The sequence below is a fragment of the Phodopus roborovskii genome, unplaced genomic scaffold (assembly GCF_943737965.1).
Source record: "Phodopus roborovskii unplaced genomic scaffold, PHOROB, whole genome shotgun sequence".
Lineage (NCBI taxonomy): Eukaryota > Metazoa > Chordata > Mammalia > Rodentia > Cricetidae > Phodopus > Phodopus roborovskii.
This window is the reverse complement of record NW_026125856.1, coordinates 114,330-172,235: the sequence shown is the minus strand read 5'-3', so window position 1 is coordinate 172,235 and position 57,906 is coordinate 114,330. Positions and strand designations below refer to the sequence as shown.

The 57,906-nt window shown below is 38.3% G+C and overlaps 1 protein-coding gene across 1 annotated transcript; it reads left to right on the top strand.

Annotated features, from left to right (window-relative positions):
• The first annotated feature begins 1,631 nt into the window (after positions 1-1,631).
• Cenpi (centromere protein I) lies at positions 1,632-56,375 on the top strand. Its single transcript, XM_051178834.1, is given in 20 exon segments — positions 1,632-1,833; positions 2,643-2,780; positions 5,670-5,788; positions 6,076-6,183; positions 12,548-12,596; positions 12,886-12,932; positions 15,572-15,661; positions 16,149-16,277; positions 16,601-16,759; positions 17,002-17,122; positions 18,152-18,243; positions 19,660-19,777; positions 20,121-20,185; positions 22,322-22,416; positions 29,721-29,856; positions 38,901-39,025; positions 41,426-41,474; positions 41,604-41,822; positions 55,557-55,598; positions 56,226-56,375. Coding segments are annotated over 20 exon segments (2,253 nt in total).
• Positions 56,376-57,906: the final 1,531 nt, after the last annotated feature.

Here is a 57,906-nt window from a genome sequence, read left to right as displayed (position 1 = left end):
AAAAAAATGGTCTTACATTTTTTTCTGTTTTTTTTTTTTTTTTTCTCCTATGGTTTCCCTTGAAACTCTGACTGGAAAGTCAGAGCCCTCACTCTTAGCCTGCAAGAACCAGTATGATCTGCCTTGTTATTGTTCTGACTTAACCTCTCACTTTACCTCTTCCACTCCTCACTGTTCACACTGGAGCTGGTGTGTGTTCTTTAGTACACCAAGTTCTTTCTTGCTCATATGCTTTTCTTTTCTCTTCACAAAAGATACTGGTCCACCTCACCTTCAAATGGTGCACTCCTTTTTCACACTTAGATTTCACCTTAAAGTTCACTTTCGATGTGTGCTTTTATTACTTTTCTTTCTTGGTGAAGAGACACCATGGCCAAGGCAACTTACAAAAGACAGCATTTAACTTGAGCCCTCAATATCCCAGGGGGTAGTAGAATCCCTGACCATCATGGCAGTGGGCAAGGATGGCACTGGAGCAGTAGCTGAGAGCTTAGATCTTCTTTTTGTTTTGTTTAGTTTTGTTTTTTGAGACGAAGTTTCTCTGTGCAGCTTTATAGACCAGGCTGGCCTGGAAATCACAGAGATCTGCCTGCCTCTGCCTCCTGAGTGCTTGTACTAAAAGTATGTACGTGTACACCACCACCAGGCTCACCTTTAAAAAAATAATTTACTTATCTTATGTGCATTGGTATGAAGGTATCAGATCTCTTGGAAGCAAAGTTACAGTTTTTTTTAAAACTGCCATGTGGGTACTAGGATTTGAACCAGGGTCCTCTGGAAGAGCAGTCAGTGCTCTTAACTGATGGCCATCTCTCCAGCCTGAGAGCTTATATCTTTTCCACAAATATAAAGCAGACATCGAAGTGGGAGTGTGTGGAATTTTGAAATCTCAAAGCCCACCCCCAGGAACACATCCTCCTCCAGTATTCCCATGCAGTTCCACCAACTGGGGTTCAAGTATTCAAATGTATGGGCCTGTGTGTGTGTGTGTGGGGGGTATTCTCATTCAAACCACAAGAGGCTTTCTCTGAATACCTATTCAGAATTAGATTCCTACTTCGCCTCATTTCTGTCACTTCACTGCACTAGTCATTTTACTGATTCATTGGCTTTTAACCCTGGGCCCCCACTGTAGGGTTCATGAATTCTGGTACCATGCTGTTTTATTTTTACAGCCCTGGCAACTAGACTTGTGTTTGGCACAAAGATGATATGCAGTGATTACTTATCGAATGTAGGAATTAATGGGGATAATGTTACCCTGGACACTGCTTAGAGGTTTTTAAACTGCATTTTAACAAAGAGAGTATAAAGATTTAAAGCAAAATCATGGAGGGGCATATAAAATAGTAGTTGAAAAAGATTGTAATCATGAGATGGTATGGTTTTGTGCTTTAAAAATGTAGCCATTTTCAGTTTAGCTGATGTACATTATATTGCCAAGTTATTAATCTATTTCTGTTCAGGTCTAGGGCTTCCTAAAAAAAAAAAAAAAGCCTATGGGTTATATCTCCGGGATTCTTCGTCATTGAATACCTGTTGCTTGTGGGAATTTGGGCATAAATGGCCATTGCCTCTGGCTGATTAATAGTAACTTGGTACTTGTTTCTGTCTAGAACATATATACAGTGATGGCAACTCGGAATACTAGAAGCTCCCAGCTAAAAAACAGAGTTTCTCAAGGCAATAATAGTTTCCAGACCAATCTCTTATCCTGGAAGGTAAAAGAGAAATCAGGCAACTTGAAGAGGATCTTAAAAGAAAGCAATTCTATGGAAAATTCTACACAAGCTGAAGATGATCTGCAAATAGCAGTAGGATACTTTCAGAAAGGTGAAGTCAGATTGTTTGCCTTATGAAATTCTAAGTTTTTTTTAATTTATTTTTTTGAGACCAAATCTCTATGTATTCCAGGATGACCTTGAACTCACTATGCAGCAGAGGGTGACGTTGAGCTCCCAGTCTGAGTGCCTCTAACTTTTGACCACTGAGATTACAGGTGTGCATTACCATGCCTGGTTTATGTGGAGCTGGTGATAGAAACCACCAACACTATCAAATCTGAGTTACAACCCAAGCCCAAGCCCCAAAGTCCTATTTCTCTAAAAATATTTCAGTCCTAATTGCTGAATGTAGTGGCAGACACACTTGTAATACCAACACTGGAGACATTTTAAATGTATGTATGTATGTATACACACACACACACACACACACACACACACACACACACTCACACACACACACACACATACACACAAGATGTCAGGGGCTCAGGGGGCATGATGGCAGTTTTCTTTCTTCAGTGTTGATTCTATTGCTGCCAAGCAGTGGTGGTGCACACCTTTAATCCCAGCACTTGGGAGGTAGAGGCAGGCAGATCTCTGTGAATTCAAGGCAAGCCTGGTCTAACAGCTAGTTCCAGGACAGCCAGGGTTGTTACACAGAGAAACCCTGTCTCAAAAAATCCAAAAAAAAACCAAAACCAAAACAAACAAACAAACAAACAAAAATCCAAAAAGTAAGAACAAAAAAAGGAAAAAAAAAAAAAGAAAAGAAAACCAGAAAGAGATTCTATTGCTGCTAAATATTGAATAATAAGAATTTCCAAGGGCTCATTGTTTACTATGTTTCTTTTTCAGGCCCCAAAAAAGCCTCACTGAATAAAGACAGGATCTTGGAAAAACACTTGAAAACTGTGGAAAATGTGGCTTGGAAAAATGGCTTAGCTCCAGAAGCAATTGATATTTTATTAAATGTGGCACTCAGTGGCAAGTTTGGTATGTTGAACTGATACATTTGTTATTGTTTTCCTGTTAATTTTGCCAGTTAGACAGTTTTTGGCTTTTGCTTTGTTTTGTTTTTCTTTCTAAAGAAAATGTACTGTGTCTTTCTTGTTTTTCTTGAAAATAATTTTTTATGCAGTATATTCTGGTCATGGTTTCTCCTCCTTCATCTCCTTCCATATCGTCTCCACCTCCCTACCCGTCCTACTCCATGCCTTCTTTCTCTCCCTGTTTCTTTAGAAAACAAACCAGCACATAAACAAACCAGAATAGAACAAAACACACATGCAAACAGAGAAACAAAACAAAGGAAAAGCAGAAGAGACACATTGAGATAACAATTTGCTAAGTAGACTAGCCTGGTCTTGAATTTGCTTTGATCCTTCTGCCTCTGCCTCTCAAGTGTTTTGCTTGCGGACATGCAGCACCTTTTTAAAAAAGATTTATTTATTTTGTTTTATGTATATGAATGTTTTTGCTTGCATGTGTGTATGTATACCACATGTGTGCTTGGAGTCTTTGGAGGTTTCCAAAGAGGAACTTTAAAATCTCACTAAGTATGTTTCATTGCTTTAGGCTTGTTTATCTGACAAGTTCCTATTTATACTGTCTTCATTCTAGTATCTGATCCCTACTGTCAAGGTGCTTTTCTCTTTTGTGTTTCCTGTCCTAAATTTTGTTGGTTAGGGTAGCGGTAGAAGAGAAGCTGAGAAATACCACCTATAAGTGTTTATCTGTAGCTTCCTTTCATCTCATGTTCAGACATTCAGGATATCTTATCTTTGATATGTATCGGCCAACAAGCTGACTCATCAGACCTGCCTGTAAACCCGAAGACTTGAGTTCAGTCCCTAGAACCCACTTAGTAGAAGGAGAGAACCAGTTCCCACTTTTCCACTAGTTGTCCACTGACCTTCACACTTAAGAGATCTGCCTGCCTCCCAAGTTCTGGGAATAATGGCATGAGTCACATGGCCTTTAAGAAAATTCTTAAATGCAACAACTCATGAAAAGACCTGTCAGTAGGTTTAACCCATTAATAATAATCTATTGTGTCTACAAAATTAAAGTGAAAACTACTCTGAAATTTCCTTGTGATTGAAAGACTTTTTTGAGACAGGGTTTCTCTGTGTAGCCCTGGCTGTCATGGAACTCACTCTGTAGATCAGGCTGGCCTCAAACTCACAGGGATCTGCTGCCTCTATCTCTTTAGTGCTGAGATTAAATGTGTATGCCGCCCCTGCTGGATTGAAAGACTTTTTAATGTTGAGATAAGTTCACATAATATGACAATTCATGATGATTTAAAAATGGGATGTATTAGTGTGAGAATATGGAACAGTGAGAGTGCTTGCCTAACATGCATGAGGCTGTAGGTTTAAGCCCTAGTACTGAAAAAAAAATCCACATTGTATCTTTTGCATATTCACTAAGTCATGCATTCATCAAAATTATCTAGTTACTAAATATTTTAATCACCTTAAAAGGAAACTCTTTGCTCATTTCTTCTTTTTGAGACAAGGTCTTACTATATGTCTCAGGCTGGCCTCAAACTTAGGATCCTCTTTCCTCTGTTTCTTGAGTGCTAGGATTATAGTCCTATTCCTCCATAATCAGCTCTTAACCTGCCCCTACCCTTTTCAAGACAATGTTTCTCTGTGTAGTCCTGGCTGCCATGGAATTCACTTTGTAGACCAGGTTGGCCTCCAACTCAGAGATCCACCTGCCTCTGCCTCCTATGTGCTGGGATTAAAGGTGTTCACTGACACCACCACCAGCCCCTTAACCTTTTATAATAGATGTATTTGGGTCAAATAATTTGATTTAGGAGCTGGGGAGATGGGCTCAGTTGGCAAAGTGCTTGCCATGCAAGAGTGAGAACCCGAATTTGAATTCTCATTACTCACTTAAAAGCCAAGGGCAAGGGGCTAGACAGATGGCCCAGTGATTAAGAGCACTAGGTGCATTTCCAGAAGATCTTGGTTTAATTCCTAGTACTTATATGGCAGCTCACAACCTTCTATAATCCTATTCCTAGGGATCTGACATATTCTGCTCTTAGATATATATGTGATGCGTGTGCGTTTATAAAAATAAAATTAAAAAAAACTGATATATAGTGAGAAAGAAAGCCAAGGGCAGAGGCATGTATTTATCTGTAATCCCAGCACTGAGGAGATGGAGAGCAGAGGATCCATAGGACTTCACCTGCCAATCTAGCTGAATCTGTGACAGACCCAGCTAAGGTAAGTGGGGCTAGAGTGATGGTTCAGTTGTAAAGATAGTTCAGTGTTTAAGAACCCTGGCTGCTCTTCCAAAGGACCTGGGTTCACTTCTCAGCACCCACGTGGTAGTTCATAAATGTCTGTAACTCCAGTTCTAGGGGATCTGGCATCTGCACAGTCATACATGCAGACAAAACACCAATGTACATAAAAAAAATTAGGTGCATGGGGCTAAAGAGATGGCTCAGTGGTTAAGGTCACTTGCTGCTCTTCCAGAGGACCCAGGTTTGATTCCTAGCACCCAATAGCAGCTCACAACTATCTCTAACTCCAGTTCCAGGTGATCCAGTGCCCTATTTTGACCTTACTGGCCTTGCATGCACATGATTGATAGACATACATGTAGGCACACTACCCATACATATAAAATAATACAATAAAATAATTTTTAAAATGTAAGGTGGAGAATAATTAAGGAAGACCCTTAACATCAAACTTTGGCCTCCTACAGATGCACACTTTCATGGACACATCTGCACACACGTGGACATGTACACACACAAAATAGTTTGCTTTTTGTTTGTTTTAGAGAGTTATGACCATAGGAAAAGTTGAGACACTGAAATCTAGTTTAATTTAGAGTTGGTCTGCTTTACAGGGAATGCTGTAAACACACGGATACTGAAGTGCATGATTCCAGAAACTCTCATATCCGAAGATTCTGTGGTTAAGGCAGTGTCCTGGCTCTGTGTTGGCAAGTGTTCTGGTAATACCAAGGTAATCTTTTTAGATACTTTGAGGATAAGTCCTTCAGAACCCACTTAAGGGCTAACAAAGACGAGCCACTTGTGGATTAATGGCAGTGACCTTTTGTACATAGCCTGTGGTTTCTGAACAATACAGCTTGATAAAAGGACCCTGTTCAAAAGAAATTTTTACTAAGAAATAAAAATCTATTATCCTATTTGGTTCTAGAATCTTTTAAAGTAGCACTGAGGAGAGATTAAAGCTCTTCTGCAACAATTTGTTATATTCTCTAAAGACAGTATTTTCTCTGTCAACAGGTACTTTTTTATCGTTGGTTGGTTGCGATGTTTGACTTTATTGATCATAAGAAGCAAATTACTTTGCTCTATGGCTTCTTTTTTGCTTCATTGCAAGATGATGCTCTGGTAAGCACTGAACAGCATTGACTTCAGTGAAATCCTGTTTTTCTATTTATTGCCATGCCCCCTAATGTGTGTTGCATACTTATTTTAAGATGTACTAAGAATACAGAAAGTAGAAAGAAATAACACAGCAGAGATCTTTGCTGCACTGTCTTACAGGTTAACAAATCCCTGGTATTTGCTGTACATTTTCTTTAAGGAAATAATGTTAGAGATAGAGTTTTGTTGATTTAGGTCAGTGATTGCTATTTTCTCTTTTAAACCATGTCAACAGAGTCCTTGGATGACTTTGAATTTTCTTGACACTGCAAAAACTACAGTAGAATCCACGGGAAGGAGAACATTACATTTCACAAGTTGCAAACGGACTGTTTTTTTAAAATTAAATAGCATAATTGTTTCTATTAAAAACGTCAGTAATGCCAACAAATCAATGTAGTAGCCAGCCACCTAGAAGATTGTCAAAGACAGTTTATAGGCCATGTAAGGAACATATCTAACCAAATTCCTCTTGGCTTTGGGAATGAAATTCATGCATTGATTTTGTTTATGCAAATTTATGCTGCATCCTGTTTCTTGCCTTGTACTAGGTAGGAATAAATTTATTTATTTATTTAAGATTTACTTATGTATATGAGTGTTTTTGCTCACATGTATGTCTGTGCCTGCAAGCTTGGTGCCCATGGAGTTCAGAAGAGTATGTTAGATCCCTGAAAACTAGAGTTATAGATAGTTGTAAGATGCCATGTGGGTACTGTGAATTGAAACTGTATCCTCTGCAAGAGTAACAAGTATTCTTAGCCACTGAGCCATCTTACCAACCCCTAAGATAGCTTTCTGTAGTTGAGTATTGCAAAAGTATAGCAAGGGAATTAAAAAATTCACATGAAGGTAATAATTCAAAAATTGAATTATGAAGCTAGAGAGATGGCTCAGTGCCTAAGAGCAGTTGCTGCTCTTTGGGGGGCCATGGATTCAATTATGAACACTCAGAAGGTGGATTAAAAATATCTTTCCTTTTGATCTACTGTAAACCGTTTCAGGGGATCAGATGCCCTCTTCTGGCCTCTGCAGGCACTGCACACAAGTGCTACATAGACATCCAAAGCCGACAGAACACTTTACACATTTTAACTAGAATTCAGTTATGAAAGACAGCAAAATAATCACATAAACAGAGTGACTACTATATTTGAAACCTTGCAAATCCGAGTGATTAGTAAAGATGTAAGCACTGATCTAGGCCTGGGGAGGATGGATTGAATTTGGGATTTCGTTTTGTCTTGTTTTTGAGACAGAGACTCACTATGAAGCTCTGGCAGGCTTGGAATTTGCTCTGTAGATCAGGCTTGTTTTGAGATTAGAGGTCTGGATGCTTCTATCTGCCTAGTCCTGGTGTGCTGCTGTGCTCTGTGATTTCTGGATTTGGTAGGAAGAAATAATGTTCGTTGGGAGGGGAAGGTTTCAGGCAAGGCTGTGGGATGTGTAAATTGTTTTATTTATTTATTTTTTTAAGGATACTTTATATACACACCAGCCAGACTTTCTTTTTTGCTTTATTTTTTATATTTAAATTTGAAACAAGCTTTTTTTTTTTACATGTGTATCCCAGTTCCCTCTCCCTCCCCTCCTTCCCTGCCCCCCAACAACCTCCCATCCCATCCCCTTTTTGCTCCCCAGGGAGGGTGAGGCCTTCCATGGGCAATCTTCAAAGTCTGTCATATCATTTGGAGCAGAGCCTAGGCCCTTCCCAATGTGGACACCAGCCAGACTTAATGTTGGTATTAGTTGACAGTGGTTAGTAACATGAGAAATGTGGGTTGACAATAGATTGTAGAGGTTGTTTCATTAGAAGTTGAACTTTTTATCTTTTATTTTGAGACAGGGTCTTACTATGTAGCTTTGGCTGACCTGGAGTTTTCTATGTGGAACAGGTTATCCTAGAACTTACAGAGAGCCACCTGCCTCTGTGTGGTGTATGCATATGTCAAGGCACATGTGTGGAAATCAGAGGACAACTTGAGGAAGCTGGTTTACTACGTCCACCATGTATCTCCTGGGGATTGTACTCTCCTCTTCGGCTTGGCAGCAAGTACCTTTACTTGCTGAGCCATTTTGCTGCCCCTTTTATTTATTTTCTGTGTATAAGATATGTGGGTGTGCCTTCCACGATGTGTGTATGGAGGCCAGAGGACAACTTGATGGAGTTAGTTCACTCTTTGCATCATGTGAGTCCTGTGCATTGAACTCAGGTCATCAGGCTTGGCAATAGCTAATACCTGCTGAGCTATTTTATTTGACCACGACTAGCATTTTAAAATGAGTAAAATGTTTTTGTGGGCCTTTTTGGAAGGTTTATTTAATTATTTTATGTGTATGAGTGTTTTGTCTGCACATATGTATATGCATCTTGCCTTTGGAGGTCAGAAGAGGGCCTTAGGTCCGCTGGTACTGGAGTTACAGTTTTGAGCTGCCACGTGTGTGGTAGGAATCAAACCACTGAGCCAACTTTCCAGCCCCTCTAAGTTTCTTTTCTAAGTGACTACATTTTTTGTAGCTCAACAAACAGGGAAAAGGTCTCTAAGGTTTTTTTTTTCCTTTTTAGAAAATTCTAAAAAGTTATATTGTGTTTCTAATGCATATATATGAGTGTAGGTGTGTACCTACCATAATGGGCACGTGAATTTCAGAGAACAACTTTCAGGACTTGGTTTTCTCCTTCCACTGTGGATTCAAGGGATCAAACTCAGGTCATCAGATTGAAGCAGCAAATGCTTTGTAAAAAATTTTAAAAAATTGTTTTATTTAATATTTTTTCTTAGTTTTTATATCCAACCTAGTTCCCTTTCTCTCCCATCCTCCCATGCACCCTACAGACACCCCGTCCCACTCCATCACCCATCCACTCCCCAGGGAGGGTGAAGCCTTCAATGAGGGATCATCAAAATTTGCCTCGTGTCTAAAGGCAAAAGGAGTATCCCTCCATGGGGAATGGGGCAAAAAATGCTTTTAACCTGCTGAGCCTTCTCACTGAGCCCATTTTCTGTTTTTTGTTTGAGACAGAATGTCCTGAATAGTCCAGAATAACCTTGAATTTGCTATCTTCCTGACTTCTCAGTGCTGGGATTATAGATGTGAGTCATCATGGCTAGCAGCAGGATTTAGCATTTAAAAGTAATATTTTAAAAAGTCATTTTCATAAAATTTGATAAAATTCTGATTCCATAGTGACTCAGATGTGGTAGTTAAATATTTGCCATCAAGGCAACTCTAACATATGAGATGCATATGGATTTTTCCTTTCTAGATGTGATTAAAGGAGAATGTCAGATTTCCTATAATACTGACTAGCGCCTCAGGCCAGCAATTGTGTGGTGCTCATTTTGTATTCAACATGATGAATAGTGTTGTTAATGGTTCATATCCTAGGGGTGTAAGGTAATGCATTTGTACTGAAATCTAAATTCTTTCTTCTTAAAATTATACTTAGAGTCTATCTGAACCCATTTCTTAGTATATAAAAAGCAGTATAGAATATTCTATATTTCAGACTATAGGGTAATGGCTATTAATATGCCAGTTTGTTTAAAGAATATCATTGTGTTGTTTTTTCTTTAAATCGTGTATTTATTATTTGTATGCATGTGTATGCATAAGGGTGAGTATGATTTCTGTGTGTGAGTGTGAATGTGCACTTAGCACTGTGAGCACAGAATATAGGGGGTCTGGAAATTGGTTCTTTCCTCCCATTGTTAGGTTCAAGGATAAAATTTAGGCTATCAGGTTTCCACAGCATGAGCTTTTATCTTCCAGGCCTTTTGGTCAGTTCTTTTGCTTCTCTTTTTTTCCATTAAATAGTTGACTTTTTTCTTTTTTGAGACAGGATCTCACTTTATAGGTCTGGCTGTCCTGAAACTCATTCACTATGTAGACCAGTCTGGCCTTGAACTCAAAGAGATCTGCCTGCCTCTGCCTCCCAAGTGCTGGAATTAAAATTGTAAACCACTATGCCTAGCTATAATTGACTTTTTCACTTTTGGTCATTGAGAGTAAGTGTTGACATACTTTCCTTAAAGGCCCAGAAGTAAATGTTTACATGTTAGGGCTGTACTATCTGAGTCATAACTGATGTAATTTCAAACTAGCTGTAGACAATATATAAATGTTTGGGTGTGGCTTGCATGAATACATCCCTGCATCCCTCCATGTGTTCATCTATCCATGCATCTACACATCCATCCATCCATCCATCCATCCATCCATCCATCCATCCATCCATCCATCCATCCATCCAAGACAAGGTCTCATGTATGTGAGGCTGGCCTTCTACTCGCTGTGTAGCTAAAGGAGGTCTTAAACTTCTGATCCTCTTTCTACCACCAGAGTACTGGGATTACAGGTCTAGACCACCAAATCTGTGTTTAAAACCAGGACTTTGTGCATGCTAAGCAAACTCTTTACTAAGTGAACTATATCTTCAGCAGATGAACACTAAAAATAAAGAAGATTGGTCATCCAGTAATTTAATAAAAAATGTATTGAGTAGATTCTATTTGCCAGGCTGTAGAATAAGTTGTTACTTGGATTATGGTATATTTGGCAGGAATTAGAAATCAGAGACAGAGCATTTACTCAACATATGCAGAGCTCTGTGCATAAAAACTTGTATATACCCAATAGAAAATGAGGCATCACTGAAAATGGTATTTCCAATAAACAATAGAATAAAATGCTTTAAAATGGGAAACCAGGATATAAGTTTTTAGTATTTTTTTTTTTGGTTTGGTTTTTAAGCCCTTGGGATCCTGTATGCTGATAGTATACATATATGCAACCAGGTACACACAAATACACATAAACATTCACATATGTACAACCAGTTGCACACAAATACACATAAAAAATTTAAAAAGTGTTTATGTGTATTTGTGTGCATCTGGTTGTATATATGTGCACTGTGTGCATACAGGAGCCCAAGGAAGTCAGAGTGGGCATTGGATGCCCTGGAACTGGAGGGACAGATGATCGGGACCACTTTATTGTGTGCTGGGAATCAAACTGGGGTCTTTGGAAAGAACAAGTACTCCTAGCCTCTGAGCTATCACTCCAGCCCTGAGGATGAAAGTTTCAAGTTTGTATCTTAGTAAATATGAACTAGACTGAAAGAAACACATTTCAAAATTATTTTTGGAAGTTTTCATTGTGTATGTTCATTGTACATGTTCATGTATCACATAAGGGCATTTCATACAACTACATATTACATATTGAGCATGTTCCCCATACTTTCCTACCTTGAATTTTTTTACCCTTCCTCTCACTAATCAATTCACTTTGTTCACTTAGACATTTTTGCTTCTATTTTCAAGTATATATGTACATGATAATCATCTTTCTGAGCCTGGCTTAATTAGCTCAATATGGTTATCTCCTGTTGCATCTATTGTCCTGCAAGTAATATGTCATCCTTCATGACTGAAAAATTCCATTGTGTTTAAATGCCACATTTTCTTTTTCCAAGGAAATTTTGTTCAGAATTGTCCACATTGTTTTTATCTTTCAAAACAAAAAATCTTGGGCTGGATGGATGACTCAGCAGTTAAGAGCATTTGTTGCTCTTGTCGAGGACCTGGCTTTAGATCCCAACACCCACAGGATAGCTCACAGCTATGTAACTGCAGTTGCAGAATCCAATGCCCTCTTTTGGCCTCCATGGGCACCAGTTGGGCATGTGGTGCACATACATACATGTGGGCAAGCAGTCATATTAAAAATAGATCTTCAAAAAATAAATAAGGCAGAACAAAAAATTTCACTCATCTCATTGCCAATTAAAATTATTCCCTAAAAAATTCATTGTCATATACAGGTTTAAGCGTGCCTAGTCTGAGAACCTGAAATTGAAAGTATTCAACAATTCAAAATCAGTCTCCAAGTGTGTCTATGCAAGGATGCATGAATGCATACACATACGTGGGCATATAACTCACAAAAACAAAAAGTAGAAAATTCCTTGCTTCATGCAACAAGCCACAATCAAAACACAGACACATTCAAATCATTGTGTAAGTTTACCTTCAAGCTGTTTGTATAGTGTGTATACAAATCAGTGAATTTTATGTTAGGTATCCTCCTTTAGCTTTTTCATTAAGTTCATGGAAATATATCATGACATATAGTCACTTCTGGTATCAAGGATCTTTGATAAGGAATGCTATTGTGTAATAAGAGAATGCTTCGTACTATTGTTCAGTAAAGCCCTTAAGTTGTCTTACTTAGCATATGATTGACATTTGAGGAGGATATTGTGTCATTTTGTTCAAATAGTATTGTCATTTTTCTTATTTTTTTTTTAATATTTTAACAGTGCCCCTATGTTTGCCATTTGTTATATTTACTGACTAAAAAAGAGAATGGTAAGTATTTTCATTCCAATCATATTACTTTCACTCTGTAGAATCAGCATTTGCTTGATCCTTTATAAACTTAAATAACTATTAGCATTAGTGATATGATAGCACTCATTTTGTAAAACTTGTTTTTTTAGTACTTTTATCTAAGATCCTCTGCATAGTGGCTTAACTAAAGAGGTATTTATAGCTTTCATGTGTTGTAAGAAGAAATTATGAGAATTACATGGTGGTTAAATGTAACTGACTTCTTTTGCTGAAGCAAATGCTTAGAACCTCGTTTTTTGTTTTCTAGTCAAACCATTTCGTGTGAGAAAATTGCTTGACCTTCAAGTCAAAATGGTGAGTGCGGAAAATACCTTAGCATATCCAGTTGCACTTTGAGCTAGTTACTGAGCTAGGCTTTGGAGATACAAAGCAAGTGAGTCTTAGCTAGAAGGAGCTTACTTTCTGAGAACTCAGTCAACAAAGTGGAAAATCACTATCAACACTATCTATAGTGTTAGAGTACTTGCTAGCATGCATGAAGCCTTAGTTCAATCTCCAATACAATATATTAACTTTTGAACCAAAAGATAAGTTGTCAGCCATACAATAAGTCTTAAAGATGTCTGTAATTAATATGTGGTCTTTTTACAAAAATGGTGTATATGTACACGTTACTCTGTGTTTGCTACAGATTGAACCCATGCCTTTACCCATGCTAGGCAAGAGCTCACCACTGAGACAATCATGACTCCAAAGTTAGGACTTGTATGTGTATGTTTACAAGGCTGCACATATGTACTTGAGTGTACAGGGAGACCAGCGAACAATCTTGGGTGTCATTGCTCAGGAGCTATCTACCACTTTATCTGTCTGTCTATTTATTGTGTATGTATGAATCTTTCTTCTCTCTCCAGTGTGTGTGTGTGTGTGTATGTTGTATAGATGTGTGGGTATGCATCATGTGCCATGGTGTGCTTATGGAGATCAGAGGACAACTTGCCAAAGTTGGTTTTCTCCTTCTCCCCATTCAGGTCTAAGGGAGTGAACTTATATCATTAGGATTAGCTACAGTTGCCTTTATCAGTCCCTGTTCACCTTTTTTTGAGATGGGGCTTCTCACCAATCTGAAGTTTGCTAAGTTGGTGAGGCAAATGAGTGGAGTGGCTGGCAAGTAAACCCCAGGATCCACTTGTTTCTGCCTCTCTAACCTTGGGATTCCAAACATATATATCACCACACATGGCTTTTTAAAATGTGGGTTCTGGGGATAGAGCCCAGGTCTTCGTACTTGCCAGGCATGTACTTTGTTGACAGCCATTTGCTCAATTCTGAAGTTAGTATTTTTAATTGCTATCTTATCTGCTCTGTTTTCTTGACTTTCACTCTCAGTCTTACCTCCTTGATATTTATTTCAAAGGTGAGTATTTACTTACTGTTTTTTGGTTTTGGGTTTTTTTTTTTTATTGATACAGGGTTTCTCTATGTAGCTTGGAGTCTGCCCTGGAACTAGCTCTGTAGATCAGGCTGGCCTCCAACTCACAGAGTTCCACCTGCCTCTGCCACTCGAGTGCTGGAATTAGAGTCATGTGCCACCACCTCCCTGCACAGTTTTTTAAGAGACAGTGTCTCACAATGTAGCCTTGGCTGTACTAGAACTTGCTATGTAGACCACGCTGGCCTCAGACTCACAGAGATCTGCCTTCGTCATCTTCCCCTTCCCAAATGCTGGGATTAAAGGCATTTGCCACCATTCCGTGGCTGCTCTTTTTATTTTTTAAAGAGTTACTTGTTTTTTAAGTATGAGTATTCTGTCTGCATGTATGTATGCACATCACATGTGTACAGTGCCTGAGTGGTCCAGAAGAGGATGTCAGAACTCATGGAAGTGGAGTTATGGGACTGTGAGCTGCCATGTGTGTGCTAAGAATGGAGCCTGGCCCCTTTGTAAGAGTACCTGGTGATTTTAACAGCTAAGCCATCTCTCTAGCTCTAAAGATTAATAAACACTGAACCTTGAGTAAGTTGCCATTCTGAATAAACCTGTGCTATACTAGCAAATATGAGTTGTAAGACTAAATTACAGGTACAAGAATTGAGAAAATATGGAAGAAGTAAATAAGGAAAGTCATAAAATAGAAGATTATCCATGGGGAGAAGTTTGTTTTAATATTGTTGATACAAATTATCTGGTTGCTTGCTTTCTACTTTCTTCTTTTTTTTGAGAACATGTCTTAGTTAGGGTTTTTATTGTTGTGACTAAAAACACCTCGGGGAGGAAAGAGTTTATTTCATCTTTCTCAGCCTGTGTCTTTTTAAAAAAAGATTTATTTACTTATGTATTGTGTGTGTATGGGTGCTTTGTCTACTGTCTGCATACTAGAAGAGGGGAAGAGGGGATAGGATCCCCTTACAGAGGATTGTGAGCTACCATGTGGGTGCTGGGAATTGATCTCAGGACCTCTGGAAGAGCAGCCAGTGCTCTTAAACTCTAAGCCATCTCTCCTGCCCCTCAGCCTATTTTCTTATGCACCCTAATACTACCTGCCCAGGGGTGGCCCCACTCAAAATGGGCTGGGTCCCCAAATCTCAATCAATCAAGAAAACCACCCTCCAGCTTGGCCTATAGGATAATCCTATGGAGGCATTTTCTAAATAAAGATTCTTCCCAAGTGACCCTCCCTTGTATCACACTGACAGTTTCTCACTAGCCCTAGCTAGCCTGCCACTGTCTATGTAGACCAGCTGGTCCTGAACTCATACAGAGTTCTATTTCTACTTCTGCTTCTTGGTTGTTGGGATTGAAAGTTTCTGTCACCACATCCAGGTGGTTACTCATTTCTATACTTTTCCGTAGCTTTTTATGGTTGTGGAGAACTGTAAAATTAGAATCTGAAAGTTTAGACTTAGTTTTATATCACCTTTTAATTAATACTAGCTTTTAGTTTGTATTTGGCCACTGAATTAAAAAATGGAAAATTCTTACTTTATTTCAGGGGATGCAGCCTCACCTCCAGGCTTTGTTGTCGCTGTATAAGTTCTTTGCTCCTAGTTTGATTTCTGTATCTTTGCCTGCAAGGAGGAAGGTAAGGGATTACTGAAAGATAAGTCCTACCAAGGTTGAATACATTTTTGTTTACTTTATTTTGTTTGAGAAAGTGTTTTGGTATGGTTCTTTCTTGCCTTCCCAAATGCTGGCATTACAGATGTACACTATAACCCCTAGCAAAATGCATTATTTTTCAGAACATTAATTTAAAGATTTTATTTATTTATTTATTTTATATAACCAAGTCCATTTAAATGAAAAAAACATTTATAGATAATTTAAAGATTTGGGCTAAAATCTTTTCCAACTCTTTTGGGAATAGTTGTATTATAGTTGGCCCTTTGTGTTGATCCCTTTGATGCATTATAATAGATTCCCAATCAAGAGAGAAAAAAACTTTAAATGGACTTATAAGAGTAAATATTTTATAATTAATATGCAATCAGTTAATAGTTTGGGACTCTCATTATGTTGCTCTGACTTATAAGTACCTAATATTCTGTACTTTACACCTAAATTTGTAGATCTATTTTAATAATTCAAAGAATTTGTGGGCTTCAGCTGTGATTGCTGTGAAGCTAAGAAACCAAGGAGCTTTTCCAGAACCTCTAAAGCTGATATCAGGTCCAACTAAGGGCTGCTCTCTAAAAAGAGTAAGTAATCTAAAGCAACAAAGGACTTGTGGCTTTAAAAATAGTAACAATTCAGATGGTGGTGATCATAGGTATTTAAATAGATTTTGATAACCTAGTATTCTGTGCAAACCACATTCAGATTCCAATTAAGTGAAACATCTTAACAACTGATTTTATTTATTTATTTTTGGGATTGTATCTTCTAAAATGTAGCCTCAGATGGCCCAAAACTTGCTATGTAGACTGTCTCTGAGTGCTGGGATTTAAAGAGTGAACCACCACATCTGACTTGCTTTTATTTGTTTAGATTGTCTTTTTATTGTGTTATCTTTCTCCTTTAGAAATGGAGTTCTCACTCAGTTATACCAGCACCAAATTCTGCTAACATAGAATGTGGGGGAAAGAAGAGTCTTTCTGATTTTCTCAGCAATGAAAGATCACTTCCACTAGAACAGCTTCAAAGTTTCCCTCAACTTTTGCAAAACATTCATTGCTTAGAGGTATGTGACCAGAGTAGTTCTGACTCCAATTTCATTTCCTGTTTGGTCTGGATAGCCTCTCCCTCTTTTTTTAGTATTTGAGATTGAACTCAGCCTCACACATGCTATGGAAATACTCTACACTGAGCCTTATCTTAGGCCCCAGATCCTCTACTTTTGTATGTTTCCTAGGTAATGTTTTACTTATGGCTGTGACCTACATTTCATATACTTATTTTTGATTGATTGTTCCATCTTTACAGCTGCCTTCTCAGATGATCTCAGTACTGAACAGCTCTCTGCTACTTCACTACATTAATTGTGTCAGAGATGAGTCAATCTTACTGAGGCTCTATTATTGGCTGAATCAAACATTACAAGAAGGTAAGAATTGATGTTGTAAAGCACTGGATAAACGAGAGTGGAAGAAGATAGTTTGTCAATAGATTTTATTCTAGATTAGAAATTCTAGATCAGAGGAGCCTTCGTATGCTATAATTATCTGGCAATTATATATCTTGAATATGAATACTTCTGGTGTTATCATTTTAAGACAATCAAAAAGGAGTGGTGTTAGGTTAACACTGCTGAAAAGGTCATCAAAACTTGCCAGATGGCTGGTCTCAATCTCAGAGTTCTTTGTATTCCTGAGAACATGCAAGAATCATTAATATTAAGCCAACTCAGAGAAAATCAATTTATAAAACATAATAACAACTTATTATTTTAGAGTAGAAGTGATTCTTTCTGGTGACAGAAATGCTCATGTGTGCCAAGTACACTACCTCCTCTAATGACACACTGGTCATTAGAAATTTTCTTAATTATAGAATTAAAGGAAGTGAGAGTGGGGAGACTTTCATGCAGTCCATTGTAAACCCAGAGCACTTCATTCACCCACAGTGCCATTTTCCCTAGTAATTTTGACTATCAGGATAATTTATTTCTTGGATATGTAATTCCTGACTACTCAAATCTTTGAAGTGAGTTTTAGTCACTATAGGCTATTGCTCCTTTGACTTAGAGTTTTTCTTTATGGGCTATGTGATACAATTAATTAGATTTTCACTTTGTATGTTCTCACCACTTATAGCTTATACTCAACTCACCCTACCTAGTTTTAGCTGTGTATTTATAGTCACTTGGATTACTGTGACTTGAAGCTAATCTCATTCATTGTAAGTGAACCTTTCCAGTATTTTTTTACTATAATAAGCTTTCCCCTATGTTGTCATGTTTGCTGACTGTCACTTCCAAATCCCTGCTATAATCTACAATGTCACTTAGTCAGGATATTCGAATCTTACCACTTTTTTAATCTATCATTTCTTTGCCACTTCAGATTAGTGATATATTTTATATTGTTTTTATTATTGCATAACCAGTTGCTTATTTTTAATATTTCTGCTCTAGAATGCATATGGTATAACATAAATAATTATGAACAAGAAAAAGAATTTACCAACTTCCTGGACATTGTCATCAGGGTGCAGTGCTTCTTACAAGTAAGATTCCATTTGTTTCCTGTAACTTCCATCATTCTTAAGATTTGTTTGGCTGTCCATTGTAGTATTTTCTTTAGTACCTAACATTTACAGCAGTACAGATGGGATTTCATGTGTTAGAGATATCTACCACCACACCCGAAATTTTGCAATATTGCCAAATTAAACTAAGGTCCTTGTGCATACTATGCAATCAGTCTTCCAACTGAGCCCTAGTACCTGATGCCATTGATTTTTATTTTTACTTATTTATTTTCCTTATTTTTGGCTTTTTCAAAAAATACTATTTATTCCATTTGAAATTCATAGAGCCAAGTTGGACTGATGTTCATTTTTGCACTATTATGTTTGAAGAAAGAATAAGTTTAAATTTTTAAAAAGAATGGAAAGTGCTCTCATTTTAAGAAAACATGTGATTTAATGCATTCAATTAATTGAATTAGTCAGGATTATAATCTTATAGTGTTACTACTTGTGTTCTTTTGGGGGGAATGTTAGGGCTAAGGCTAGCAATCAAACCCAGAGCCTTATGCATGCTAGGTGAACATTTACATATCATTGATCCACATCCTCAGCCCATGACTTGTGTTCTTTTTAATTAATTAATCCTTTGACAGGGTCTCATTAGTCCAGGCTAACTTTAAAGTTAGTATGTAGCTGAAAATTACTCTGAACTCCTGTCTCCACCCCTTGGATGCTGGGATTGCAGGTGTGTGTGACCACATTCAGTTTAGGTGGTTCTGGAATTACACAAGCACTCTGACTGAACTCCAGGTCCAGTTCATGACATACGTTCTTAATAGCTACAAATGTTTTGGAATGTGAGATATATCTTAGCATCTGAATTATTTGTCCTGGGTATCTCCGAGTTGCAACTGAAGCTGGAATTCATGTGTTCGCACTGTCTAGATACTCTCATGCATCTGAAACAACTGTAGTACAAAATAAAGTGGTTGTTAGAAAATATTTATGATTTTTAGTTTGGGACAGGATTTCTCTGTGTAGACCTTGGCATGTCTACAGACCGTGTTGTCCTTGAATTCAGAGATCTTCATGTCTCTGCCACCCAAGTGCTGGGATTAAAGACGTGTGCCACAACTGCCAGATGTTTTGGGCTTTTGTTTTTGTATATTCAGGACAGAATTTCTCTATGTAACAGCCTAGCTGTTCTAGAACTTACTTTGTAAACCAGGATGACATCAAACTCTCAGAAAATATTTTTGTTTGTTTGCTTGCTTGTTTTTAAGACAGGATTTCTCTTTGTAGCCCTACTGTCCTGGAACCAGGCTGGCCTTGAACTCAGAGATCTTCCTCCCTCTGCCTCCTGAATATTGGGATTAAAGGCATGCACCTCTACTACCCAGCTAAGAATATTCATGGTTCTACATGAAATTTTACAATCACCTTGTGTTTCAGGAGGGGTTTTACTCCTGTGAAGCATTTCTGTATAAGAGCCTGCCTCTCTGGGATGGCTTCTCCTGCCGGTCACAGTTCCTTCAGCTTCTATCCTGGATTCCATTCAGTAGCTTCTCTGGTATGTATCACGAAAACACAATAGTTACTTTTCTTTTGCTGTGAAAAAACTTAGAAAGAGTTTATTTTGGTTCCAGGGCATTAGAATCCATGACAGTAGAGCAAAAGCATGGAGGTGGCATGGGGAATCTAAGGGCATCTTAAACCACAAGTGTGAAGCAGAGAATGGACTGGGAAAGATGCTAGGCTTTGAAACCTTAAAGCCCACCTCCAGTGAATACTTTTCAGCAAGGCCAAGATTCCTAAGCCTACTTGAACAGTGCCACCAACTGGGGACCAAGTTTTCAAATGCCTGAGCTTATGGGGACATTCTCATTTGAATACTCTTGTTTTCTATTTCCTAGAGGTGAAGCCACTCTTTTTTGATCATCTAGCCCCTCTCTTCTTTACATCAACCATTTATTTCAAGGTAAAAATCCAAAAACCAAAAAAACTAAATATATCTTACTCATGAAAATCATACTTCTGTTAACTGAGGTGTTAAATAATTCCAAAGTGGAGTTCTGCTAGTGATTTTCTTCTCTTTTGAAATTTTGTAACATTTAGTGTGTGTGTGTGTGTGTGTGTGTGTGTGTTTGTTTGTCAACCAATATCCATAAGTGTTGTATACAGCATTTATGGTGGCTATTCTTCTCTGTATTTGCTGCTTTCAGCAAAAACCCAAAAGCCCCCCCCCCAAAAAAAAACCCTACATACATTGTTCTGGGTCCACAGGGGTTGGGGGCATGGAAAAGTACATAAGGTTACAGCTATGCACTAGTTTAGGTTGTAAAATCAGCTGACATAGGAAATCCAAGGCAAGTAAGGTTGATTGTTACATTGTTCTCATAAAGGCAGGATAAACAAAGAGGCAGGATATACGCAGGTTATAAACAAAGAGGCAGGATACACGGTTGGCTAGCAGTCTTTTAAGTTTTAAGTGACCCCAATGTGTGTTAGTAACTCGTACTGTGAGGTTCAGCCAAAGTTCCAGTCGCTTAGAATGTAAGGGTAGTTTGATCATAATGCATTGTCAGATATTTGAACATATTTATGTCATAAATATTCTAATTTCCATTTTTGAGGGTTTTGGAGATGTGGGGATTTGAAGCTAGAACAGGGCCTATCTATGTAGCCCAGCTTTCTGAGGAAGTCAGGATGACCTTTCACTTGCATCTGTGTTCTTGCCTCAGCTTTCCAGGCACTAGGATTGTGATGTGAGCCACAATGCTATGCTCTCACACTTCTGCACAGCCATTCAGAGTGCAGTAGCTACCAAAGCCATCAAAGCCCCTTGAGCTACCTTCCTATCAAATCCTCATTCCTCTTTGAGAGCAATGGTGGTAGAATATTCCTTTTACAAATGTTTTATACCTTAAATGGCTCAATATTGGCTGCATTTATAGGAAAAATAGGTTGTTCTGGTTAGTATTTCTCATAATTTGTTGCATATCACTTTATTGCCTATCCCATTAACTTGAATTTGCTAATTTCATATTACTTGTAACTTAGTACTTATAACTACTGTCATTCAAATAGCAATCCCAGTTATAGTAGCTAATAAAATTTCAGAGACTATTTTGAAACAGATTTTTTTTTTGCAATTCTCTCCTAATCTTCTTGCTGAGTTCTTTTTAATTTCTTCACTCATTACACCAATCTAAAGAGCCATTTAGCTATGAATGTTCAGTTGAATTGTAGGCAGTTGTCATTTTTGTAGGTCAGGGTGGTTGATAACTAGCAGTTGTTTATTTTTTAACTACTATGCATGTGCACATTCATTTGTCCATAAATCTATTTGTGTTTGTGAGTGGGGGATGGGAATAAGGAGGGAGTAAAGGAGAAAAGGGAATGGAAAATGAATCAAGGAATATAGAATGGTATCTAACTTTCAGGCTCAAATGAGACTCAGTGAATATAGTTAAGGAATTGTGAATGAGGCCCTGGAAAGGCAGGGTATAGTCTGAGAAGATAAGATTAGAAATGTTTGTTTCCCAGAGTTACAGACGATTCATTTTTGAAAGCATCAAAAATGAAGTAGCTTGTATTAAAAAAACACAAAGTAAAAGGGGTAGAGAACTCTTACTTGTAGCAACTTCAGATGATCTCTGAGGGTACAATAAGGATGATTTTGTTTCTGAGATAGAGTCTTATGTAGCCCAGGCTGGCATCAAATTTGATATGTAGATAACACCAGTTTTGAATTCCTTATCTCCCTAATTCTACTTCCTAAGTGCCAGCATTATAGATTTGTGCCATCATGCATGGCCAAGGGTGATGGTTTATTTGATGATGTAATATGTAGTATAAAGGAGTGTGATTTAGAGAAAACTCTGTTGCTGGGTTAAGCTGGAAGTCTTGTTGAGGTATGTTTCTTCTAGAAAAAAATGGTAACATAAATCTGTGTATTCATCTGTTCTTTGTAGACTGTACATATTAGAATAGCAACTATTTGAGTTCTAAGTGGGATATGGCCATCTCCAGGGTCTCTTCCATTTCTAGCCTCTGTTAGGTCTAAATACTGTTTGCTTTGGATGATTTTGTTTTGTTTTGTTTCCCCCCTCAGTGTAGTGTTCTACAAAGTCTGAAAGAACTACTGCAGAATTGGCTATTGTGGCTTTCTATGGATGCCCAAGAGCAATGGGTGACAAACAGTCCTCAGTAAGTTATCCTGTGGTGTTCCAAAGAGATGATCTATATAAAAATGTTTGCATATGGAATCTAGTATTATGGCATGAGACTTAATTTTTTCATGTAAACAGTAGAACTTTTCTGGAAATGTTTTATTCTTCACATTTCATTCCCACAATCCTGAAAGAAAAGTAAGTTTTCCAAGTTACTATTTAGATAAACCAAAAAAAAAAAAAAAACCCTTTTAATGACTTGGCACTAGGTAATATAGCAAAAAGGGCTGGAAAGCTGAAATTACAATGCAGCTTTTGACTTCCATTTACTTTAATTCACGTTATATAATACCTTTTTTTTTATATGTTGAGGCTATTTTAATGGTGGGTTTTGTTCATGGGATGTATTTTGGTTACATGCATTTATCTTGGCTTTGGAGTTAAAAATTAATTCAAATTTCCATTAAATACATGCTTTACCCTCAAAGTGAAAGACTATATTTCAAGGAACTGCATAATCAGGTTATTTTGATTCTTTTGTCTGTTTGGATTCTCTTTTATCCTGTCAGCCACATGATTCTTTAGTGCTTTAGAAAGTTTATATTATAGACTGTTGTAAGCATAATCAAAAGCAGAGATACGAGAGACCATCGCGGAAGAGGGGTGGAAAGACTGTAAGAGTTAGAGGTCTGGGTGGACTGGAATTAGCAGTGTCTTCTGAACATGATAGAATCACTGCACTCATGAATTCATAGCAGCCATGGTTGCTTGCATAAGAGCAAGCCAGTCAATATGCTCACATGGTGCCTCCACCCCTGAGTAGCTAAGGACAGTACAGCTACTTTAAGAGTATGGCCCTGGTAGGCTGACCATGCCCCAGTGAATGACCCTACTTCCAGAAGTATATGGATAGCACAAATTGGAGTTGATGGCTTATTAAATTAAGCGGTGGGGCTGGAGTGATGGCTCAGTGGTTTAGAGCACTGGCTGCTCTTCCAGAGGTCCTGAGTTCAATTTCCAGCAACCACATGGTGGCTCACAACCATCCATAATGAGATCTGATGTCCATTTGTAGCGTGCAGGTATACAAGCAGAGAAGTCATAAATAAAATATAAATGAATGAAAAAATTTAAAAGGAAGGTATAAGGTTGAGGGGCAAAGGGATATAGGAGTTAAGGTGAGATGGTGAATATGTTCAAAATACATTGTATAAAATTCCCAAGGAATGAATAAACACTTTTAAAATTATAAATAGATAATAAGTTCCAAAGATAGAAATACACACATACGTGCATGCGTGCGCGCGCGCGCGCGCGCGCACACACACACACACACACACACACACACACACACACACACACTGTTACAAACCCCTAGTATATTACTTTTCTTGTTACAACAACAAAAAACCTAACAATAGCAACTTAAGGAAGGAAGGGTTTTTGTTGTTGTTGTTGTTGTTTGTTTTGCTTTGTTTTGGGCTCACAGTGGAGTATGTAGTCCTTCATGGCTGGGAAGGCGTGGTTTCTGGAGCATGAGGCAGCTGGTCATAGTTTGTCTGTATTCAGGAAACAGAGAACAAGGAATTCTTGTGCTCAGGACCCCAACCATAAATGCCATCTACATTTAGGGTGAGCCTTCCTGCACCTCAGTTAAGCTAATCTAGAAAATCTCTCACAGACATATCTAGAGGTTTGTTTCTATGCAGACTCTGGATCCTATCAAGCTAAGCATCAAGATTAACCACACTATACTTCTTTACCAATCATCCAGTTTCAACATTTATCAACTCAATTTATTGGCTTTTCTTTTTAAGAACTTTCATTTTTTAATAAGTGTGTGAGTATGCATGTATATATATATATATGAGTCTAGGTGCCCTTGGAGGCCAAAGGTGTTGGATACCCTAGAGCTGAAGTTTACTGATGATTTTGAACCACCCACTGGGAACCAAATTTAGGATTCCTGGAAGAACAGTGCATTTTCTTAACTGCTGAACCATTTCTCTAGCTCCAAACTGCCTTTCACTATTTACTTTTCTCCTTAAATTATTATTTTTTTTAGATTATCCTTTAGTGAAACCCAGATACCATGTCAGCTGTTAAAATGCCGCTGTTATGATACCTAAAGTTAACAGCATTAAAATTTTGTAATATCTATTATTAATCTCTGTGTTTATGTATGTATGCCCATGTGTACACATGCATGCCACAGTGTGTGAGGGAGTGTCAGAGGGCAATGTGTGGAGTTGATTTACTCCTTCCACTGTACATGGGTTCTGAGGATTGAATTCAGATTGTTAGGCATACATGATAAATGCTTTATACTTTTAGCCATCTCTCCAACCCAACATATATCATTTTCATTTTATTTTACTTTATTTTATTTTATTTTTTGAGACAGGGTCTCATGTATCCCAAGTGGCCCTCAAACTTATTGTGTAGCTGAGTCTGGCTTTGAACTATTGATCTCTCTAAAGTGCCTTCTAAGTGCTAGGATTATAGGGGTAGACCACTGTATTTAGTTTGTGTGCTGTTAAGAATCAGTTCCAGTGCTTATTCATGCTGGGGAAGCATTGTACCAACTGAGCTACATACCCAACTCTCCCAAATTGTAAATTTAACCAAAGTCCAAACTTTTAGCTCAGCTTTGTTTTCCTTTTTATCCTTAGAGTGAGTTATAGTTTAGGTAGGAGATTAGAGAGTTATACGTAGGGTAGCCTGGAAAAATTGTTTTTTAATTTTTCCTATTCATTATTATAGTATTTCTCTATATGCTTATGACCACTTTTAGAACCAAATGGAACATGGAACATTAGTGGGTAGTGAAGACATCTGTTTTTAAAGATAGTGTCTTACAGTGTAGCCTTGGCTGGCCTGGTACACGCTTTGTAGATGAGACTGGCCTCAAACTCACAGAGGTCTGCCTGCCTCTGCCTCCTTAGTGCTGGGATTAAAGGCGTGCACCACCATGATTGTCTAGTGAAGAAATCTTATAAAGCTTTAATTCTCAAAGAAGTATATAGTAATGTCAGTACCACTTGGGAACTTCTCAGACATTGAAAGTGTTAGGCCCTGCTCTTGATCTACTGAGTTTATCCCTTCAGGTGAGTCAGTAATTTGTTTTGATGCTCCTACAATTCTAGTACAATCTTTAGTTAATGAACCACTATTGTAAAAAAAAAAAATACTACTAGAAAAGGGTGTTTGTTTGTTTAACCTTTGGCCAACTCACAGTGTATCTCAGACACCCTTGAAATAAATACCTTACAATTTCTGTAGTGTCCTTCTACAAACTCTCCTTCTCTTTTTTCTTTTGTGTGATAGTGGGAATGAAACACAGGCCTCATATATGCTAAGCAGGTGTTCTATCACTGAGCTAAATCCTTTGCTCAGATCTTTTCCATAATTTTAGGGAGACCATCTAAAAAGGAACAGTGCTTTTTAAGCCCCTTTAAGCAGATAAATAGGCATACCATTTGGAATTAAATAGTATTGTCTGTGTGCCAGTGCTTAGCAGGTGCTTGAGTATAGGTCTTACAATTTGAGTTCAAATCAAAGATCCCACAAGATTGCGTGAGAGAATAGACTTCTAAGTATTTTCTTCTGACCTCACATGTGCATTGTGACCTGTATGCCTGTGCATACGTGTATGCACAACAATTAATAAAACAAATACGCAAAAGTTCAATATAGCTTATACGTTTTCAGTAATTCATTTTGGAAAAATTAGTATAATGTTGTATTTCTATTATATGACAATTTGCCATGTAAGTGACTAGAAGAAAGTAAACTGAAGTGATAGATCGTAAGAGGACAAGGGTAGAAGACCATCTCACTATCATTTCCAGGGACATTTCTGGCTGTGACAATGATTTAAAAGAAGGGTGTTGTTATCATTTAAGAGGTGGCATCTGGGAATGCTGAATGTACTGCAGGGAGTGGAGGTAGGCATATAAGGTTCTTTGAACTATGGATTGTTTTCTTTAGAATGTCATTGATTTACAAAGAAACACTCACCAAGAAGTCTGTTCTGGGGCTGAAGGTGTGATTCAGTGGCAGGGTGCTTGCCTAACATACAATAGTACGTCCAGCTCAACATTAAAAAGAAAAGGTTGCTGAGAGCAGTCATTATCATTTGCAATTATTTGTGACACATTTGTGAAATCCTGCCAAGGCTCTTATATTTTTGGTTGTGAGGCTAGCCTTTAAAGGCTGAGCCATCTCTCCAGCCCATCCTGCCAAGTCTCCAGTACACTATTTCAGTTTTGCAAGTAAACAGTGTGGTTTGTTAAATGGTCTCTAATATTTCCTTGCTTCTGTCATTGAACCATCATGGTAGTGAATATTTGAGAGTCATCATCTCTTAAACCCTGAAACTGTATATTATCACAGACTGTACATTATTAGACATTATTCATTTTTCAACGCAGAACTGTTGTTAACTACCTACATAGATAGGAGGGTAAAACTATGAGTTCAAATTTATAGATCTTTTCTGAATCTTTAACTGTGGATTGAAAGATAAGTGAGATAAATGGATGTCTTGAACTACTCACTTTATATATTGTGTCATTTAAAGGGATTATATTATTGATTTAGAAGAGAATACAATCCAGATTTTATATGTGTATGGGTGTTTTACTTGCATTTATGTCTATGTAGAACATGGTTACCAAAAGAGGGTATCATATCCTTCAGGAGATACAGATAGTTGTGAGTTACCATGTTGCTGCTGCTGGGAATTGAACTCTGTGTCCTCTGCAAGAGCAACAAGTAGTCTTAACTGCTGGGCAATCTCTCCAAACCCTGCATATGGTTTTAACTAGAAGATTGAAATATGCTGACATTCTGCTAATTCAGTTTTCAGATTAGATTGAGTTCTGGTGAAAATACCTTACTGAGGAATAGGCAGAACCAGATATTGATTCCTACACTATGGGTTTCAGTGTGCTGTCATGTTACTGATGCATAGAAAATGACCCTTAGCATCATTTTTCTACTTATCATTTTGTTCATTTTTAATTTTTCTGAATATTTTGTGTCACTTTGTCATGAACTCCGTTTCTCTGAATTGTTATTGAACACTCATTACTAATGATTTTTGTTTATTTTTCAGTAAGGGATTTACATAATTGAGGAGTGTTAGAATTCAGTACTAATCAATTACTAGAGACAAATATATTGACTGCAATTGTTTTTCAGTATTGTAACATTATCCTGAATTTGTTTAATCCTTTTCCTTTTCTTCTCAAATTTACTAATAGAATCTGATTGCTGAAAATGTTCTATGAGTTGATACTTTTTTACATTTGTTTTGATTTTTGTTTGTTTGTTGTTTTGTTTTGTTTTTTGAGGCAAGATTTCTTTATATAATAGCCCTGGCTGTCCAGGCACTCACTCTGTTGACCAGGCTGTCCTCAAACTTACAGAAATCTGCCTGCCTCTGCCTCCTAACCGCCAGGACACCACATGGGCTGTCTATGAGGTCTGTTGTTGTTGTTGCTGTTGCTGTTTTCGAGACAGGGTTTCTCTGTGTAGTTTTGGAACCTGTTCTGGAACTCTCTCGGTAGACCAGGGTGGCCTCAAACTCAGAGATCCACTTGCTTCTGCCTCCCAAGTTCTGGGATTAAAGGTGTGTACCACCACCACCTGGCTCTATGATTTTATCTTAATGGTTCATAGAAGACAAGATTGCTGAGTTCAAGGCTATGTAGTAGTAAGTTCCAGGACAGTCAGAGCTACATGGTAATATGGGCCCTATCTCAAAAAATAAAAAATAAAAATAAAAGACTAAGAGTAATCACTGTGCTTTTTAATTTATTTTTATTTTTTATTCTTCTCTCATCCTGACTGCAGTTATTCCTCCCTCTACTCCTCCCAGTCCCTTCCTACATGCCCCTTTTCATCCAAATCAACTCCTCCTAAAAGAGAACAGGCCTCCTAGGGATATCCACTGAACATGGCCTAACAAGATACAATGCGGTTGGGCACAAACCCTCATATCATAGCTGGATGTGACAACCCAGTTGAATGAAGTAAGAGTCCCAGGCACAGGCAAAAGAGTTAGACACCCCTCCCACTCCCATTGTTGGGAGTCCCACAAGAACTTCCAGCTATACAACCATAAGGTATATGAGACGACCTAGTTCAGACCCATATAGGATCTGTGTTTGTTGCTTCAGTTTCTGTGGGCCTTATTCTCATGGTTTTCTAGTCTCATCCTATCATCCTTCCTCTTCTGCAGGATTCCCCTGTCTTCACCTAGTGTTTGGATGTGGGTCTCTGCATTTGCTCCCATTGGTTGCTGGATAACACCCCTCTCATGACAATTGGGCTAGACAGCAATCCACAAGTATACCAGAATATTATTAGGAATCATTTCCATTTTTTGCAGTCATGTTTGTTCTATCCTGGGTCTCTGGGCTTTCTGGCCTCTGGTTCTTGGCCATCCAGGCAGTATCTGGCATGGGCTCCTTCTTGTGTCACAGGCCTCAAGTTGGACCAGTGATGGGTTGGACATGCCCTCAAGATCTATGCCACTACAGCCCCAGTATATCTTACAGGCAGGACAGATGGTAGGTTGCAGGTTTTGTGGCTGGGTTGATGCCCCAATCCTGTTCTTAGTAGGAGCCTTTCCTGGTTATAGCAGGGGGCCAGTTCGGGCTCCATATCCCCCATTAGTTGGAGATTTCACTACTAGATTACAGGGCATTTCCACTGCACTAGGTTTCTATGTCACCCCAAATGTCCCCCAATTCCAGGTGCCTCTTCCAGTATTCTCTGCCTCTCCCCTAGATTCCTCCTGTTCCCATCCCCATACAAACCCAGTTAACCCACAAAGTCTGCTCTATTTCCCTCTGTCAGGAAAATCCATGTATGCCCCCTTGAGCCATCCTTATTACTTAGCTTCTGTGGGTCTGTGGATTGTAGCGTGATTATCCTTTACTTAACAGCTAATGAACACTTAGAAGTGAGTGCATACCATGTGTATCTTTCTGGGTCTGGGTTACCTCACTCTGGATAATACTTTTATTTCTGTCCATTTGCCTTTGAATTTCATCATGCCATTATTTTTAATATCTGAGTAATACTCCATTGTGTATGAATCACATTTTCTTTGGTTAAGGGACATCTATGTTGATGGACTAACCTGATGGACTAACCACAATACTATGGTTAATCACTGCTTTTATTTTTAAAAAGAAAGTGAATTGTACATTGGAGAACTGATAGATTTTTAATTCCGTATCTACTTATTGCTTTGTATTACCAACCTTTACCTTGGAAACTGAACACTTTTGCTGGTGTGTATCTGAGTATTGTAATTTCTTATTACAGGGAGACAACTTTGGGTGGATCCATGAACTCTGTGTTTCAATTGATTGACTATGTAGGCTGGCTGTCCATGATTGCGATACGCTTGGAGAACAATAGTACATTATTGTTGCACTTTATTTTGGACTTCTATGAGAAGGTAGTATACAAGTCAAAACCACAAATTTATGATAGGCAGTCACTTTATTGGCCTATGATTTAAATTTCAAGTATAATTGTGAAGGTGAGTTATGATTTTACTAGGTAGTTAAAATAACCATGTTTTGAAATTAATAGTTTATTTTCAACTGAGTAACTGACTTACTTTTTTATTTAATTTATTATTTTACACATCGATCCCAGTTCCCGATCCCTCCTTCCCTCCCTCCGTTTTACCCTCTCTGCCCCCTCACATGCACCCTGACCACCCTCCCCTCCCATCCCCTCACCCCAATTCCACATGTAGGGCAATGCCATCCAGGTGGGGTCATGTAGATCTGACAGGTCATTTGAAGTAGGGACTAGGACTTCTCTCCTGTCTCTAGGTTAAGGCAGTTATCCCTCCATGGGGGATGTGTTCGCAAGGTCCTTTTGTGCACCAAGAATACATCCCGGTTCCACTGTCTGAGGTCCCTTAGACTGCCCATTCCTTCTGGCTGAGACCCATATTCAGGGGAGCCTGAGTCAGTAGTCCCATGCTGGCTTCCCAGCTATCAGTCTGGGGGCCCCTCAGCTCCTCCTTGTTCATGTCAGATGTCTCTATGTGTTTCTGCAACCTGGTCTTGTCCTCTCCATCTGAATCTGGGTTCTAGCTCGACTCAGTGTTTAGGTATGGGTGTTTGCTTCTGTTTCCAAGAGGTATTAGATGAGTGCTCCATGGATAAGTTAGTTGTTGATCTCACTATCCGGGAAGGGCATTTATGGTAGCCTTTCCGAAGATGCTCAATTTTGCATCCCTCTTTTGTGTTCTCTCTCTCTCCCCCCCCCTCTCCCTCCCTCCCTCCCTTCCTCCCTTCCTCCCTCCCTCCCTCCCTCCCTCCTGTCTTCTATTCCTACCCTGACTCAATCTTCCTGGTCGTAGGTGTTTCCCTCTCTTCCCTTCTCTTTCTCCTACTTCTCTCTCCATTCATTGCCCCCCCCCATTTCAAACCCTATGCTCTGGGGGACTTGTCCCTTCCCCCTTCTGTGAGGGACTTTATGTGAATCTCTTAGAATACACCTTGTTTCCTAGTTTCTCTAGTGGTGTGAATTATAGGCTGGTGATCCTTTGCTGTAGGTCTAAAATCCATATATGAGCGAGTACATACCATGTGCCTCTTTTTGTGACAGGGTTACCACATTCAGGATGGTTTATTCAAGTTCCATCCACTTGCCTGTGAATTTCACGATTCCATTATTTTTTTCTGCTGAGTAGTATTCAATTGTGTAGATGTGCCACATCTTCTTTATCCATTCTTCAATTGAGGGGCATCTAGGTGGCTTTCAGGTTCTTGCTATTACAAATAATGCTGCTATGAATATAGTTGAACAGATGTCTTTGTTGCATGGATGTGGATCATTTTGTATATGCCTAAGAGGGGGACTGCCGAGTCCTGTGGTAAACTCCCATTTTCCTGAGGAACCGCCATACTGATTTCTAAAATGGCTGTAAGAGTTTGCACTCCCACAAGCAGTGGAGGAGTGTTCCCCTTTCTCCACATCCTCTCCAGTATGAGTTGTCATTGGTGTTTCTAATTTTAGCCATTATGGCAGGAGTAAGATGGTATCTTAAAGTTGTTTTGATTTGCATTTCCCTGATAGCTAAGGATGCTGAGCATGTTCTTTTTTTTTATGCATATAGAGTATTTTTTATTTAATTTTATATAACAAAGTCCAATTAAATGAAAACAAACATTTATACACAATATTTGGGAATTTGGGCGTCGTTCTTTCCAAACTACTTCCTGCTGGTAAGGGGCGCTGTCTTGGGGGATTCGAAGAAGATTCAGATATCCTAGCTGTAGTCTGTAGGGCTGTTTTGTCCAGCTGTTTGGAATGTAGGATCAGCTTGTACTCTGTTTCAGGCGGTCTGGTGTGATCAAACCACATTAGTCTGGAAGGAATCCACATCTTTTCATTTTCTGTGGAAACAAAAATAGAAATCCTTTTCCCCAGTAACTTGTTCTTCAACTTAAATTTTGGAGTCAAAGCGTTTTTTTTTTTTTTTTTATTATTTTACATGTCGATCCCAGTTCCCTCTCCCTCCCTCCCTCCCTCCCCCCAAGCCCTCCCTCCCTCCTTCCCTCCCTTTTGCCCTCTCTACCCTCTCCCATGTACTCTAAACACCCTCCCCCCCCCAACCCCCCACCACAATACAATATGTAGGGGAATGCCATCCAGTTGGGGTCATGTAGATCTGACAGGTCCTGTGAAGTAGGGACTAGGGCTTCTCTCCTATCTCTAGAATAAGGCAGTTATCCCTCCATGGGGGATATGTTTGCAAAGTCCTTTTGTGCACCAGGGATACATCCTGGCTCCACTGTCTGAGGTCTCTTAGACTGGCTGAGCATGTTCTTAAGTGTCTTTCAGCCTTTTTGATTTCCTGTATTGAGAATTCTTTCTTCAGTTCTGTACCCCATTTTTTTAATAGGGTTGTTTGGTGTTTTGTTGACTAGGTTTTTGAGTTCTTTCTATATTTTGCAGATCAGCCCTTTGTCATATGTAGGATTGGTGAAAATCTTTTCCCAGTCTGTGGGCTGCTGTTTGGTCTTATCAACTGTGTCCTTTGCCTTACAGATGCTTCTAAGTTTGAAGAGGTTCCATTTATTAACTGTTGCTCTCAGTGTCTGTGTCCCTGGAGTTATGTTAAGGAAGCGGTCTCCTATACCAATTTGTTCAAGGGTACCTCCTACTTTCTCTTCTAAGAGGTTCAGTGGGGCTGGATTTATGTTGAGGTCTTTGATCCATTTGGACTTGAGTTTTGTACATGGCAACAGACATGGGGCTATCTGCAGTCTTCTTCTCACCATCACCCAATTGTGCCAGCACCATTTGTTGAAGATGCTGTCTTCGCCCCATTGTATGATTTTAGCTGTTTTGTCGAAAATCAGGTGTTCATAGGTGTGTGGCTTAATATCAGGATTTTCAATTCGATTCCATTGGTCTTCCTGTCTATTTTTGTGCCAATACTAGGCTGTTTTCAGAACTATAGCTCTGTAGTAGAGCTTCAAGTCAGGAATGGTGATGCCTACTGAAGTTCTTTTATTGTATAGGGTTGTTTTGGCTATCCTGGGTGTTTTGTTTTTCCATATAAAGTTGATTATTATCCTTTCAAGGTCAGTGAAGAATTGTGGTGGGATTTTAATGGGGATTGCATTGAATCTGTAGATCGCTTTTGGCAAGATTGCCATTTTTACTATGTTTATCCTACCTATCCAAGAGCATGGGAGATCTTTCCATTTTCTGGTATCTTCTTTAATTTCTTTCTTTAGAGCCACAAAGTTCTTATTATATAGGTCTTTTACTTGTTTGGTAAGTGTTACACCAAGATACTTTATGTTGATTTCTTTCTCTGTCTCTTTGTCATCTGAAAAAAATAGGGCTACTGATTTTTTTGAGTTTATCTTGTATCCTGCTAGTTTGCTGAAGGTGTTTATCAGCTGTAGGAGTTCCCTGGTAGAGTTTATTGGGTCGCTTATGTAAACTATCATATCATCTGCAAATAGAGACAGTTTGACTTCTTCCTTTCCAATTTGGATCCCCTTGATCTCCTTTTGTTGTCTTATAGCTTTAGCAAGAACTTCAAGTTCGATATTGAAGAGGTATGTAGAGAGAGGGCAGCCTTGTCTTGTTCCTGATTTTAGAGGAATTGGCTTAAGTTTCTCTCCATTCAGTTTGATGTTGGCAGTTGGTTTGCTGTATATTGCTCTTATTATGTTTAGGTATGTTCCTGTTATCCCTGATCTCTCCAAGACCTTCATCATGAAAGGGTGTTGAATTTTGTCGAAGGCTTTTTCAGCATCTGGGGAGATGATCATATGATTTTTCTTTTTCAGTTTGTTTATATGGTGGATCCCGTTGATAGGATTTCATATGCCAAACCATCCCTGTGGTGGATGATTTCACTGATGTATTATTGAATTCGGTTTGCCAGTATTTTATTGAGTATTTTTGCATCGATGTTCATCAGGGATATTGGTCTGTAGTTTTCTTTCTTAGTTGTGTCTTTGTGATGCTAGGGTACCAACATTACTGGTTGGAAGGCTTTCGATGACTGCTTCTATTTCATTGCGGGTTATAGGTCTATTTAAGTTGTTTGTCTGTTCTTGATTTAATTTTGGTGATAGTTATCCAGAAACTTGTCCATTTCCTTTGAATTTTCAATTTTTGTGGAATGCAGAAATTCAAAGTATGACCTGAAAATTGTCTGGATTTCCTATCTGTCTGTTGTTATGTTCCCCTTTTCTTTTCTGATTTTGTTTATTTGCATGTTCTCTCTCTGCTTTTTCATTAATTTGGATAAAGGTTTGTCTATCTTGTTGATTTTCTCAAAAAACCAACTCTTTGTTGCATTGATTTTTTTTTTGTATTGTTTTCCTGGTTTCTATTTTGTTGATTTCAGCCCTCAAGTTGATTATTTCCTGGCTTCTACTCCTAAGGGGTGAATTCGCTTCTCTCTGTTCTAAGGTTTTCAGTTGGGCTGTTAATTCTCTTATGTGACTATCCTCTGTTTTCTTCATATGGGCACTTAGTGCAATGAACTTCCCTCGTAGCACTGCTTTCAAGGTGTCCCATAAGTTTGGGTATGTTGTGTCCTCATTCTAGTTGAATATTAGAAAGTCCTTAATTTCTTTCTTTATTTCTTCTTTGACCCAGGTGTGGTGCAATTGCACATTGTTCAGTTTCCATGAGTTTGCAGGTTTTCTGCAATTTGTGTTGTTGAATTCCAATTTTAAACCATGGTGGTCTGATAAGATACAAGGGACTATTCCAATTCTCTTGTATTTGTTGAGGTTTGTTATGTCACCAAGTATGTGGTCGATTTTAGAGAAGGTTCCATGTGGAGCAGTGAAGAAGGTATATTCTTTTGTCTTTGGATGGAATGTTATATAGATGTCTGTTAAACCTAGTTGAGGCATAACTTCTGTTAGTTATTTTGTTTCTATGTTGAGTTTCTGATTGGTGGTCTTGTCTAGTGTTGAGAGTGGTGTGTCAAGAAGTCTCCCACTATAAGTGTGTGAGGTTTTATGTGAGCTTTGAGTTTTAGTAGCGTTTCTTTTACGAATGTGGGTGCCTTTGTATTTGGGGCATAGATGTTCAGAACTGAGACTTTGTGTTGATGGATTTCTCCTGCGATGAATACGAAATGACTGTCTTCATCTCTTTTGGTTAATTTTGGTTTGAAATCTAACTTGTTAGATATTAGGATAGCCACACCTGCTTGCTTCTTGATTCCATTTGATTCGAAGATCTTTTCCCAACCCTTTACCCTGAGGTAATGTCTATCTTTGAAGCTTAGATGTGTTTCTTATATGCAGTATGATTGTTTGTTGCTTGTTTGTTTTATTTAGATTTGTTGTTGGCAGTGGTATTGTGAATATATTTGTCCTGCTTTGCCCTTGGTTTCTGGTGTAGTTAGATTATCTGTTGCCTACATTTTTGTGGGCATATTTAACTTCCTTGGGTTGGATGGAGTTTTCCTTCCAATATGTTTTGTAGGGCTGGATTTGCAGATATGTATTGGGAAAATATGGTTTAGTCATTAAATATCTTGTTTTCTCCACATATAGTGATTGAGAATTTTGCTGAGTATAGTAGCCTGGGCTGGCATCCGTGGTCTCTTAGTACCTTCTGGCCTTGAGGGTTTCCATGAAGAAGTCAGGTATAATTTTGATAGGTCTGCCTTTATATGTTACCTGTCCTTTTTCCTTCGCTGCTCTTAATATTCTTTCTTTATTCTGTATGCTAGGTGTTTTGATTATTATATGTCGAGGGGTCTTTTTTCTTTGGTCCAGCCTATTTGGGGTTTGGTATGCTTCTTGTACTTTCATGGGCATGTCCTTCTTCAGATTTGGAAAGTTTTCCTCGATGATTTTGTTGAATATGTTTTTGGCCCCTTTGAGCTGGGCTTCCTCACCTTCCTCTATGCCTATTATTCTTAGGTTTGGCCTTTTCATGGTGTCCCACATTTCCTGGATGTTTTGTGTTAAGGATTTGTTGGATTTATGATTTTCTTTGGTCGATGAATCTATTTCTTCTAGTTTATCTTCTGCGCCTGAGATTCTCTCTTCCATCTCTTGAATTCTGTTGGTTATGCTTGTGTCTGTAGTTCCCTATCTTTTGCCCAGTTTTTCTATTTCCAGCATTCCTTTGGTTTGTGTTGCCTTTATTTTCTCTATTTCAGTTTTCAAGTCTTGAACCGTTTCCTTCACCTGCTTAATTGTTTTTTCTTGTCTTTCTTCGCTTTCTTTACTTTCCTTAAGAAATTTGTTCATTTCTTCTACTTTTTTTTTCTTCCATTTCTTTAAGGGATTTTCTCACATCTTCTTTGAGGGCCTCTATCATTTTTATGATGGTAATTTTTAAGTCGTTCCTTTCTGCTTCCTCTGCTTTGTTGTTGTGTTCCATTCTAGTTGGTGTAGATGCCCTAGATTCTGGTGGTATCATGCTTGTCTTTCTGTTGTTAGGTGTTTTCTTGTATTGCTGTCTTCCCATAGCTTCTTCCAGTAGGTATTGGTGGGGTCTCTCCCTCTCTCTATGGTACTTCCCTGGTGGGCTTATGTGGGTCAGAGGTTGGATATCTGTAGCTCTGGGTGGTCCAAGCTCTCTAGGAGGTCTCTCCACAGGCAAGGGCCAGGGGATGGGGTCAGCGATCAGGCTCCAGTAGAAGACTGGTGATGGGGGTCAAATATTCTAAAGGCCTGGACTCTGGATGTTCCTTGTGCCTTTAGGCAGATCTAGCCTGGGGCTGGTACTCTCCAGCTGAGGCTTCTTTAGCAGAGGCACTGCTGTGGGGGGTCAATGATCCTAGTGGCAGGAACTTAGAGTGGTCCTACAGAGATAGGCGGATCTCTGGGAGGGGCCCAAGACTCCAGTAGAGGACCTGTGGTGGGGGTCAGAGACCAAGCAGGTGGAAATTACGGGAGGTCACGGTAGATAGGTAGGTCTCCTCTGTTCAGAGATGCTCCGAGAAGTTCCCCAAAGTTGTGTGGACTGCTGGCTCCACCCTCTATCCCAGTGCTCAACCAGAGCAGTGGGACAGTGGGCAGGGTAGGGCACAGGGTAGGGGGAGGGCACAGGGGACAGGACTCAGGAACAGGAAGATCCGGGGCCAATCCAGGGAGTTCCCTGGGGAGGGTGTAGGGGAGAGGCTGCCCGAATTGGGCACAGACTCACCTCTAGCCAAGGGCTGGCGGAAGTGCTGAGTAAGTGACTTTTATAGAACAACTGTAGAAGAAAATGTGGTTGATTTTTAGTTCAGATACAATTTTATAATTTACTGACCTATTAAAAAACTGGTCTCTAGGTAGATGTAGCATCATTTCTTGTTTTTGTTGTTGATCTATTGTTTATCCCTATCCCCTGGCAGACCCCCCCCAAAAAAAAGGTTATATTGCTTTTTCAGATTTTTACTCCTGGCTCTCAAGTGCTTAATTTTTTCCTGGTACCTAATACCTTTATAATTCTAGTCCTTTTACTGTTTTATAAGATTTTACATGGGTAAAACTGTCACCACCACAAAATACCCATTATAGTCTTCCTTCCCCAAGTTGTCTGTCTTCATTCACTAATACCTAATTGATGTTTTGTTTGTTTTGCTATAATTCTCATGTAGCCTAAGGTGACCACAGTTTGATGTGTACCCAAGTGTTTTAGTTAGGATTTCCATTGCTGTGATAAAACATCATGAGCAAACCAACTTAGGGAGCAAATGGTTTATATTTCAGTTTATATTTCCCAGTCACAGTCCACCATGAAGGGAATTTAAGGCAGTAATCTGGAGGCAGGAGGCCATAGAGGGGTGCTGCTTACTGGCTTGTTCCTTATGACTTGCTCAGCCTGATTATTTTATGGTATTCATGACCCCCCAGCCCAGAGGTGGCATCATCCACATCAGTTATTAATCAAGAACATGCACCATAGGGTTGTCTATAGTCCAGTCTGGTGGGGCCCTTTTCTCAATTGAGGTTTCCTATTCCCAAGTGGTTCTAGCTTATATCAAGTTGGCATAAAACTAGCCAGTACACCGAGGATCCTCTGATCCTCTCTTGGAGTTCTGGGATTTAAAGGCTTGTATTGCTAGATGCTGTTGGCACATGCCTTTAATCCCAGCACTCAGGAGGCAGAGGCAGGAGGATCTCTGAGTTTGAGGCCAGCCTGGTCTACAGAGCTAGTTCCAGGACAGGCTCCAAAGCAATACCAAGAATGGGGTTTCAAACCAGGGCCTTGTTTGTGCTAGACATTCTGCCTATTGGCACTTATCTCCAACCTATATTATGCATTTGTTTAAAGGAATGCTCCTTTGTTTTCCAGGTTGCCAGTTAACTGATTATCGTAAATGAATATTTGGGAGACTTCAGGAGAAAGAAATGTTCCCTTACTGTAACATGTTTTTTTCAGTTCTAAGATGAAATAAGAATTTTTAAAGATTTATTTACTTTTATTTTATTTGTATGGGTGCTTTGTCTCTGTGCATGTTTGTGTACCACAAGCGTTCTTGGTGCGACAGAGATCAGAAGAGGGCATTGGATACCCTGGAACCGGAATTTCAGATTGTTGTGAGCCATCATATGGGTACTGAGTCCTCTGGAAGAACAAACAAGTGCTCTTAACTATGAGCCATCTCCCCAGCCCAATCAATACTAATACTAATACTAATATTAATACTACTTTTGGGAGAGGATCTCACTGTGTATCCTTGGCTGGCCTTGAACTCAAAGAGAATTTCCTGTTTCTGCCTCCTGAGTGCAGGGATTAAAGGCACTCACCACCAGGCCTACCTAAATGAAATATTTTAATAAACCTTATAGAAATAATTTTCTGAGTTAAGATTGATGTTTGATGAGTTGTAGTTTAAACAAAATTATAGTTATCCTTTTTAATTAGAAATTAGACAGGTTCAAATGCAATGATATATTATTGTTTAACTTATATTGATGATTTTAGTAAACTTCATTGAATTATGGAAAATAATTTATATATTGATATTAACATTCTTTCCAAAAGGTGTGTGACATATATATAAATTATGATCTTCCATTATTGGTGTTGTTTTCTCCTGTGATCTTCCATTCTGCACTCCTAAGCCTGGATGCCAGTATCTTGAACCAACTTTGTTACATTATATACAGGTACAAGCCCCCCTCTCCCTTTAAATCATTTTATGAATTATTCCATCATAATTCTATCTTTATCATTTAACTATAATAAAATTAAAATTCCTATCAATTTTCTAACAGGTCTATCAAAATAGGAAAAATGGCTTTTTGGTTAATGACTGTCTAATATGAAGCTCTAATAGCTGTTATTATTTTTATTGTTTTATTGTTTATTTTTGTTTTGAGACAGGGTTTCTCCGTGTAGTTCTGGTTGCTTTGGGACTCACTCTGCAGACTTGGATGACCTCAAACTCACAGAGATCCACCTGCCTCTACCTCCCAAGTGCTGGGATTGAAGGAATGTACTACCACCACCCAGTTTATTTACAATTTTTATTGTAGTATCCACATTGTCCATAATGCTGGTTTTTCTAAAGCCACATCCATTGCAGTGTGTTGTGTTCTTTGACTTCATTTGCTCCCTTCCCACCTTTCCTGCTAAGGGCCCACTTCCTTCCTCCAGTCTTGCTTCTGCTTTCATATCATATGTATGTATATATAACTGATGTTTTCTGTCTATACAAAAGATTGGCTCCACAAATGAGAGAAAACATGGTATTTATCTTTCTGAGTCTGGCATATTTTACTTTAAAAGTCATTTCAAGCTGCATTATGGCAGTACCTTAAAATACTAAAACTGGTGCTGTGCTATTTTTAAATCCCCCCTGTAGGGCATATGGAATTAAAAGTCTTTGCTGAGGATTGGTTTGTTATGTAATGACATTGCTGCCCTCAGCTTTGTTAATTAAAATTTCTGTGTGTTAAAGAAAAATTAATCATTTGTTGATATCTGTTGAAGTGTATATAGTTTCTCTGGTAAAAGGGACATTTTCTGGGAGGCAATAGAAACTATTTATTGCCAGTTATGTGATCTTCTAAGCATTATTTCTCACCTTTTGCTCTTTTACTTGTGAACTGAAATTATTTTTAATCCATAAGTATAATTTGTAGAGATTTTTCAATGTTAAAATATGTGGAAATTATTAGATGATAGTTCTCAGATAAGAAAAAATTACATTTCTGGATTTCATTGTTCAGCTGTACCTTTTAACTTTGTTACATTTATTTTGGTTCTTTTTGTTGTTGTTGTTGGTGTTGGTGTGTGTGTGTGTGTGTGTGTTACATTCAGAGTCATAGGAAAACTTCTGAGTCTGTTCTCTCCTTCCATCATGTGGGATCCAGGCATCAAGGTTATCTCATCAAACTTGATGTTGAGTTTTTGCCTGCTCAGTTATCTCATTGGCCTGCTGTACCTTGTTTTACATAAAGGAAATGTATTCTGTATCAGTGATTGATTGCTTGCTTTAATAATGAAATGTATTTCATGGTTTGCTTTCTTTCAATTGAGTTATATTTGCACTAAGAGCACACCTGAAATGTCTAATTCAATCTTTAAAAGTGTATCAGTATTGTGTATGTATGTATGTATGTGTGTGGATGAGCAAGTGCCATAGTGTGTATGTGGAGGTCAGAGAACAACATGTATAGTCCGTTCTCCCCTTATACTTTTATATGGGGTCTGGGGATCAAACTCAGGTGGTCAGACTTCATGGCAAGCACTTTCCCCATTGATCTATCTTGGTATAGATTTGAGCCTCTTTTTCTTTATTTTATTATAGTACTCAGGATTGAGTTCAGGGCCTCTACCTATAAACCCTACCTATAAACCCTAACTGTAAAAATTCTTTGTGGAAAATGTGCCATTCAAGTGTAAACTCCTCAACTAGATAATTAGGTATTTGTATTTGTGCACATTTGCATTTATTTACATTACAATGTACTTGTGTGTGTATGCATGATTGTGTGGGTGCACTTTCATTAATATTCTTGTAGAGGTCAGTGTCACTATTGCTTTGTGCTTTATATTGAGACTGGTCTTCTTACCAGTCTCTTCTTACTAAGAGCTCACTCACTGACTGCCTACAGTAGCTAGCTGCACAGCTCCAGAGACCTGCCTATGTCTGTTTACTCCTGGGAGGGTTAGGGATACATGTAACCAAACATGCTTTTTACATTTTTTTTTCTAGGATTAGGGATACATACAACCAAACATGGTTTTTACATTTGTTGCTAGGGTTAGGGATACGTGCACCCAAACATGCTCTTTACATTTGTTGCTAGGATTAGGGATTCGTACAGCCAAACATGTTTTTTACATTTGTTGCTAGGATTAGGGATACATGCAACCAAACATGGTTTTTGCATGGGTGTTAAAATCCAATGTCAGGAACTTGCGCTTCTGTAGCAGGGATTTTACCAATGGAAACATCTCTGTAGCCCTAAAATGTATATTTTAAATTTTTTATGTTACACTCAGAAGCATTACATCCAATGACATTTTACATGCTTTATTATATATGCTTTTATTCTCAGGTATCGCAATAATTTGACAGCTGCAAAGAAAGACAACTTTTTAAAGAAGGTATGAATGCAAAATCTGTGTTAAATCACCATTTTTATAAATAACAAAGTATAGATATATGGGACCTGTTAAGAATAAAAAGGAAAAGAATAATAGCTGTTAATGACTATTTTATTTCTTTGCCATTAGGAAAAATCAGACTTCAATCTCAGCAGCAAGATCTGTCAAGAATTTAATTACTATTTGACAGTTATGGTTCATTGCTTATGGATGTCCACACCATTTGAAAAAGGAGTATACATTGATCCCCAAAAATTAGAAAATACTGAAGTAACAGAGTATAAAAACAGCTTAAATTTAGTTCACCATCCTTCTCTATTGAGCTATGCAGTTTGCTTTTTGCTACAGGTAAGTGTATTTAAAACATCTTTAGACTTCATGTGCTAACACTGTGAAAATAGGAGCTGTTGCTTTTGAATTGCAAGGCATGTTTGGATTTTTTAGTGCTAACAAAATTTTGGTAGTCGTGCTAGTCTTTAAGGAACTTAAAGAAATCTCTATTCTCTAAGAGAGCTTGGCCTTATTACAGAGGCAGAATTGTTAACAAATTACTATAATACAGTGCGGTGAAGTGAGGGAAGGTACAATTGTAAGAAAGATAGATGAATAATTCATTTCTGCTTGAGTTGAGGTGGTGCCAAGTAAGGAAAGGCTTCATAGAGGTAGAAGTTCCTGTATACCCTGAAAATGAAAGCTGGGCAATGTTGTGTTTTGACTCTTCGATGTATTGATATGTGGGCGTAGCAGAAGTGTGGGTGTCTTCATAGGTCATTGGCAAGATTACCATTTTCAACCTTATTAATGACTTGGGGGGCATTCGTAAGGTGTGTATATCAAATGTATAGATGATAAAATGTTAGGATTATAAATATGCTGAAAGAATTTGGGTTCACAAATCCCCCCCCCTTTCAAGATAGGGTTTCTCTGTGTAGCTTTGGAGCCTGTACTGGAGCTTGCTCTGTAGCCCAGGCTGGCATTGAACTGACAGAGAGCCAGCCACGTGTCTCTGCCTCCCAAGTGCTGGAATTAAAGCCGGGCAACCATTGCCCGGCTATAAGTCTCTTAAGATAGAACATTGAGAACTCTAACAATGAAAACAACACAGAGTTAGAGGAATGGTCATTGACTAAATATCTCAAATATACATGTAATGAACAAGACCCATCTGGATATTGCTCTCAGAGTTCAGTGTGTATTTGGAAGGCTGTTAATAAACAGCTTAGCATAAACAAGGTTGCTCATGGTGGAGGCAGAGCAAGAGTTCCAAGCTGGCTTTACTCAAAAACTAAAACCCCAGACAAAAGCAAACACCAAAACAGGCTTGGTATAGTACACATTGGAGGTCAAGGTTAGGGTTTAGGAAAAGTATAAATTTGAGACTAGCCTGGGACACACAGTGAGTTGGTGTCTCGGGAGGGAAGGAGGGAGGGAGGAAGGGAGGGGAGGGAGGGAGAAAAGCAAAAGATATGTGAGGATTCCATTTTCTCCACATATTTCTTAGTGTTTATTAGCTTTATTTTTATTTTTGGCCATACTAAAGGATATGAGATAACATTGAATTGTGATATTGATATGCATTGCCATGGTAACTAGATATTTGCAATTTTCACACTTACTGGCCACCTCTATATTTTCTTTGTAAAAAATATTCAGACCTTTTGTTCTTTTTGTGTGTGAGAGATGAATCTTAATGTATCTCTGACTGGCCTTAGATCTGTTATGTAGCTAAAGATGATCTTGAACTTCTGATCTTACTGCCTCTACCTCCCAAGTGCTAGGATTACACGCATGTGCCACCATGTCTGGATTATGTGGTCAAGAGAATCAAATCCAGGTCTTCTTGTGTGCTATGCAAGTACTCTACCAACTGAGCTACATTCCCAGCCCTTTTTTCATTATTGGTCCTGAGACAGGGTCTCCCTGTATTGCCCTGGTTTGCTTAGACTCATGAGGTACCTCAGGCTGACTTCTCAATGTCACCATGACCTGCTTTAGCCTCCAGAGTGCTGGGATTATAGGTGTGGGTCACCACACTGGTGCCTTTTCTCATTCTTTTCCATTTTTGTTTGTTTTCTTTCCTTTGATCATTTTATAGTACAACATTTGCTTTTTTATTATTGAGTTGCAATAGTTCTTTCTGTGTTCTAGATATATTCTTTTATTTAAATATGTAATTGTCAAAGGTCTTCTCCTACTATGTAGATTGCCTTTAACCTTTCATATTTATTTGTTCATTGTATGTTTTATCAGAGCAGGGAGGCACATGTGCCAAGGTACGTGTATGGAGGTTAGAGGACAGTTTACATGAATCAGTTTTTTTCTATTGTGGGTTCTAAGGATTGAACATAGATCATCAAGATTTAGGACATACACTTTTCTAGTCCTGTCTATTCTGTTAGCATCTTTTAAATTAAAACACTTAATAATTTTGAAGAATATATATATATATATATATATATATGTGTGTGTGTGTGTGTGTGTGTGTGTGTGTGTATACATAGATACATTTATACTATTTTTAATATTCCTTTAGGACCCATACAGAATGTATTTTTTTCTTGTATCATTTATGTTTTTGTTATCAGACTTAAGAATTTATTGCCTATTCCAAAGACATGTTTCAGTCTCTTGAAATTCTGTATGAATTTCAGTTTGTCAGTTTCTTTTCTTTCTTTTCTTTTTGTAAGCAGATTCTTGCCATATAGTCCTGACTAACCTAAAACTCATCATGTATATCAGGCGGCTTCAAACTCACTTGTCTCTGCCTCCCTGATGCTAGACTTAAAGGCATGCACCACTTTGCCATGCTATTTTCAGTTCCCATAAATGATCCTATTTGGATTTTGGTAGGTAATACTTCAATTCTATAGATAATTTGAGTGGGTATTGTGACCATAATATAAGTCTTAAGGCCATCATATGCCTTTCCCTTTCAAGTCTCCTATAATTGATTCTGCAGTGTTTTGTAGGTGTTGTTTTGTTTTCTTGAGACAATCTTGCTGTGTATGTGGCTCAGAGCTCACGACTGAATTTGGGCAGACTTGAACCAATCCTCTAGCCTCTGCCCCCTGAATGCTGGGATTACAGAAATGTGCCATTAAAGTTTTCAAAGTGAAAGCTTTACACATCTTTTTTTTTAACTTATTTATTTATTTATTTACTTTACATATCGATCCCAGTTCCCTCTCCCTCTCTCCCTCCCTTCCTCCCTCCCTCTTTCCCTGTCTCCCCCCTCACATGCACCCCGACCACCCTCCCCTCCTATCCCCCCCCCACTCCACATGTAGGGCAATGCCATCCAGGTGGGGTCATGTAAATCTGTCAAGTTATTTGAAGTAGGGACTAGGACTTCTTTCCTGTCTCATGTTAATTGAGTTATCCCTCCATGGGGATGTGCCCGCAAGGTCCTTTTGTGCTCCAGGAATGTATCCTGGTTCCACTGTCTGAGGTCCCTTAGACTGCTCAGTCCTTCTAGCTGAGACCCATGTTCAGCCGGTCTGAGTCAGTCCCATGCTGGATTCCCAGCTATCAGTCTGGGGACCCGTTAGCTCCTCGTTCAGGTCTGCTGTCTCTGTAGCCTGGTCTTGTCCTCTCTCTCTGCATCTTGATTCTAGTTCAGCTCAGTGTTTAGTTGTGGGTGTTTGCTTCTGTTTCTAACAGATACTAGATGAGGGCTCCATGATGGTGGATAAGTTAGTCGTTAATCTCATTATCAGGGAAGGGCATTTATGGTAGCCTTTCCACTGTTGCTCAAATAAGTAATTTTTTCTGATGTTATGGTAACTGACATTTATCTTCAATTTATTCCTCACTACTGAATTGAAATGCAATTGAAACAAAGTTGATTTGTGTATGTTGGTTTTATATATTCTGCAGTCTTTTTGAGATTGTTTATTAGACATGCCTTTTAATGGATTCCATAGGATATTCTCTATATCCTATATAAATTTTTGTCATCTGAATCAAAAGTGGGTTTCTACCTCCCTCCCTCCCTCCCTCCCTCCCTCCCTCCTTTTTCTCTTTCTTACCTGGATGCCCTTGCCTTCTGCAATTTGATTGTCACAGAACTTTAGTAACAGTGTGGGAGTTAGACAGTGTCTTCTTAAGTAGTATAAACAGTCCAGCCACTCCTGTGTTATATAATTATGGCACCTTACATTTATTGATGTTTATGCATTCCCAGAATCAATTCATCTGTCATGGAGAACACGTCCTACGTGTTGCCAAACTTTGTTAGTAATTTATATACCTTTGTGTGTAGATTGATAAGGTGTGTTGGTTTTCCTTGTGGTAACATTATCTGGTTTTGATTTCAGGGGAATACAGAGCTCAGAGTAAGTTTAGAAATGTGCTTTCCCCTCCTGCTTTTGAAATACTCAGTAGAGTTGCCATTCTTTCCATAGTTGGTACTGAAGTCACCTGGTCATGGGCATCTGTAAATTCACTTGTTCTTTTAAAAAGTTATGTTACCCAAAAGAGAAGAGGTTAATTATTAAGTTAAAAACAGATTTATTTACACAAATGATTTCTATAATAGAGGTGTGTAGCACTAAATATATAGTTAAGAAATTATAACTCATTAGACAAAGAAACAAATTAACATTGACTTTAACTTTGGGCTGTATTCAGTCTGTTCTATATTAATTTATTTCCTGAATTTTTGATTGTGGTCTCTCCTCATTGAAAAGGAGGTCACTTAGAGATTTGCTGTGACTGTGAATAAATTTTAATACGAAGAGGGTTTTTAAAATACTGGCATTTGATATTCATGACACCAGGATAGCAACAGATAGATCACTTTCAAGATGCATCCCCTAGTCATATTAACCCAGAGATTATAAAGTTCAAAACCACAAGAATACACACATTCTTCTTATATGTGGGCAGGGTCTTGTTTTAACATATGTCTAAATAGTAGTCTTATGACCTATTATCTTGCAAGAACAGCAAATATTACTGGCTCAATCATATTTAACTTGCTATGCCATGTTTGGTTGGTATCTCTGTGAGACCTGCTCTTTTCTGAAGGGAAACAAAGGAAGAGCAGATCTCGGGGAGAGGGAAGATGTTGGAGAGAGCTGGGAAGAGTAGAGGAAGGGGAAACTGGTTGAGATGTATGAGAGGACCCCCCCAAAAAAAACCCTCAAAGAATATCCTTTAACATCTGGGAATAAAGGGGAGTGGGCTTAGAGGTTTTAGCCAGTACAAGCTAGGGCCCACTTTTTAGAGGAATATTTGCTTTTTGGTCTCTCAAGCATAAGTCTAAACTTTAAATGTGGCATTAACTATCACATAGCAACTGGTTCTTGATGCAGTTAATGATATCAAGCATGGGCTCTGTCTTGTGGATCAGGCCTTAAATCTAAGGAAAACATGGTTGATTACTCCTATAGCACTTGTGCCACTATTGTACCAGTTGTCAGGCTTGTTATCATTGTAGCTCTCAGGATGTTTTTGTTTTTGTTTTTGTTTTTTTTTTTAACCAGTCTTTGAGAGAGTTGTTCTTGCCCTAGAAGAGCTCTTATTTGTCTATTTCCCTCTAGGGACTAATTGATCTGTGGTTGATTTTCTTGCTCTTAGCTTTTATTTTACAGAACACCATTATGCTTAACATTCTCACACTGTTCCAAATGAACTTAGTTCCTTTGAGGTGAACTTTGCAGGTCATTTAATTATTAATTAATTCATTACTTAACTTTTAGACAGGGTCTCACTATGTAGCTCTGTCTGTCCTGCAATTCATTATGTAGACCAGGCTAGTGTAGAACTCACAGAGATTCCCTTGTCTTTGCCTTCTCAGAACTGGGATTAAAGTTATGTGCCACCATGCCTGATTGATTTGTATTTTATTTTAGGTTATTTTTATTTCATGTGTAAGGATGGATGTTTTGCTTGTGAATGCATCTGTGTACTACGTATGTGAATGCCCTGGTACCAAGGGGGCCAAAAGATGGCATTGGCTCCCATGGTGCTGGAGTTATAGATGGTTGTAGACACAGTTTAGGTGCTAGAACTTGAACTCAGATCCTCTGATAGAGCACTCAGTGCTCTTAAACACTGAGCTAACTGTCCAGCCCTATATTAGTTCAATTTTAGAGTATATATCCAGTGTAGAAACTCAACAGTTATTTCTCAACATATGACATTTTTTTCTATATGTGTACCATGAACTTTGTTACCATTTTTGTTTCCTACTCTCCTATTTCCCAAGCAGTCCCCTGCTACTTTCATGTGTACATATAATTCATTATCATCCCTCCCATCCCCACCCCAGTTCTCATGTAGCTCAGGATGTCCTCAAACTTGCTATCTGACTGAGGCTGATCTTGAAATCCTTATCCTAATGTCCCCAAATTCCAGGTGCTGTGATTATAGGTCTGCACTATCATACTAGTTACATAAAAGTTTTAAAATATATATTCTCCATATGAGAGTCTTATGTATGTTAGTCTTTCTGAATCTGACTTATTTGCCATGATGATCTCTAATTTCACCCATTTTCTTGCAAATGATACAATTTCATTCTTTATGGATGAATAAAACTCCAGTATATGTAGCTATCCATAACTGCTTACTTCCATAGAAAACTCTGAGCCACTGTATTAGGTATGGGGCAAGGTAGAAGTTTCTAGTCTTTGGGTATATCCAGCCAGCATGGAATGACTGCCTAGTGAACATGCCATGATAAAGATGAGCATTCTGGTATTCTTAGATGGTTGCAGATGGAATGTAGCCTTTCTGCTTTACATGAGGTATTGGTGGAGAATGGAAACCTTGAACCCTTAACCATACATTCCAGGAAGGAATAGGTTGTGTGTCCAGTATCTTAGATCCTTGCTATTCTAATTGAGGCTTAATAAAAATTCTCTGTTTTTTTAAGCTTTTAGTTTTATTTACATATTTTTAGAGTGAGACTTCCTGTGTAGTCCAAATGGGCCTAAAACAGAATTATCCTGCCTCAGCTTCCCAGGTACTGAGATTACAGATGTGTACCACTGTGTCTACATAATAGATATTTCTGAATAAATGTTGAGACCCTGTCTTAAAATAAACAAACCAAAACATTGAAAATCATTACATGTCTCAGATTCTCCACCTTTGTTTAATAACTTCAATCTTGGACAAGTTTTAAAAAAAGTTTATGGGCTTCAGTTACCTTGTCAGGATTTTGTTTTGTTTTTGAGGCATGTTTTCCTTGAATGACCCAGTCTAGTCTCAAACTCTTAACCCTCCTGCATCAGTCTCCTGGAGTACTGGAGCAGGAGTGATGATATCTACCTGATTGTGTTGTAAATAATACATTTTATGATGTATGTGAATCTCAGTATGTTTCGTATATAGTAGTTGCTCAGATAGTAGTTGTTATTATTGTGTATTGATTAATTTCCATCATAATTCAAGAAAATATTTTGAATTTTTCATTGACAGTCATTGTTTCTCAGTACTTGAAAGCAATAATTCAAGGCCAAAGACCCTCCTCTTTGTGTTTATTATGTCTGGAAGGCAATTTTGGTTTTCACCAATTGGAGAGTTAGGCATACTGACGTCTAGTGGCTGGGACCAGAGATGCTGGTAAACATTTTGATGCATAGGATATTCCCTCATGACAATTTTCTGGTTCCTAATAATAGTCTATTTTAAACTGTTTTGATATTCTGTCTATCTCTAACATGGATTTTGTTCCACATTAGTGCATAAAAATATGTTTTATTCTTTCTGACGTTTGCCATTATGTAGATCATTGGTGTGATTTAATTCTAAAATTTTATCTTACTGACAGATTCAGTTGTAAAAGTCTCAAATCAATGAGATTCTTAGCACTAAAAATTTTAGCCCTTGGAAATATTTTCACCAAAAGTTTTACATTTATTTATGTGTGTGTGTTGGGGGGGGGGAGATTTCACATATGTCATGGCATTTATGTGGAGATCAGAGGACAAATTGTAGCAGTCAGTTTTCCCCTTTCATCCCTTGGGTTCCAGGATTTGAGCTGAAGTCATCAGGCTTAGTAGGAAGCACTTTTATTCAGTAATCCATCTTGCAGACCTGTCTTGAATATATTTTGAATGTGTATATAACATTAAAAAAAAAAAAACATTCCATTGTTGGTTTTGAGACAGTGCCTTAACAAGTATGAAAAGACATAGGTGACATCTGTCATACAGGTCTGCTCAAAAGTACAATAGGAGACAGTGGGAAGATTTTCCAGCATGGTTATAAAATAGTCTGAGTCAATCTTGACGGGTTTCTTTGCGGAGGGTTGTTTTATAATGGGAGGGCTGCACAGAAGTAAGGACAGCAACCAGGGCATTGCTGGAGTCTAGAGGAGCTCCTGATAGGGACTTTGGCAGGTGTGATTACATTTTTTAATAAGAAGTATTCTTAGGAAAGAACTAGAGGTGTTGCTTGTTTATGGGGGAGGACAAGTAGAGAATGTGTTCTAACCTACTTACTTTTTATATACTAATTCCAGTTTCCCCTCCCTACCCTCCTCCCACTCCCCACCATATTTCTCTCACCCCACCCCCCTTTTGCTCCTCAGAGAGGGTAAGGCCTCCCATAGGGAGTCAACAAAGTCTGTCCCATTGCCACATTGAAGCAGGACCAAGGCCCTCCCTCATGTCTCTAGGCTGAGCAAGGTATCTCTCCATAGGAAATGGGCTCCAAAAAGCCATGTTATGCACTAGGTCCCATTGCCAGTGGCCCCATGAAGTTCCCGAGCCACCCACTGTCACCTGTATTTAGGGGGCCTAATTTGGCCTTATGCGGGTTCGCCAGCTATCAGTCTGGAGTCAATGAGCTCCCACTTGGTTGGGTCAGCTGTTTCTGTGGGTTTCCCCTTCATGGTCTTGACTCCTTTGTCATATTATTGCTACTCCTGCTCTTCAGCTGGACTCCGGGAGCTTGGCCGAGTGGTTAGTTGTTAACCTACTTAATTTTGAGGTGATTATACACACTCAGGGCCAAAATGTTAGGAAGACAGTTTGAAATGGGGGCTTGGAACACAAGAAGAAAGACTGTAATTTGGAAAAGTAAATATAATATGGAGTTAATCAGCATGTTCTGTATTTCATCATTTCCTAAGCCACATTTCATCACTCCCATGTATACGAGAATCAGGATGCAGCTTGTGATCATTCACAGCCAGGCAGCAACCATGAAGTAATTATTCTTTGCTGTTAAGAGCATGCACAGGCAGGTGTAGTTGTTTTATTTGCTCTTTGAGGTGCCTGACACCCAGTTCCCAAATAAATACACAGAAGCTTATACCTTTTTACAAATGCCCAGCCTTAGCTTGGCTTGTTTCTAGCCAGGTTTTCTTAAATTATTCTGTCTACCTTTTGCCTTTTGGCTTTTACCTTTTTCTGTTTCTGTATATCTTTCACTTACTACATGGCTTGCTGTGTAGCTGGGTGGCTGGCCTCTCAGCAGGGTGACTGGCCTCTGTTGTCCTCCTCCTTCTTTTCTTGTTCCTTGAAATTCTCTTCCTGTATTTCTCCTCCTATTTATTCTCTCTGCCTGCCTGCCCAGTCTTTCTCCTGCCTAGTGGCTGTGCAGCTCTTTATTACATCAATCAGGTGTTTTAGACAGGCACAGTAATACAGCTTCACAGAATTTGGCAGATGCAACATAAAAGAATGCAGCACATCTTTGCATCATTAAACACACATTCCACAGCATAAGCAAAGGTAACACATCTTGAACTAATATTCCACAACAGGCAGGTTACCATCAGACTTGATGAATCACAGTAACTTCACAAAAATTTTCTGGAGATGCTGTTTTAATCCTCAACAAACAAACAAACAAAAAAGCAAACCCAGCCAAACATGCACATTCTGAACTTGCCTGAAGCAAGAGCCAAAAATCCGTTTTACTCTTGATATTGTCAGGGGAATGGTTCTAGGAAACTCCTTCAGGTCACAAGATCTGTAGATGCAGAAGTCTTATCAAGAGATGTAGTATTTGCATATAACCTATGCACCTCCTCTTCTATACAGATGCTCCTTGACTTAGGGTGAGAATTTGTCCCATATGGCTTGATGATAAAGTTGAAATAATTTTTTGTTTGTTTGTTTTTAAAGATAGGGTTTCTCTGTATTGTTTTGGAGGCTGTCCTGGAATTTGCTCTGTAGACCAGGCTAGCCTCAAACTCACAGAGTTTCGCCTGCCTCTGCCTCTCCAGTGCTGGGATTAAGGGTGTGTGCCACCAATGCTCAGCTAAAGATGAAATACTTTAAGTTGACCCATCATTAAGTTAGAAACTCTTTAGTTTCAGTTATCTCTAAATTGCTTATGCAGTAGAGTATACTTCTGTTATACTTTTATTATAATTACTTAGCTAATTGTTCCTTAATTACTTATTAAATATCCAGTAGAGATTAAATTCTATATAAAGAGTTGATATACTAGATGGTTAAGGGAATATTGATAAGAAAAACACTCTGTATTTGTTCAGAACACACAGTGCCATTGTGCCCTGTAACAGTATACAAATGCTAGATGAGCAACTCTAAAACAGAGTGTTGTGGGGCATGCCAGCATATCATTCCATCAACACGAACTCAACAGACTGCTCAACACACAGCACATTCAGGTTGTGACTTCTGCAATTTTCTTTATTTTCCAAAAATACTTGTAATTCTAGGATGTACCCATGGGTATAGAATATGTAGCTATGAAAGGTCAGTGATCATTACCTTTGCATAAATGGGATGCTGGCACCAATCGCTTTTAGATCTTTTAAATGCTTTGTTGCCAGCACCATGCCATAGACAGACAGACATACACACACACACACACACACACACACACACACACACACACACACACACACATACACACAGGCGCAGTTTTGCCAATTTGTGAACACTAACTGACATATGTTTATAAAAAATGTTATATGGTAAAAATATGACTACATCTCAAAGAATTCGTTCAGGATTACAAACTAAAATGCTAAGTATGAAAAGGCATCACTGAGGTGAAGATAGAGGTCTGTGGCACAGCACGTGCCTAGCATGTACAAGGCCCTGAATTTGATCCCCAGCACTACAAAAACTGTATAGCAGGGGTGCTGCATTGTATAAATTTAATATGCAGAGTTTTCTGTTATGGATAGTAAAAGTATTTTGTCTGAGAATATGGTGTTATAAAGCCAAGTAAAGGGTTAGAGTTTCGTAGAATCTACTTCACGAGATTCCTTTATCCCTTTTTAGCATTTGTATTTTACCTTTTTAAAACTTAGCATTCAGAGTTTTAGGCTTCGGTATTGCATTTTCCTACTTTTGTGTTGATTCTTCCCCCTGCTTTCCAATGCCCCTGCTCCTTTACTGCTCCATCCTGCTGCAATATTCCCCATCCACTTCATGTTACATATGTTCTATTACTGTCTTTTCCTTTCCTCCCTCCTTCCTTAACACCCCCATTTCCTCATGCTCCCCTTTCTAGTTTTATAGTTTCCTATACACACAAACAAAAATGAAAATCTATGATTTGGGGGTTAGGCAGATGGCTCAGTCAATAAGGTGCTTAGAAGGCAATAGCTAGTTTCATCCTCTGAACCCACATTTTAAAAATGCCAGGTGTGTACTTGTAATCCCAGTGCTGGAGAGGCAGGTGGATCACTGGGGACAGATGGCCAGCCAGCCTACTCTAATTGACAAGCCCCAGGTCACAGAAGAGATGCAGCCTCAAAAAAAGTGCTTGAGGAACCATACCAGAGGTTCTCTTCTGGTCTTCACTTATGTATACATGAACATATGCACATAAATATACACAAAATCTAGGCTCCAAATAGGAGAGAAGACACACAGTGTTTGTTTTTCTGAGTCTGGATTATTTTGCTTAATATGCTAATTTATATTCCAATCTGTTTTCCTGTACATATCATGACTTTATTTTCCATTATGGCTGAATAATTACCACATTTTCTTTATTCATTAATCGGTGGACAGATATAAAGAGTGTTGTCTGTTTCTTGACTATTATGAATAGTGCAGTAATAGATACAGGTGTGTTCAAGTATCTCATACTCATTTTCATAGTGGCTCTAGTAGTTTAGTCTCCAAGAAGCAGTTAATAAGGGTCCACTTCTCCCACATCCTCTCCAGCTTTTTTTTTTTTTTTTTTTTTTTTTTTTTTTTTTTGTTTTTGTCTCTTTTTTTGTTCATGATTTATTTTTATGTGTACGAATGTTTTGCCTACATGTGTATATATGCACCACATGTGAGGTACCCCAGAGACTGTAAAAGGAGATCAGATCCCCTGCAACTGGAATTGCACTCAGGTGAGTGCTGAGTCCTGTGCAACATCAGTAAGTGCTGAGCTGGCTCTAGCCCCATGATTTTCTAATGATGATAGCCATTTTGACTTGGGTGAGATGGAATATCAAAGTAGTTTTAATTTTCATTTTCCTGGTGGCTGATGATGTCAAACACTTTGTAAAATGCTTATTAGCCATTTGTATTTCTTCTTTTGAGAACTTTCTGTTCAGTTTGTTACCTTATCGGTTGATCTGATAATTTGTTTTTGTTATGTTTGATTTTTGCATTCCTTTAGCTATGAACTCCCTGCCTGGAATTTAGCTGGCAGAGATTTTCTCTGATTCTGTATATTGTCTGCTGATAGTTTGCATTGCTGTGCAAGTACTTTTGACATTCATGTAATCCCATTTATCAGTTCTTGGGATTATTGCCTGTACCATTGGAATCCCTTGCAGAAAGTTTTTGCCTGTGCTTTTATCTAGCAATTGCCGAATTTCAGGTCTTACGTTAAGGTCTTTGGTTCATTTGGATTTATTTTTGAGGTAGGTGACAGATACAGATCTAATTTTATTCTTCTGTATGTCTAAATGCAGTTTTCAAAATAGCTGTAATGAATACCAAAGTTTCAAGTAATCCCTCACAGTATATTAAAATAAGACTAGAAACCAACAGTAAGAGAAACTGTAGAGATACTTGGAGGCTGAAAAATACTTTTATGAATGTATTGAAATCAGGGAGGGAATTTTAAAATTCCTAGAATCAAAAGAAATCATAACACAACCTACAAGAACCTCTGGGATATAGCTAAGCATTCCTAGAGGGAAAGCTTATAGCTATAAGTGCTTACTTTAAAAATTCATAGTAGGATCTGGAGAGATGAATCAGTAGTTACAAGTATTTGCTGATTTTGCAGGGAACCTAGCCATTCTTCGCACTAGCCACATGGCGTCTCACAACTGTCTGTAACTCTAGTTCCAGGGAACTCAATGCCCTCTTCCGACTTCCGAGCAGAGGCATGCATGTGGTATATTCATGTACATGCAGGTAAAACACCATATACATGAATAAAACCTAACTTTTTAAAAGCAGTGGTCTGAAACTAATGGAATACCACAAGTTTTTAGGGCAGAAATACATGAAGTAGAGACTAAAAGAACAATATTTAGTGGCCAGGTGGTGGTGGCGCATGCCTTTAATCCCAACACTTGGGAGACAGAGGCAGATGGATCTCTGAGTTTGAGGCCAGCCTGGTCTACAAAGAGCTAGTTCCAGGACAGCCTCCAAGACCATACAGAGAAACCCTGTCTTGGGGGGTGGGAAGAGACACAAAAAAAAACATTTAGAATCAGTGAAATAAAAATCTGAAGTCCAAACTAACTAAAAAATAAAAAAAAAAACTGAAATTAATAAAGTCATAGATGAGGCACATTTTATAATAACTCACCCCACTGAATCCAAGAAGGACCAGAGGACTGATCAATATGGGAAACTTTGAAAATTTCCTTTAAGGTACAAGTCAAATACTACATTTCTTAGAGAAGACGTCTTCAACACCTTCCATACTTTTAACAGTTAAGTAAAAAATAAAAAGAGGTCAGAGATTAGTTAAACTTAGTTGCTCACTTATCCACTATGCTTTTCTTGTCCCCCTATTTGTGGTTTTAGGAAGAAGGAAATACAGTGGGTTATAGTAAATGTATTTTTAAAAGGAATCCCAGAGTGATGGTAGGAATAGAATTTAGCAAGATGAATCAGGATGTGAAGAACCATAGTTAATTATCTGATGAATTGCTAACCTAATGTATTTATTTTAAAGGAAAGCCCAGAAGAAAGGACAGTGGACTTGAGCTCTATTCGGGTAAATAAATTTACTTTCATCATGGATATTGATTTAATGAAGCTTAATCAAGAGATTTTTGTATGCCTTTACTTCTTTCTTAGTCTTAGTTCTATTGCCTACAAAACGTGAAATTGGAATGTTTGCCTTTGTAATGTTGTCAAGTAACTTTGATCCAGATTTATCAGCATAGACCTTCATTGTCTCTAGAATATAAGTCTTCATAGTTTGACTATTGCTATTCTGATCATTCATTGTCTCATGTAATAGTACAGTTTTATGTATCTAAAGTGAATCTGATGTAAGAACACTGTATACAGTATTCTCATTATCCTAGAAAATCCTCCTGGGTATCATAATAGACTGTGAGTGGCATAATATCTTTTGTGTCATCTATTTTAGATACTAAGTTTCTAGTATCCATTTCATAGTACTTTGATGAATGTTTTCCCATTACAATTAAAGAAATATTTAGAGCCCTTGGATTAATTTAGTGACTTAGCTCTAATCATGAACCTAGCTCTTCTAAGCTGATGGTTGCAATATGTGTTCAGGATATTGTACAATTTTCTGGGGAAAGAACAGGAGGCAGGGAACAAATATTCATGTTCATTAAGTCATTTTTTTTTTCCTTTTCTTTACCTGCAGGGGAAGAAATGGAACCAGTATCTGGACTATTTATTTTCAGAGGGTTTTAAGGGCTTGAAACTTTTCATAAAAAGTAGTATCCATCGATTTTCTATATCCTAAACAGAGAACCAATCCACAATGGTGAACATTAGAGGAATGTTGACATAAACAAACTGAGCATGCTGATCTAAATTCCTCATGGCTAGAGAAGCCACGTAGGTCAGCATGTGTTTCCATACCCATTTCCCAAGCCAACTGCTGTATTCAAGGAGTACCTAGACTTGCCTTCTGTCCATGGCTCAGGAGAGCCTTGGTGTGACCCAAATTATTTTTTAGCATTCATATTTTTAGCTTACTAATGAAAAATATCCTCTTCACGTTGGCTTTCTGGTGGGAATTTTTATCTGCTGTTTTAGTAGAGGAGAATAAATAATATAAAGTCATTCTGCAGACATTGTTATGCTGTTATACTGTGCAAGTTCTGAAATCCTGGTAACATTTTCTGTTTTTCTTATTTCAACACTATTGGCAACATCAAGTTACTTATAATAGGATGCAACATATTCCCGAGAAGCTGATGATTATCTGGACCTGCACTGGCAGTAATGTATGAGGGAAGGAAGCAGGGAGAGGGTGATGAATTTTCTGATTTGACTGGTTTGAGTTCCTAAAACCATTATATTATTTGTGTGTATATGTATGTATTTATATATGTATTCAGATTTTAAATTCCTATACCTAAATAAACTAATGTCAGCTTTACCTTCAGGATTAATTCTGAAGAATAAAAAAAAAATCCATAACAGGGAGATTATTTTTGTTGAAAATTCATTGAACATTTTGCTTCTCCACTATTGAACAACTTCTGTACATTCACATTTAATAACTACTGAACAATTTCCATTTAATACATTCACACTGAGAATAACATCTGATTTTTTCAGTGGAGACTCTGGAAGCCAGAAGAGACTGGAGAGATATTTTACAAGCTCCAAGAGACCAGAGATGCCAGCATTGGCTACTATACCCAGCAAAACTATCAATCCCAATCTCTAAAGAAACATTCCACAATAAAAACAAATTAAAGCAATTTCTGTTTACCAATCCAGTTTTATAGAAAGCACTAGAAGCAAAACTTCACTTCAGTATGAAGAGAAGAATACACCCAAGAGGACACAAGGAATACATAATCCTAGAACAGTCAGTCAAAATGGGGGAGGTTCTCACACCACCACAACAAAAATAAAGGAAATTAATAAGAACTGCTCATTAATATTTCAATATTAATGGTCTCAATTCCCCAATAAAATCATATAGACCAACAGACTGGGTTAAAAAAAACCAAGAAGCACACCTCATTACCAAGGATAAAACATCACCTTAGGGTAAAAATGGAAATGAATCCTGACAAAACAGACTTCAAACAAAACTAATCAGGAGAGATAGAGAAGGGCACTAGCTACTCATTAAAGAAAAAAAATGCACTAAGAAGATACTAGAATTCTAAACATGTACTGTATTAGAGTTCTCTTAAGATATATAGATATTGCAGGTTTTGGTCTGACGAATCCATCAATGTAAAGTCCAAGAATCCAGCAGTTGCTCAGTCTGCAAGGCTGGATATCACAGCTGATTTTCAGAATATTCCAAGATTCCAAAGAAGTAGGCTCTAATACTGACGAAGAAATGAACTTGCAAA